This window comes from Malus domestica, chromosome 08 (assembly GCF_042453785.1).
Source record: "Malus domestica chromosome 08, GDT2T_hap1".
NCBI classification, from domain to species: Eukaryota; Viridiplantae; Streptophyta; class Magnoliopsida; order Rosales; family Rosaceae; genus Malus; species Malus domestica.
In genome coordinates, this window is record NC_091668.1 from 7,488,425 (window position 1) to 7,541,985 (window position 53,561).

General features: G+C 36.4%; 3 protein-coding genes, 1 long non-coding RNA gene and 1 pseudogene across 6 annotated transcripts; 3 read left to right on the forward strand and 2 right to left on the reverse strand.

Moving 5' to 3' along the window:
* Positions 1-3,221: 3,221 nt before the first annotated feature.
* LOC103441260 (uncharacterized) lies at positions 3,222-4,998 on the reverse strand. The gene is made up of 2 exons (XM_008359223.3): positions 4,696-4,998; positions 3,222-4,217 (listed from the first exon to the last, which is right to left on the reverse strand). The coding sequence occupies exons 1-2, from the start codon at positions 4,996-4,998 to the stop codon at positions 3,222-3,224; spliced, it is 1,299 nt and encodes a 432-aa protein (XP_008357445.3).
* Positions 4,999-9,792: 4,794 nt separating this feature from the next.
* On the forward strand, positions 9,793-11,030 carry LOC103441100 (ethylene-responsive transcription factor ERF011-like). Of its 2 annotated transcripts, none has more exons than XM_008379796.4 (2): positions 9,793-9,980; positions 10,107-11,030. In XM_008379796.4, exon 2 carries the CDS (start codon positions 10,210-10,212, stop codon positions 10,690-10,692), a length of 483 nt encoding a protein of 160 aa, XP_008378018.2. In that variant the 5' UTR covers positions 9,793-9,980; positions 10,107-10,209; the 3' UTR covers positions 10,693-11,030. The 2 variants fall into 2 exon arrangements, with proteins under 2 accessions (XP_008378018.2, XP_008378019.2); XM_008379797.4 differs by having other exon boundaries at positions 9,826-9,955.
* A 15,776-nt stretch (positions 11,031-26,806) lies between these two features.
* Positions 26,807-27,262, reverse strand: LOC139197931 (uncharacterized). The gene is made up of 2 exons (XR_011583332.1): positions 27,150-27,262; positions 26,807-27,042 (listed from the first exon to the last, which is right to left on the reverse strand). It is a non-coding gene; the product is annotated as an uncharacterized lncRNA (long non-coding RNA).
* Positions 27,263-40,628: 13,366 nt separating this feature from the next.
* Positions 40,629-42,067, forward strand: LOC103441101 (WUSCHEL-related homeobox 4). Its single transcript, XM_008379798.4, has 3 exons — positions 40,629-41,023; positions 41,219-41,485; positions 41,699-42,067. The coding sequence occupies exons 1-3, from the start codon at positions 40,769-40,771 to the stop codon at positions 41,894-41,896; spliced, it is 720 nt and encodes a 239-aa protein (XP_008378020.3). The 5' UTR covers positions 40,629-40,768; the 3' UTR covers positions 41,897-42,067.
* A 5,747-nt stretch (positions 42,068-47,814) lies between these two features.
* On the forward strand, positions 47,815-51,442 carry LOC103441102 (polyadenylate-binding protein 2-like; annotated as a pseudogene). Its single transcript, XR_011583399.1, has 9 exons — positions 47,815-48,438; positions 48,850-48,968; positions 49,072-49,728; positions 49,811-49,888; positions 49,984-50,073; positions 50,175-50,312; positions 50,402-50,578; positions 50,669-50,866; positions 50,970-51,442. The product of XR_011583399.1 is annotated as a polyadenylate-binding protein 2-like (transcript).
* The last annotated feature ends 2,119 nt before the right edge of the window (positions 51,443-53,561 follow it).

The window sequence follows — 53,561 nt, forward strand, 5'->3', positions numbered from 1 at the left end:
TATTCCTTTCCATGACACAAACTGATAAGCAGCAGCGACAACCTCAAATAAACTTATTTATTTTTTATTGTATTAATAATTTTTCACATTCTTATTGGTTTCGGTAGGTAGTTTCCAACTTTTTCCATTAGTTTTTCTGCTGCCGACTGGAAATCTACCAAGTTGGCCACTTAGGTCAGCCACCACATCCCACTTATATATGCATCTCTCTCAAATTTCAAAAATAAATATATATCTCTCAAATATAATATACAATTAATAATATATATAATAATAATAAATTAGTTTTAATATACAATTAATAATATATATATAATAATAATAAATTAGAAAATGAAGTACAGAAACTCATTCACACCGCCTAATAAATTTCATTTTGTAAGTGCCAAAAAAAGTTTGTCGACTCTGTATCTTAAATAAAAAAAAAAGATATCATTTAGTACTACGGTCTAATAATATTTTCTTTTTAGTTGTATCTAAGATATTTTAGATTCGATTCTTGCGAAGACAAATTTATAACATTATTGCTAAGCCATTGTGAGACTTAGCCCACTCCCCTACTTCTTCAGTGTAGATAATATATCATTTGTTTTAAAAAGAAAAAGATGGTTTAAGAAGTGACCTATTTACTTGCAACGGGAAGTTGGAACTTATAACACGTAAAATGGGCACTATTTATAGGGAAATACTATGAATACTGTTTCATAGTAAAAAAAATTTCACAGTTTAACGTTAATTTTCATGCTAATACTATACCCTCATTTTTTTAAAATATAAGGTCAGAGAAAGTTTATGAAAACCCATTTTTGAAAGAATATCCTTAGCATTTCATGCCACTTGATTTCATCAATGTCAAACTTGAACTAAGTTTCCCAGTTTTCTCTTCACTTACTTTGCTTTTTCCAACTGCCAAAATAACAGAAAAAAGGAGGATGGATGCAATGAATTTGTTAGGAACAATCGTCAGTGCGAATGAGCGACTATATCCAATGCGGTTTTTAATTTCACAATGTATCAATGATTGGATACAGATTTTTGTGAAGTGATCACGCAGAAATAAGAAAATTTCTCATGAATAATACTTGCGTACCTATCATGTGTGGATGCACATATTTTTTTTTAAAGTTATTAATAACATATGATGACTTACTAAAATCAATGATTAGAACTGTTCAATTTATTGATCTTCATTTGAATACCACTCTTATAAAAACTCATTCGAATGAGAGATCATTAATAATCTAAACATATCAAATATATAGACGGTTTATTATGAATATGTTACTTAGTACCTAGACCATCGATTTGTTTTACATATTTGAATGACTAAATTACCTCCGATTGAAATAACTTTTTGTACGACTAACCTTCAAATGAAGATTAAGAAATCGAACAGATATGAATTCGTAACCTCGTCCTCTACTTGTTGTGGATGCAAATTTCCGTCTTCTTCTTCTTGGACAAAATTGCACCTACAAAACAATTAACACCTTAGGTCAAGGCCAAGAGCCTCACGCCCCCACGATGAATTTTGGGGGGGGGGCTTTGGCCAAAGAACCTCCAATGCCAAAGTTAGAATTTAGAGAGAAAAGTATTTGGAGAGTTTTTGGGAGTTTTGCAAGAGTGTGGACTTAGCTTTTTAGAAGAAATAGGGTCTTATATATAGGGAATGAGGTGGCTAGCCCTTAAAGGATTTTGTGTGAAAATGGTGATTAATTTGGTGATTAATGGATTAATTAGGAATTAATCCATTAATTAGCCTAATTAATCTAATTTGTATGTAGGGTTTTGAAGGTTATGGAATGAGGATGGATGAGACAAATTTGAACTTGTTACCTATTTTGGGTACTCCTGATTTGGTTGATGGATGATTCTCCACCGCTGGCGTGTAGGAGACCCGGTATGCCTCGAGGGTAAATTTGTCATCTTCACCCAAAAATCCACGTGTTGCCTTGTGATTATTTTTGGCTCCACAAATGCCCCCACACCTGCTGGGCTGCTCGTAGGAAAGGGCAGCAAGTGTAGAGATCTTCTTGCTCTAGGAAATTTAGGACTGCTTCCTGTTTTGATGTAGATTCTCTCTTTAATATGAAATTAGATCCTTCTAGGAAAGGGAAATAAATTTCTCTCAAAGCCTATTTAAGTCCACCTTAAGTGGGTTATTAAATCAACTTTGGAGAGTGATTTATTCTACCCTACAAGAGAGAGAGAGAAAGCTTAGAGGATATTTGTTCCCCATCCTCTAGCAATCTTCTACATCTTGCCCTTGCAAATGATCGTCTTTCGTTGCTTTCTTTGTCTTCTCCGTGCCGCACTAATAAAAACTTAATTCTTCTTGTCTTCTTTTTGGGTGGTGCTGCCATGGGGTAGTCGTCAGGGTGGTGCGACACGTCAGCTGGGCGGGACTAGGAGTCGGCTTGACATAGGCTAAGGATGTGATGTGGCAGGGACCATTGCTTGAGCAACTCGGCTTGATTGAAGCCAATGATTGATCCGGCATGGGCCGAGGAAGTAGCATGGAATGAGCAATTGTTTGGGCTGCCACATCTGGGCTGCCTGCTGAAAATGAGGAAACTGCTTGAGTTTGATTTTTCAACTGCCATAGATGAAGCAATCACGGATGAAGCTGCCAAGATCGGAGTCGTTGAAGATAAAGTGTCGGATGAGTGAACTGTTAAGTGTAAAAGTGGCTGCTACCCCCTAACCATTTGTTGTTTAATTGATCTTCAAACATTCAATCTTTTGAACTATGTGGCATTCTTGCACTGGAGAGCAAACCCATATGGGTGTCGGGGAATTAGTTTACCCTCTCGCACTGGAGAGCAATTAGTTATCCTCTCGCACTTAAGAGCAGATCCATATGGGTGTCGGGGAATTAGTTTACCCTCTCACACTGGAGAGCAATTAGTTTATCTTCTTGCACTGGAGAGTATACCCATATGGGTGTCGGGGAATTGGTTTACCCTCTCGCATTGGAGAGCAATTGGTTTATCCTCTCGCACTGGAGAGCAGACCCAGAAAGGGTTTTTAGCAGTTGTTGTGGACATCAGTTGAGCCAGGCTTATGGGTAACTTCTTGAATCTTCATTGAGAATAAATAAATAAATCAATTGTGCTTGCAGGTAGAAACTGCATAACAAACTGGATAATCTTTGGCTTGCGAGGCCTTGTTCGTCGTGCTGCTTGAGACTTCGAACTTATTGGGAAAAGCCTAAACGGGGTTCAGGGGGTGATGAAGACTTCCTCTGCTTGGGTAGGCTGTTTTGTTAACCTATTAAGATACTCATCGCATCGACCCTCATATGTTAGCTTCTCAAGGTACTGCTTCCACTTTAGGCAGCCGTTGGTAGTGTGGTCTGGTCCTTGATGGAATGCGCAATACTTTATATAATCCAGCCTGGTAAGATCGACTTTCATGGGTGGCGGCAGCTCGAACCAAGGTTCATTCTTGAGCTTGCGGAGAATTTGGCCGATTGGAACTATGAATTTGGTGAATGTTTCAGGCACTGAGTCTTCTCTGGTTGGGGAACGTTCCATGTGTTTTTTTTCCGACTCGTTTTTTGTTAGACTGCTTGGCTTTGTCCCATAGTGCATGTTTTCTGCCAAAGCATACGAAGCTGCTAGGGTCAGTTCTTCTCTCATGATCAGTTTTCCGAATAAAGGATGTTCGGTGGGAAGTCCATTTCTGAATACTGTTGTTGCTATGTCTTCATTGCAACCAACAATCTTGGCCTTCTCCGCTTTGAACCTCTTGACATAGTTGCGAATTGTCTCCCAAGGGTCTTTTACGATGCTGAAAAGATGGTCGAATGTCTTTTTGATTGAGCGGTTAGACGAATATTCCTTAGTGAAAACAAAGGAAAGTTTATTGAAACTCCAGATCGACTGCGGCGGCAGAGTGTGAAACCAGTCTTGCGCTTTGCCTTGTAAAGTTGTGGCAAAAATTTTGCACATAAGCGCATCGTTATTCCTGTAGAGGATCATGGTACTACGGTAATGCTTGAGATGTCGATCTGGATCTTCGTCTCCCTTGTAAGGAATGAAGTGAGGCATAATGAACCCGCGAGGTGGATCTGTCCGCTCGATCTCATTCGTGAATGGTGACATGCTTATATTTGTCATGTCACGTTGAAGCGCATCGTCAGCAACCTCATTATGTTGGAAATTGTGCAATCGTTCAGTTATGACCCTCTCAATTTCTTCTTGAATTTGCCTTCGCTGAGGCAGTGGAACTTTTGATTGCCTCAAATCGTGATCTATGGGTCTAGGCTGCTCTTCCCTATGCTCGACTCATCCATGTCGCGGCTGCGGTGCATGTGGCATGTACCTGGCAGGTAAACAGGCTGCCAGTTGAACTTGAGTCGGATTGAGTGACTGCTTCTCTTCGTCTGCTGTGCTACCTACTCCGATGTGAGGTGGAAAATGCTCATTGCGAGCCTAGTTGTGAATGAATATTTCGCCTGGAAGGTTGTCCATGTTGATAATCTGAGTGTGACCTCAACCGTGAACGTATGCTCATCCGTGAGCTTGATTGGGAATGCACGTTCTTCCGCGTGCTAAGACGAGAGTATACGCTATCTTAAGGACCCAAGCGGGAGCGTAAACTGCCAGAACGCTCGGAACGTGGCTGGTTAAGGGGCTGTTTGTCGGTACGCTGGTGGATAGGTTCGTCTGCCCTTGTCCTACTTCAGGACACCTCATCTGGGGCACGTTGGATCTCGGTGCGTTGTAAGAGTTGATTCACCAAGGTTGTCTGTTGTGCAAGGGTGCTCGTCAACTCTATGACTTGTCGAGACAAGTGTTGTTCGCCATTTGGATTGGAAGAGCTTGGAAGGAATGTGCCTTCTTGAGCAATGGAAGTGTGGTAGACTCCAAGTGAAAGATTTGAATTGGGAAATGTCAAATCTGCGGAGAAATATGGTGAAAATGCCCCTGGCTCGATGGTTGCTCCAGATAGTTGAGATATCCTCAGGCCAACTTGAGCTGCTTGGGAAACCATGGGAGGCAGGGCTGCTGGAGCAGGTTGCTCAGCGTGTGATGCTCGCGAATGCGAGGCTTGAGCTCGGCTTGGCAACGCGTAGGGCTTGCATTAGGCATAGAGTGACATGGCTCAGGCCGTGGTGGTGGAGTCATGGACCTCGCCATGGGTGATTGTCGTGGTTGCCATGGTGGAGCCTTGTGGTGGTGGTGCCGCTCCTCCTAAGATCACATTTAGTCTTGTGGATCGCCGCGGTCCCATTTCTTGAATATTGGAATTTTCACTTGTGGAATTTTCTAAATTTCTAGCCATTGTATTTCTCTTTCACGTTTTATCAAATAATCTTTACAAATAAAAATTTCTAATAATAAGAACGTATGAAAACTACAAGTGGACTAGTAAATAGAGAAAATAGAGAAAAAACCTTCTTGTGTGAGTCTTCTACGAGTGTGAATCTCAACTCTCAATGAAAGCACCAATTTGTGGATGCAAATTTTCGTATTCTTCTTCTTGGACAAAATTGCACCTACAAAACAATTAACATATTAGGTTAAAGCCAAGAGCCTCACGCGCCCATGATGAATTGGGGGGGGCTTTGGCCGAATAACCTTTGATGCCAAAGTTAGAATTTAGAGAGAAAATTATTTAGAGAGTTTTTTGGAGTTTTGCAAGAGTGTGGACTTAGCTTTTTAGAAGAAATAAGGTCCTATATATAGGGAATGAGGTGGCCGGCCCTTAGAGGATTTTGTGTGAAAATTGTGATTAATTTGGTGATTAATGGATTAATTAGGAATTAATCCATTAATTAGCCTAATTAATCTAATTTGTATGTAGGGTTTTGAAGGTTATGGAATGAGGATGGATGAGATAAATTTGAACTTGTTACCTATTTTGGGTACTCTTGATTTGGTTGATGGATGATTCTCCACCGCTTGCATGTAGGAGACCCGGTATGCCTCGAGGGTAAATTTGTCATCTTCATCCAAAAATCCATGTGTTACCTTGTGATTATTTTTGGCTCCACACTTGTATCTACAAAAGAAAAAAAAACATAAAACATCTTCGACCATGTCCCATGGAATTTTTTACCAAAACAAACATGTCCCATGGAATCTGTGAATGAATAACCAGGCGACATTAAACCAAATTTTGTTCTTAGCTGGTCCGACTTAATTCAAAAATAAATTATTCTAATTATGTACAACGAGAACTTATTAGTCACATACTGAAATTTAAAGGAGGCCCTACATATGTGATGTAGCTATAATAATTTGTAAATTAAGTAAATTAAAATATTAATAGAGTAAAAAAGTTAAGAAAAACAAACAATAATACATGAAAACTGTTATTAGCACTTTGGAAATCTCATTGTACACTCCTTACAAGTGTATTTATTTTCTAATTTCTAATTATAGAAAATTCAAAATGCAAAATGAGATTGTTAGGGTGTCAATAACAATTTTTTAATACTTTTTTAAATTTCACATTGTCATTTCACGTTGCATTAATATACGTTGAATATATATAAGATATTATTTGGCACATCTCCGTACTTGTTTTTGAGGCAAAATGGGACTTGATGAACAAATGGTCCGTGTCTTCAACATCATTGTGACAGAAAGCACAAAAAGGTTGCGAAGCGACTCCATAGGGTTATGCAGCCGGAACTTACTGTACTTACACTCGGACAACGAATGCTACGAAGAAGGCAGCGAATGTCATCCCAGTTCTGCACTCAACGCAGTGAAGAGACAGGACGGTAACTGCATTCATCCTTCGGAGGCAGATTGTCTGCCCTTCTTTTACCATCCCCTTCTCATCCCTTCTTATTTGTACAATCACGATTAAGCCGTATCAACATGTCTTATTATTTTTACAAAAAAATCAATATAAAATATTAACGTTGCTTAACTGTGACCTCATAATATAGGAGATGATGAAAAAGATATGGTAATGGGAGGGCAGACAATCTGCCTCCTTCATCCTTCTCTGATAAATGGTGTGGCTGTTAATTCTAAGATACTACTATTACACATTCATATATATTTCTCACACACTTTTATTAACTTTTAACTCTTTCAACAAGAGTAAGTGGGAGATGAAAATTAGTTCGTAAATAGCGCTTTCTTATTCTATTATTTCTGAATTAAGGCGGTGCCCGGTGGGTTTTTGACACAAGTTTCATGACATTTGAAGTCAAAACTCAATTTGACTACCCACGAATAATTTATCCACCCACAAATAATTTATCCGAGACCACTGGAAACCTTACACGTGCCAGAAAAATCATTGTTTTAGGTGCCGCCCTGGAAAGTAAAGCTCTCCAATAAACTAATATAAAAGAAGGATAATATTTTAAAACAATTTTGTGGAGGCAGTGGTCTGGACATTAAAATAATATAAAAAACGCAATGTTAGTGAGATTAAAATTACAAATTAAATTATGTGTCATAAATAGAAACTAACATGTTTATCAACGTTTAATTAATAAAATAATAATCAATATTCATGTCTTTTAATTTCTAAAATTTAATCTCTAAATTTAATCTTCTTAACATTACTTATAAAAAAAACATATTACATTTGACACGTGGAAGAGTGTCCGTGCTCTTTCCCTCTTTTGTTGCTGCTTTGCTGCGGTTGTGTTGGCCTATGTTTTTTGATAATTTTATTGGCAGTGCTATCCACGTATATATTTCATTTTTTAGGCATATATCTACATATTTATTTTCACTTTTTATTTATTTTTTAATTTTTACTTGTGTTGAATTAAAAATAATAATTAATAAAAATACGTAAAAAGCAAACGGTGTGAATAGCACACTTTTTTGTGACTCCAATTCTTTACTGCTTGCTTGTAGTCTTTTTCACTTCAATATATTTTATTTTTAAAAAAAAGTGACATGGTCGTTGGAAATAACTTGAACCAAACTTGATTATGTAGTTATCGTTTTAATATTTCCCTATTTTCCACAATTCAACAAGTTGAGGTTGCCATCCGTCCATATCCGTCACCGACCTCTTTCATAATTTTGATGGTCCTGAATTCCCTATATACTTCGCGATACTGCGAGGCCAACAAAAAAATAACCGACTGTGACTATTTATGTTCTAATAATATAAAATGTATGGATTTTGACAAGTAAATTTTCACTAATACTTTTAAGTGTAAATGGTAAACAGCTTTTGTGAATAAGTTATTTTTTATCGCTCATTATGTCACAAGTTCAAACTCTTGTTAAATTTTTTAAGAGAGACTTTGGATGCGGTCCTTGGTTATGAATATTCTTTGATTGAAACCTTGTTGGGTTTTAATTTTTGATTGAGGTCACTGAAATTAATGTGATAATTTATTTTTATGTACGTTACTATATTTTTAAAATTAAAAATTAGAAATTTTAGTTGTTTATATAAATGAGATTTTAAATAAAAAAACCATAATTTGTGGGATTAAAAATATTAAAATATAAATATACTATTGTGTGTTTGTGTGTGTGTGTATATATATATATATATATATATACATGCGTACATTCATCAAAATTAACCAAAAAATTTATTGTATCAAAACATGGGTACATTCTTCAAAATCACAAAAAAATAAATAAATATTAGGCTTAATAACATTAATAAATTTCTTCGATTAAACTTGACATGGACACATTTTAAAATCAAAGAAAAAAGAATGTACCCATATAAGTTTTAAAATGGATTAGAAAAAAATTGAATAGATTTTATATAAAAAAATGGTACATTTTACATATAACAAATTGGTATATTTAAGAAGGAGTACATTTTAAGATTACAAAGTTTTACATGAAGGGGTACATATAATTAGCATGGGTACATTTAGCAAAATAAAAAGTACAAATAAAAAAAATATATGGGTACAAATACAAATAAACTTTAAAGAATATGGGCACAAAAAGAAATTAATATATGGGTACAAATTAAAACTGAAAAGAAAATTGGTACAAATTAAAAAAGAATTACAAATTAAAATGGGTACAAACTAAAACTAAAAAGATATGATAAAAAATTTAGTCATAAATATAAATATACTAATTGTAACATTTTTAATATTAAATGAATATATTTAGAAATAAAAAAATATTTTATTATTGAAATAATTAATGATGTTATTAATACCCAAGGACCTTGATCAAAAATTGAAAATAAATAGGATTTTAATCAATGAAGTAGCAAAATGAAGGATAAGAATCTAATTTCTCCATTTTTTAATTTAATTTAAAATAGTAAACATGATGCGTAAGATTAAGAAGTCGTTCCTCACCAACGATTTTGATATATGGTAATTGAAGAAGACGTTCTATAAGTTCACATATAACACTTGAAAACATTCTAAATTCACATTTGAGCAAAAACGCAAACTTTATTAAGCAATAAGCAACATCGTTCAGCTCACAAAGAATGAGCTCAAATTCAGATGCATCAAAACAACTTAAACGATAACTTAGCAGCGCCATTTGCTTCAGTACCAGTACTTTTGAGTATTAGTTACATTAAAGCTCAAATTCAACATATACAATCAATAGCATTAGTTATATTATTATTCGTGAATTAATAACATTAAATACATCATCCGAACTCATAATTTCTCAGCTTCGACAAACAAAACCTAGAAACAATTTAATTAATAGATTTTTTAGTACTACAAAGTGGATTGCGTATAAGGGGTGTAAACATCCGTCCACGTCGACTCTCACATGCCCACAAAACCGCTTATGTTGGTCCCACATTCGTATAAATAAACTACCAAATGCCTTTTCAGACACACCAAAAGAAAGAAGAAAGAAGAAGATAGAGAGTATAAAACGCAGTGTTTAGAGGGGAGAGCAGAAGAGAGAAAGGGTGTGGGGGCGAGAGAGCTGATGGAATATGTCGGCCATTTTTTGGATTCATCTTCAAGATACATATCAACGTGGCGGCCGTGCCCTGACGACAGACTAGCAGCCAAGTGCGAAAACTAACGCCCTCTTTCTGTATGCCTTCTTATCTTTTGTATAAATTCCCCTCTGAAATATTATACAATCTTAACTCCTGGAATTTCAACTTCTTTTCTGATTTTTTTTTTTTTTCATTTGGGTTTTCTTGTTTTGTATTTTTAGGATATATAGCTTCTGAAAAAACCACAACGACATCAGAAAATCTAAGGGTTTGGAATCTTTGGATCCATATTAGTCATATTTTAGATAGGTTAAATTCTTTGCCATGGAAGGAGATTACTGCTGCTCTTCGTCGTCTTCTTCCTCAACGTCCATGAGCATGGAGAAGCGCAAGCATCCCGATCACCACCAAGAAAAGCAGTACAGAGGAATAAGGATGAGGAAGTGGGGGAAGTGGGTGGCGGAGATTCGAGAACCCAACAAGCGCTCTCGAATTTGGCTCGGCTCCTACACGACCCCCGTTGCCGCCGCCCGAGCGTACGACACCGCCGTTTTCTATCTGCGAGGCCCTTCTGCCCGCCTCAACTTCCCGGAACTTGTTTTCCAAGACGACGGCCAGCAGCCCCACGACATGTCGGCGGCTTCGATAAGGAAGAAGGCGACGGAGGTTGGGGCTAAGGTCGACGCTGCCCAAACCGCTCTCCACTCATCGCCGACGTCTCCATCCAAAACGGCGTCGAGCCGGGGTGGCTCTCAGAAGCCCGACTTAAATGAGTACCCAGACCCAGAAAACTCCGATGAAAGTTAATAGAACAGAACAGAGCTTTAGGGATGAGGCCGACCGATCACCAACTGTTCATAATATTTATCTTAATTTCTAGCTCTTTTGTCTTCTTCTTTTTAGATGTTTTTTTTTAATTTTTTTTAATGGCGTTTGGGTTTTGATATTTATATATCTTAGTTGATATGAATAGGTAATTAGGTGACTGTGTGTGCAATAAAGTGAAAATACAGAGGAGGTATTATTGGGTCCGATCAGGAAATGGAATCAAAAGAATTCCGTTTGATTGGTAATTTGTTATAGTTTCTCAATTGTAACAACAACAAACCAGCTGAAAGGCAATCAATATTGTTTCCTTTCTTGAAGTTCTAGGCTTTGATTTTTATGGTTCTTGCAACGGAAAACGGAAAGCGGAGTTGCAGTATTACTTAAGTGATATTACTGTTTCACTTCTACGTAACAATATTTAATTGTGGAATCGAATCGATTAGTATATGCTTTAATTCTTTGGTTGCTAATCTTAAAAGATTTTTGTTAGGTATGCATATGGTGGTTAGGCCTAGAATGGTCATCGCTTTGCACGTTGCTTGCTCTGGGGCAGTAGGGTTTTAAGTTTTTTAGCGTAACTATCATGCCCATAAAATCAATGTATTAATTTTATATACTGCATGGCAGTGTAACGAAATAGAGGTTAAATTAACAAAATTTGTTAAGTTTTGTTTTTAACTTATTTCATGCGACCGCGTTTCAGTACTACCGTACCACACTCAATAACTTTTTCGAAGTTTGGAGTTGCCAAACAAAGAGAAGAAGATAAGGAGATAAGGGAGAGTTGGGGCACCAAGGACGGGTAAGTGATGACGTGCTTGTGGTGTGAAGTATGATTGAAGGAGAAATCGAAGATGGTCCTTCAATCAGAGAGGTTGTCACTGTCATTAGACTCAATATACTCCATACTATAATGGAAGCTTACGACATGTTTTGTTTAATGGAGGTTGATATGTTATGATGGACGATGGACGATGGACGGTGGACGGTGGACGGTGATTCCTTTTCTCTTCTTAATTTGTTTGCCAAACTCTGCGGCTGCTCCTAACTGTCTTTTGTAATCGAATTTTGACTTTTCTCTTTGTTTTTCATTTTCTTATTAGAATTAAATTTAATCTATACGGTGTTTATGGATCTTGCAGGGCCAATAATCCATCGTCTTAATTGTTAATGCACCACCACTACAAATCTGCTTAAACTGTCTTTTAGTCAATTGATTGAGTTGTGCTTAGTATAATCTGATGATAAACTTTATTGGGGAATCAAAGTTCAAAGTTCACCAATTTTATTAATCACAGATGCTTTTGGGTAATTATGTATCGGCGGTATCATGTCTTAGTCAAAAGATACGACTGAAACAAATACTATCATAAGTACTTAAGTAATTTAGAACATGAAAAATTAGTTAGTGTTTTTGTGCTTCAAGTACCATAATGAACTGTTAGGAGATGCTCGTGTTATGCTTCCAAGTGTTATAATCAGAAATGCATATACAAAAAGAACTCGAAGATAATATAATTTGTCAGATATCTGATATGAATTAATGATAATTCAACGGCAAAGTGGTTACTCTTTATATGTGTGTGTGTATTATATGTTTTGAACAACCAATCAAGGATTCAAGATGAGCTGGTAAACCTATGAAGAAATGAATGGCAGGATCTTCTACAACTTCTGCTTAAACCTGATCAAATATACTATGTCTGCCCATGTCTTTTATAAAATGTTATCCCTCTTCTTCATTAGAAATGCGTATCCATATAACTTGACTTAATAGAAAAGGAAGCATTTCAGTGGCGTGTGTGGGCAGTGGATAGACTCTCCTTTACAGATAACATGCATTTTTTTAATCAATAAAAACATTAATTAATTTCTAAAATAAAAACACACTTTAGTTTGCTTCTCACTCAAAACAACATTTTGTTACAAAAGCGAGAGCAACTTGTGTGTGCTAGAATACTATATGGTTGTGAACTTGTTTTATATAAGTTCTCATTACAAATAGTAGAAATACAACGTTAGTATCTGAATTTTCTACTTTTTAATCGAAGACATGAAGAAAATTTTGGTCAAGTTTCTCGTACCATTGTGTCGTTTTACTGTAGCCAGGTTGTCACCTTTATTCACAAGTGAAAAAAACTAGACCTAATTGTTTAAGAAAATGCTAGACCTAATTCATGAATCCCAAAGATATGGAGAGAATATTTTGTGGATAGAGTACCCCAGCTATGGGGCAAAACCAGGTAGTGCTTCCCCACCAACAAAATGTAAGAGGCATATACTATTCAATGGTCTACAAACGAACAGACATCTCCAAAGCTCAAACGAAATATCAAATATCGATCACAGCCTCATGTCCCAGGTTGATATGTTTAGAAGTGGTTCTATAATTGTTAAAATCTCTTTGAGATAATTATAAGCGTTTCAAACAATATTTAAAAGTGTTTACAGGCAACAAAAGCACTTAGACTTCAGCAAAAACTTATGTTAGTTGCTTCTTCAACAAACACTTTCAAGAAAAAGAGATTATATAATACATCTTGAGATGGATAAGAGTGAGATAAGTGTACTAACTACTAAATGTATTAAAGAAAAGCTGCAATTTGCAATTGTTTATATAAAATGTTGCACTCAGATAGCCTCATCCTCATCTACAATTATACAAGGCATTATTTTAGCTTTGAATCCTCTTTCTAGTTGACAGAACAATATAAAAAAATAGAGGGATGTAATTTCTAACACATATTTTCTTCTTTTTCTTCACACTTATATTTATTTTGGCCTTTAGATTGAATACTAAGAGAACGTAAATAAGAACGTGCAAAAGAAGAAAAATGGTGTTCGGAAGTTATATCTCAAAAACTAATTTAATTATCCCAATAATGCAAGCTAGTGGTAGCGGATGTATAGCAGTTGAGCAAAACTAAAATACCCCAAGAGAGGGATAGATACTAAATGCCAAAGCATCAACGCTGGAACTCAAAAGAATCAGCATATATATATGGTCAGTTACCATCAACCTCTCCTTAGCATTCAACGCAATCAAGATATACAAACCGACAAGTATAAGGACACACCATCTGTTTAGGACTTATGCAGTATTTGCATTTTGAAGAAAGCATACTTCATACAGGTTGCTTTCACCCAATGAGCGGTTAAAAATTCTAAACTTGCAGTTGAAAATCTTAAATAGCAGTGAAAAAGTTATAAGCTGATCACTAACGGCCATATATACCAGAATCAGAATCATTTATATATTTATTTATTTGAGATAAAATCTAAACTGTTGTTTGCCACTCAAATGTGTCTGGATAGTGGATAGTGGATAGTGGATCAAAGAATACTAACTAGGACAAGACAGATCACCAAGCTTGATGCTTTGTTGTATGTGTAGAACAAAACAAACTGGCATCTTGTCAAGCCTAGCTGACAAGTACTAATTTGAATTTACAAACAATTTTGACATCTTTCAATCACGAAAATGGTGCTTTGGAGCAGTGAAGGAGTAAAAAATTTATAACATGGTTCACGAACAAGAAACTTCTGAAAACTAAACATACTTTCATTTGTTGTTGGTAATGACATGTTCGCATTTTTTAAAAACGTCGTGTACAACATCATTATTAATAGAAAAAATATATATTTTTCATTGTGTATAACTAAGTTAGCATTCAACAATTAATTTTTCATTCGATTTGGATTCTTCACAATACTGATCACTAAAAAAGCTCTCCTATTTTGGAAAGGTTGTAGTTTTGGTATATATGTTTCAATTATAAAAAAATATTAATAAAGGGTCTCTCTATTTTGTTTACCTTAGCTATTATAGGGTCATATAAAAGGGTAGTTGTTGTAGGCTATTTTATCTGACAAGGGGAAGGGGGCCAGCGACAGAGAGAGAAAAGAGAGAGATGTGTTTGTAGAATTGTATGAAGGAATGTGTGTGTTATTCCCCCTTACATAGTGTCTTTATTTATAGTAATAAGAGGGAGAAGAATTCTTTCATCCCCAAGGAATACAAGTCCATATAGGAAAGAATAACTAGAATCAAATCTAATCTAGGATTTACACAATCACACTTAAACTAGGAAAATTTATAACACTTCTCCTTGAGTGTGTAAATACTCAAGGTAGATTCGGCATCATGTAGGAGTTGAGGAAGTTGACTCATCGACACTGATTCTGGGATCAAACTATTCTTAATAAGGTAAGAACTTGCATAAAGAGGTAGTCTCACAAAAAACCCTATAGCTATGGCAAAACCCTGAGTAGGGACAAAATCCATAGTCTAAGGAAAAATGTGTGAGTAATGCAAAGTTAAAAGAAACGTCTACGAGACGTCATCAGGGATATGATCAACCCAAGGTGGGTGCCTCGTTAAAACCTAGTTAGGTAGCAAAATCCTAATGGGTAAATGCTCATAATCGTAGGGAAAAAAGTACATTAAGAAAGCAAATATATTTCAAAATACTCCACTTGAGTTTGACATAATTCCAAAGAGAACTAGAAATGTTACAACTCAAAAAGTTTACGCATACCAATTCCTTGAACAAGCTTCTGAAACGTCGCCTTCGGTAATGATTTGGTGAAGAGGTCAACCAGATTGTCTTGTGAACAGATTTGTGTGACTTCAATCTTTTGATGCTCTTGTTGTTGATGTGAGAAGAAGAACTTCGGCGTAATGTGCTTGGTGTTGTCTCTTTTGATGTAACCCTTCTTGAGCTGCTTGATGTATGTTGCGTTATCTTCATATATCGTCCTCGGGACATTAACGACGAGGTAAAGATCGCATGAGCTTTGAATATGGCCCACAACTGCTCTCAACCAAAAGCATTCTCGAGTTGCTTCATGTAAGCCGAGAATTTCAGCATGGTTAGACGAAGTGGCAACTAAGGTTTGTTTAGTTGACCTCCAAGAGGTTGCGGTGCCTCCAACGGTAAAGACATAACCCGTTTAAGAACGCGCCTTGTGCAGATTAGATAAGTATCCTGCGTCGGCATAACCAATAAGGCGAGAATTAACTCAAGAAGCAAATGGTGCGACATCACTCGAGGATCCATAGGGATAGAACAAGCCCAGATCCATAATACCCTTAAGGTAATAGAATATGTCTTTTACGCCAGTCCAATGTCTGCGTGTTGGTGCATTACTATATGTCGCAAAAAAAATTAACAGCGAAATATATGTCAGGTCTAGTGCATTGAGCTAAGTACAATAAAGCGCCTATCGTACTTAGATAAAGAGTTTCATGCTTGAAAATCTCTTCATCATCCTTCTTCGAACGGAAGGGATCTCGTTTTGCATCTAGCGATCGAACGAACATATGAATACTCGAATGCTTCGCTTTATCCTCGTTAAAGCAGCGCAACACCTTATGGATGTAGTTCAATTGATGTACTAAGATTCCATCCGAACAGTGCTGTATCTCAAGATTAAGACAGTATCAAGTCTTTCCTAAATTTTTCATCTCAAATTCCGACTTCAGGTGCGCGACAGTTCTCACGAGCTTTTTAGGAGTTTTGATAAGGCTCATGTCATCGACATATATTGTAACTATCGCAAAACCGGAATGTGACTTCTTAATGAACACAAGGCATAGTTCGTTGTTCATATATCCTTGAATAGTCAAATACCCACTTAGATGGTTATACCACATTCTTCAGGATTGCTTCAAACCATAGAGTGAACGCCTTAGCCAAATTGAGAGCGTGTTCCGGGGTTGGAAATATTTGATCCAATCAATGTAAGTCATTCAGGAACTTTCATATAAATTTCCATATCAGGATCCCCATAGAGATACGCAGTTACTACGTATATCAGCTGCATACCCAATTTTTCGGAAACTACCAAACTGATAAGGTAGCGAAAAGTAATCATATCCATAACACGTGAATAAGTTTCATCATAGTTAATCCTGGGGCGTTGTGAGAAGCCTTATGTAACAAGACGAACTTTTTAACGCACAATTTTGCTCTTTTCATTATACTTCCGAACAAAAACCCACTTGTAGCCAACGGGCTTCACATGTGAAAGAGTATGAGCTATAGGTCCAAACACCTTACGTTTCGCAAACGAATCGAGTTCAACTTGGATTGCTTGTTTCCAGTTTGACCAATTGGTTCTACGTCGACATTCATCAACATAACGGGGTTCAATGTCATCGCTCAACATGATCTCAGTAGCTATTGTATATACTAATGCATCGTCGATGATCATCTCATTTCTACACCACACATTATCTAAGCTAGCATAATAGACCGAAATCTCACGATTCTCGGGAGGTGGATTAGTCTCTTCAATGATGCTTTCGTAATCTAGAATTTCCTCATAAGTTGGATAGAATGAGTAAGCAACAGTCAGATTCACGGTAAGCTCTTCAGGTGTGTATGTCGTGGGTTTCCTCTTCCCGGGATGTGAATCCTTTGAACCAAGAGGTCTACTACGCTTATGTGTAAGGCCAAATGATTGGCTAGCCGCTAATGTACATAGATCACCAAAATTGGTGTCATGGGCTTCCATGAGGGAAGTTCGTCATACATCTAGTACATTTATCTTTGCAGGCACATTCACAGCTGGAATATGTGATATTGTCACTCACGCTAGATCAGTGAAAGCATCTGGCATGCTCTGAGTTATGCTCTGAAGATCTAATATGCAATGCACTTCAGTTTCAGACTGAGCGGTGCAGGGATCTAAATGAGACAAAGTGGGAGTCGTTCATGATAATTCGCTTCGTTATTCAAGAATGTTGACGTTCTTATCTCTCCCTAACGACGGGAAGACTGTCTCATAGAAGTGACAATCCATGAAACGAGCGGTAAATAGATCACCTATCAAAGGTTCTAAGTAAAGAATGATCGCAGGAAAATCATATTCGACACAGATTCCCATTGTTCACTGAGGCCCCATTTTTGTACGTTAGGACAGCAAAATCGACAAATAAATTGCTCAACCAAAATGAGCAGATGCGATATGTCGGGTTCATATCCGGTAACCAACTGAAGTGCACTATATGGTTGGGTCGCAACAGGTCTCAGATGGACTAACATAACTGCTTGCAATATTGCATGGCCCCAAGCAGCGATCGAGAGCTTGGTACGTATGACCAACGATCGAGCAATCATTTGTAAACGCTTAATGAATGCCTCTGCTAGGTCGTTCTGGGTGTGAGCATAGGGTACTGGATGTTCAACTTCAACCCCAACCGACATGCAATAGTCATCAAAAGTTTTAAATGTGAATTCTCCAGCGTTATCCAATCGAATAGATTTGATCGGATAATCAGGGTGGTGAGCCCTGAGCTTCATAACATGAGCCAACAGTTTGGAGAATGTAGCATTCCCTGTGGACAACAAGCACACGTGTGACCAACGTGTGGAAACGTCAACTAAAACCATAAAATATATAAATGGTTCGCATGGATGGTGAATCGGTCCCCTAATGTCCTCCTGAATCATTTGTAGAAAAATATGAGGAATCAAACGATTCTTGTCATAAGAAGGCTTAGTAATAAGCTTTCCCATTGAACATGTTTGACATACGATTCCTTGAATCGAACCTAAGCTTCGAGTTAATTGATGCCCGTGTGATAATTTGAGGATATGGCGCATTGCTGTTCGTCTAGGGTGTCCCAAACAATCATGCCAAAGTGTAATTTCGTGCGCGGTCCCAGAGTTAGGGTCGGCCACATAGTGGCTCTCTATGGGGCTTATGGTCATAGTATACATACCACTCGAGATACGCTTCATCTTCTATGAAATACGCTTCTGGCCATATTCGTAGGAAGTTATGCACAGAAATTTAACTTTGTTATCTACATAAGTTTCAGCGTGGTAATTATTATCTTTAATATCCTTAAAACTCAACAACTTTCTTCTAGAACGCAGAGAATAAAGTGCCTCATCAATGGTCAAAATTGTACCATTGGACAACATTATATGTGTCTTACCGTATCCTTCGATCAGGTTGGGTAGGCTTGAGAGGGTTGTCAGATTTGCATTCTTAGGTATGAAGTTAGTGAAATAGGTGCTTTCACGCAAAACGATGTGCGTGGTTGCACTATTTGCTAGACAACTAACTTCCTCACTAGTCATACCTATAATGAAAATTAATTTGAATTGATCACATGCATAAAAGTTCTTAAAACAAATATCCATCTAAAATAATTTTAAGTATTCAAGGACGGAAATTAAGTAAAAATTTAATATCTAAAAAAAATCACCAACAAATAATCCAAAAATAAAGGAAAATTATTCAAAAATTAACCAAAAACACAATAGAGGTTCGGCCACTAGGTGGAATTCGACCCCAATGTCTAAATTTCAACTAGAAAAATAGTTTATAGTTAAGATTCTAATCTTCCATAGAGGTAACGCCCTCTTGAAAGTTACAAACCTTCATCTTGGTACTTTCTGGTTCATCCACTTGCACAAAGTTTGATTCAAATTTCTTACGATGAGAATGATATTCAGCTAAAACCTTCTGGAGAGCTCAGCAAACACGAGACCAATGATCCTTTGAACCACATCAATAACTCATGTTTGCATCCATGGTTTTAGGTGCATTGCCCTTATTCTTAAAGTTTAGGGCCTTGTAAGCAAGGTTATGGCGCTTCTGGGCTTTATTTCCTCCCTTAGATGGGCTTGGCTCTGTTGACCTTTTTGGGCATTGGTAGTGCTATAATGTGTTTCAGACACAGCAGTCGCCCTAGTAGGTCGAGCTTGATGATTTTTCATGAACAACTGATTCTGCTTTTCAACAAGAAGTAAAATAAAGATCAAATTCGAAAATTAGTGAACTTCTGAGCTCTATATTGTTGTTGTAAGACAATATTAGTAGCAGAGAAGGTCGAATAGATCTTCTCCAGAAGATCTTCTTCGGTCAAAGTCTTGTTACAAAACTTGAGAAGTGTTCGGATTCGACAAACTTCAGAATTATATTCATTCACATACTTAAAGTCTTGGAAGCGCAAATGCTGCCAGTCATGTCTTGCTTCAGGCAAAAAGATGTCATTTTGGTGATCAAAACGATCAGCCAAACGACCCATAGTGTTTGTGGATCTTCCTCAGCAAGGTACTCGGTTTGTAGTGCGTCATGAATATGTCTCTGAATGAAGATCATGGCAGTGGCTTTCTTAGCTTGGCCAACTGGTTTGTCCATCACATCTTCAAAGCGACCTATAGTGTTCGGGTTTTCATAGGTGGTATTTTTAAGGAAAACTTTAGGTTTTCAACTAAGGCATGTTTTTAGAACCTTCAAGTTTCGCAATAATTATGAACTTCAGGTTCATATGTTCTTGCAGACAAACGCAAATATATACACAAAATATGCAACAAGAAAATATGCAAATAGAACTTCAGGTCTATAATTAAAATTGAATTAATTATTTGGACTTCGGGCCAAATTTAAAGTGTGGGTGAAAAAATATAAAAGCCATTTGGCCTAAAATATTAGGCAATTAAAACTCGGGGCCCAAAAAACTTGGACCAAAACCCACGGATGGGTTGAGTAAAAACTGGTGCCATGAGGTTCAGGCCCAAAACTAGGCTGGTGTAGGCACGAGCCTAGTAAGTAGATTGGCTCAGCATTACAAAAAATAGGATGCAGGTGCAAGCCAAAAAATAGAGGCCCAAACGGGCTTTGATCTGATGTTTCGCGAACACATGTACCTGGGGGGAGGATGCAATCCTGTGCGTCGCGATACATAGGAGTTGTAACAACCACATGTGCTGTGATCCTCTGTGGTGCGAGACATGGGAACACTGTGGAGAGCTCTAAAGCCTAACAGGCTGGTGCTCATCGAGAACGGGCCAAGCCCATGTAGGCTTGGGTTTCTAACCAGACACCCCAATGTACGCTGGGTGAACTTCGCCTGAGAAGACGACCGGCGACACTGCTTCAGACAGTCGTGTCTAGGTGCAAAAATCAATGGAAAGAACCGTGGGTTCGACGACAACCTATAAAAGTAAATGGAGAGTGACGACACTCAACATTTGTGTTAGAAACCCTAGGAATATTAATTGAAATTTCAAAGAAAAACCGATGAGATTCAAAATGAATCTTGGCTGAAAACTCGTCTAGAAGGGGGGAAAAACGATCTGCAGGTCGTCACGACGAGAACCCAATATCAGTATTGGTTTGCAAGCCCATCTGCAAGGGAAGAAAACACCATGGATAGTGTCGTGTATGTTCTGGGTTTCAAACTAGAAGCCCATGGCTCCGGTATATGGTCTCGCGGCTCGACCATACAAGCTGCAAGCATGGGCGAGCGCCTCGAGTTGCAGCTCAAGTGATGGGTTCAAAGAACCCTATTATTTTCCGATTTCTTTTTTCTTTTTCAATTAATTCAAAGCATAAATAATGTGAATGAATGAACATATATTTGATGCAATTCATGGCAATATCAAATTCACATAATTCAATAATTATGAATATAATGCATACACAATTTATGTAGAATCTAAAATTTGAAATGCATTATGGTGAATGTTCATGCTATCAGGGCTGCAAAAATATCGAGATAAAAACTGTTGTTTTAGGAGAACCTGATCAACATCAGATTCCTAAGCACAACGGTAGGAGCGTGCTGATAACGTGTTGTAGTCTATTTTATTTGACAAGGGGAAGGGGGTCGGCGACAGAGAGAGAAAAGAGATAGATGTGTTTGTAGAATTGTATAGAGGAATGTTTGTGTTATTCTCCCCCACATAATGCCTTTATTTATAGTAATAAGAGGGAGAAGAATTTCTTCGTCCCCAAGGAATACAAGTCCATATAGGAAACAATAACTAGAATAAAATCTAATCTAAGATTTACACAATCACACTAAAACTAGGAAAGTTTATAACAGTAGTGTTATTCTCACACCAATTTTTATTTCTCTCGCACCCTTCTCAAGCCATCAGAAATGATGAATTGAAGAAAATTAATGGAAAAAAAAATTAGTAAAGGTATATAGAACGTAAAAATGGGTTTGTGAATAGGACTATCCTATAAAAATTCAAATGAGAGATATTTGAAGTTGTTGGGATCAGTGGCAACCAATGCTCTCATATTGGCTCCACCACTGCTTTGGAGTATCTTATGTACTTCAAACATTTTAATCATTAGTTTTAGTTACTGTAAATGCATTTGATTAATGATATGATGGTTAAAATCTCCAAAATACATAAGATCCTAAAATATACTAGAAATTTTTATGTAAAATGAGTTTTCAGTATCTAACAGATGTCAATTCATACGGAATAACGTGGAGTAATGTAGGACCGTTAAGTCTGACACATAGGCAAACAAGCTGAAAAATGATTGATTGACACTCTTAACAACTTTTTTTGCGTATATTGATGAAATTTAACGGTTGATTCCAATTTCCCACACTTATTCAGAGAAAATAGCTCAAAATGCTAAGATCTAAATACGAGTTTGTAGATATATTTATGTGACTTTTGCAGTAGCTATTTCATGTATTTGTTTCGTCTCACTACACCAGATTCAATTCCCAATAGTAGATGCAGACACAATGCATTAGCCAATGCACGTAAAAAGCAAACCGTGAAATTTAAATGAATTTGTCTTCTGTCAGCTATATTAGACTTCTACATTAATCTTTGCCTCTTTGTCAATGTTTCTTACTAAATACCACCCAACTTTGAATATCATACACCCTATATAACCATACACATGCCAACAATCACGCAACCCTAGTTCTACTATAATCTATAGGGAGAGAATTCCAACTTGGTTGACGGGCGAGCATGTTGCAATTGTCTTGTCCAACTAGCTTAATACGTCATTCTAATTAACTTGTTGGATGATATAGATATTATTAAATTGAAATGACTAAAAGATGAAGATGCAATTTTGTAGATTCAGCTCAGTTGGAACAAGGAAACAAAAATCATGAATTGTAAAAAATCTGAAAATTATGACCCGATCGATTAAGCTTAACCATGCAATCGGGTACAAATCGAAAAGTAGCTTTCAAAAGCAGAGCTGAGGAATTGAACAAACAAACCCGTGTATTGAATTTTTTTTTTTTTTTTTCTGTTTCTTTCTTTCTTTTTTGAAAACACCCGTGTATTGATTCGGTCGTTAGCCCTCGACCCAACAATTGAAAATTTGGGGCCCAATTAAACTCCTTTTTAGTATTATTATTATTTTTCGGTTACATTTTTTTTTTTGTCACACATAAACTTCACCAAAATAAGGGATCCCTGAGAAATAAAAACATAACCACAGAATATTAGGCTCAAGCAAGAAACTTTTACCAAAAAGTTATAAGGAATATCAATTTCCAATCGACTAGGTGTATTGTATCGATTATTTTTAGTGATATATTTGGAAATGCCCATTGATTCCTCATTAACTCGATTTCAAACAAAACTGATACATTCTAAAATAACGTTTACTGAGACATGATTGACTCATGGTGTGACTTTAGTCAAAATTTCACACCACTCAATAGAAATATATTGTTGCATAAAAATATTTGTTTGAATAAATCTCTATTTTTTTTAACTAAATTAATTCCATTCATCTCTATAAAATTGTGTTGTACCACAAAAAACTTATACAATTTAGTTACTCTGCTCCATAGATAAAATATGATGCATAGTGTGGATGCAAATTTTCTCCGCTTCGATCTTGGACGATTTTGCACCTACAAAACAACTAGCACCTTAGGTTAAGGCCAAGAGCATCACGCGTCCACGATGAATGGGGGGGGCTTTGGCCGAAGAACCTCCGATGCCAAAGTTAGAATTTTAGAGAGAAATAGTGTTTAGAATATTTGGGATTTTTTGTAAGAGAATTGGAACTAGTGTTTTGTGAAAATGGGACCCAATTTATAGGAGAGGAAATGGTGATTTATTTTGGGGGGTTATGGAGATAATGGGCTAGTTATTTTGGGGAGTTATGGAAATAATTGGCTAGTTAATTAGCAAATAGTAATAACCTAATTAACTAGCTATTTGAATGTCATAAAAAGGGGGAGAAAATGGCAGCAACAAACAGAAAATAAAGGGCATGGCCGGCCCTAGTGGGTTTTTGGTTATAATTTGGAGGTTTAGTTGATAATTAAGGGATTGATTAGGTAATTAATCCCTTAATTAGTCAATTTTAGGAAATATGAAAGGAATAAGTATATTATTTAGCTAATTGATTAGCTAAATAATGAAATGGGAAATATATGAATAAATTAGGTTTTAAGTTGATACCTATTTTGGGCACTTTTGACTTGGTTGAAGGATAATTGTCTGCTGATTGCACGTAGGAATCCCGGTATACCTCAATGGTAGTTTTGTCTTTTTTTGTCAAAAATCTACGTGTCGCCTTGTGATTATTTTTTGCTCCACACATAGGATGCGATTATTATGAAATATGAACTTGTTGACCCTAAAAATTACCAAGCGTATGTGGCTCGCAAACCGAGTAACTAAGAGCTAATTACGTTCTTCTTGTGGTTGATGCGAGCATGCCAATTAGCCGTCGAGGTGAATCAGATGATGAGATGAATGTGGTGATGGTGTCGAATCGCGTTGTTGATTTCGGGACCGAGCGACTATGGTCGAGAAAGGAACACTCTCGGCCTAGGGTTCTACAAACATGAAGACAATGTTGCTAATCTGGCCATGAAGTTCCATAAATGATTTGGCGTTCGTTGTGCTAAACAAGGGACAACCTAAGAACAACTTACTTGGCCGAGACTGATGAGATGGCCTCTTGAGACAAAAGAAGAGAGAATCCCTCGTTCGCTAAAACTTAGATAGATAACCAACAAGGATAGAAGATTGATGTTTAACCAAACTAAAGGACTCCTAGGCCAGGTAGGTTCTACGGCTCTAGTGTTGTTTAATAAACTGAGGGTGTCGTCGGTTGTTAACACAATGATGTTTAACCAAACTGATTATCTGCCAACATGGAGGGGTTAACAAGCAATTAGTGTTTTTCTCAGGGTGTAAAAGCGTTTCCATAAAGCATTGATTTGTATGTTGAGTTGAAGATCTTTTTCTTGTTACGAAGCCTATTCTATTTATGACAAGGCCTTAAGGATGAGCAGGTTTACCGAGGTAAAGTCCTGATAAGACTGAGCCTCCTCAACATTTCCCATAATACTCCAACCTACCCTTCTTTAGCTGAAACTTAATCATGATTCAGTCTTAGCTTTTTCATTGGAATCAGGAATTTGAACCTAGTCACTTTACGAACTTAATTCCTTATTATCTGATTAAGCATGAATTATGATCCTTTAAACAACCCTTATTAGAATCAATTGATCTTTAATAGTTTTAGTCTATTTAGGACTCGACCAAACCCTATGTAATCTCTTCACAGTCCTTTAGTCATAAGGACTCGGCTAGGCCATCGTTGTCTTGGACTGAAGCACCTTGGAATTTTCTAACTGATGTTGGGCCAAATACCAGGCCTTTCACTGCACTTTACTTGCTCTTGGCCCAAACTTGTATTGTGGGCTCAAGTAAAACTATAGTATAATAAAGGATGACGTAGAGTACATAATTTTTATCCAGCAAAATGAAACCTCTTATATATAGAGATAAATGACTTGTTTGGAAGTGTTTTAAAATGATTGAAAACGTTTTTTGGTTCCAAAAGCACTTAAAGTGCTTTTTGGAAGAACCACTAGTTATGTGCTTCTTGCAAGAAACACTTTAAGTACTGTTTTTCTAGGATTCACTTGCATTTTTACTAACGATTAGTTCCAAAAATATTTTCATCAAAAGCGCTTCCAGCTATTTAACAATGTTTTCAAACACACCCAAATACGCCTAATTACTAAATTATAAGCCTCCACACCAATAATAGACTATGATTTTTAGGGACACTTTGGATGTCATCCCTAACTACCAATGTACTTTGACTGAAACCTTTGTAATTTTTTAGTTTGTGAAGTCCCTGGCATGAATGTAATATATTTCTATGCTGGTTATTATATTTTTAAATCAAAAATGAAATTTGTATTTATTTATAGTATTGAGATTTTAAATGAAACCCATAGTTTATGGGTTTAAAAATATTAAAGATGAATTATACTCTCTAATATATATGGGTACGTTCATCAAAACTAACCAAAAAATTATTGTACCCAAACATGGGTACATTTTTCAAAAACACAAAAAAAAAAAAAAAGATATTAGGCTTAATAACATTATTAAATTTCTTCTATTAAACTTGACTTGGATACATTCTCAAATCAACGAAATAGAATATACCCATATAAGTTTAAAAAATGGATTAGAGAAAGATTGAGAGAATATAAAAAATGGGTACATTTTATATTAAATAATGGTACAATTTTCATATAACAAATTGGTATATTTAAGAATGGGTACATATAATTCAATGGGTATAAACTTATTCTAATTTTATTTTTTATATTTTAGAAATGTTTGAATTGAAAATTAATTAGGAGTTTAATAAGGGTGTGAATATTAAAACTCTAAATCAATTACTAATTTTTATTATAAAATTATGTAACTTACATGTAATTAATTAATATATTAATGATAGGGATTTTGATCAAAATCTAAAAACTAATAAGGTCTTAGTTAATGAACAATAGAAACTATGGACCAGATACTAATTTTTTTTTTTAAACATAAAAGGAATATACTAGCATCAGTTATGTGTAGACGCATAATGACATACCATTTCTTTTATAAATCCACAATAAAGAACAATAATTGGCTACTCAAAGATGAATAGGAACACCTATTCCAAATTTCTCAAAATTGTTCGTTGTCAATTTATAGAACTTCGTTTTTGTAATCAGAACAGTTCATATTATAAATCACCCTATAAAGATTGCCTTCGCAAAAAATCAATTAAAACTAAGATCATTTATTCATCAAACTGTTTAAAAACAAATGAATGATATTGGTAAAAGCATTATGAGCCGTCTATGCATTTGCTACAATAAATTGACTAAACGACCTTACTTTTAATTTATTTTTTGCAGAGATGATATTTACAGTGTGATTCATAGTATGAACGGTTCTGATCATAAGCACAAAACTATGTGATTAAAACACTAAGAGTTTTAAGTAAGAGTTCCTACTCATCTTTGAGTAGCCAAATATTGTTCCACACTAAATCTCACTTGTCCATGGTTATTAGCATCTCGCGCAAAGTGAAAGTATATATATAATACACAACATACATGGTAGGTTAATATGATACAAATAAAACCCTAATTTCACTTTTGCCCTAGTTAGCCTGTGCTCACATGTGAAATCCGTTCAACTTATCAAAGAGGGCCACGTAGCATTTGGAGGACGTCTAAATGGATGTTGATTTCAAACGCCTTAGAAAATACTGTGACAAGAAAAGTAGTCTCCAAGGATAAGAAGATGACAAGAAAATATGAAAGAGAGGGACGTACGTTTTAGAATTTCACAAGTGAGAGCTGTCAAAAATATTACCTCTTTGAGTTTGTGCAAAACACCACCATGGCACCGCAAAGACAGCAGAGAAAGAAAGAAAAAGAGGTTAAAAACGCATTGGAAGAAAAAGAAAAAGGAAGGGGAAGAAGAATATATGAAGAAAAGAGAAAGAAAAGTTTGTATAGTGAGGATCTTTCAGTGCCATCAATTCACTTAATTGTGTTTGGACTGTCATCCATTTACTCCATCACTTTCCCTACACATTTTGCACCCACTTTCCCTTACATGTACACGACCATTTTGTCACCATGCGATCATGTTCTCCTTCATTACCCCCTCTCAACTTTCGAATTTATAATACAAGTAACACAAGTCATGTTATGTGTCATTTCATGTATTATAATATGGGTGAATGAATGACTTGACATATCTCATTTTTAAAGTATATTTATATTAAATAAATAAATTCACAAGTTGTAATTTAAGTAAAATAATATCGTTACGTGACTATGTTTCGAACATCAAAAAATTACTTCACAACCTTCTTTCTTTCCCGAAAGAAAAATTTTAAATTGAAAAGAGAAAAGGATGATGAAAAAGAAAGGGGAATGAAACTGTAGAACATAAAGTCATGGTCTCAGTCTATAAAGATGTCCCATCTAAATCTAGTTGGGAATATATTTCAATCCAAACAATGATGGCTTCCCCCAATTCACTTTATTTGGCATAATAGAAAGAGTGAAGGATCAGTGGCATGTTGCAATTCGATCGATCAACTATCCCTTTCTATCAATGTCCATCTTTCTATCAATGTCCATATTAAAAAGGCTTCCAACCAAGATGAGGACTAGAGTATAGAAAATCTGAAGTCATTAGCTAAAAAAAGTAGATGAGGATGACCTTTATCTATCACCCTACAAGTGAACATACATACAATTTGATGGTAACAAAGATATAAATAAGAAAAAAGGTTCCTTAGATATAGACCATTGCAACTCTTATTTCCTATATAAAAACTCACCTAATTATAAACATCCAAATAGAACCCAAATTTAAAAGTGATTGCCATGTAGGAAAGTAATTGACCTATTAATACAAAATATTTACAATTGTACCACAATATTCAAAATAAATCAATAAATATTATTACTCACCTTAATTACAATGAACAAATAATTTATTGCATATTATTACCCCTAACACACACATATATATACATATATATGTTCAAATGTATATAGTACTACCATCAGCTCAATATGTATGTATGCACAGTACAACATATATGATCAAACATATTATAATAATTAATCTACCTATATGTAAATTTATGATGGGCAAATACCATATATTTTGTGTCACATCCGGCCCAGGCCCCTACCACATCCCGGGCTCAACTCTACCATAGCATGATATTGTCCGATTTGGGCCCCGACCATGCCCTCACGGTTTTTTGTTTGGGAACTCACACGAGAAATTCCCAGTGGGTCACCCATCCTGGGAATGTTCTCGAGCGAACTCGCTTAATTTCGGAGTTCCGATGGAACCCAAAGCCAATGAGCTCCCAAAAGGTTTCGTGCTAGGTAGAGATGAGAATATACATATAAGGCTTACATGATCAACTCCCCTAGGCGATGTGGGATGTTACAATAAATTGTCACATCCCATACTCGACTCCATCGTAGCACGATATTGTCCGCTTTGGGCCCTGACCACGCCCTCACGGTTTTGTTTCTGGGAACTCACACGAGAAATTCCCAATGGGTCACCCATCCTGGGAATGCTCTCGCGTGAACTCGCTTCATTTCGAAGTTCCGATGGAACCTAAAGCCAGTGAGCTCCCAAAAAGTCTTGTGCTAGGTAGAGATGAGACTATACATAAAAGGCTTACATAATCCACTCCCCTGGGCGATGTGGGATGTTACAATCCACCTCCCTTAGGGGCCCGACGTCCTCGTCGGCACACTTCAGGACATGGATTGGCTCTGATACCAAATTATCACATCCCGGGCTCGACTCTACCGTAGCACGATATTGTCTGCTTTGGGTCCCGACCACGCCCTCACGGTTTTGTTTCTGGGAACTCACACGAGAAATTCCCAGTGGTTCACCTATCCTGGGAATGCTCTCGAGCAAACTCGCTTAACTTCGGAGTTCCGATGGAACCCAAAGCCAGTTAGCTCCCAAAAAGCCTCGTGCTAGGTAGAGATGAGAATATACATATAAGGCTTACATGATCCACTCCCCTGGACGATATGGGATGTTACATTTTGTATGTATCATCATATATATTGGGCACATTTTATTATTATATGTACAAAATAATAGGTAAAATAGTATTGAATAAAATAATAATTTTTTTATGTAGGTACATTATTTTGCATGTATTTTACATACATTGGGTTTGCTTTATTATGTAGGTAAATTATTTTACATACATTTTACATATAGTGGGGAAATTATTTTGCTTTTTTTAAAGCAATCTAACATTTTAAAATTCGAATAGAAGGTGCACTAAATCAAATAAAATTTTTTGTAGGTAAATTATTTTGCATGAATTTTTACGTATACCAGGCTTTTTTTTGTTATATATATGTGTGTGAAATAATTTACCTACATTTATGTGTAAAATATATAGTGGGGAAATTATTTTGCTTTTTTTTTTAAGCAATCTAACATTTTAAATTTCGAATAGTAGGTGCACTGAATCAAATAACATATTTTGTAGGTAAATTATTTTGCATGAATTTTTACATATACCAGGCATGTTTTTTTTTTTTTTTTTGTTATATATATGTGTGTGTATAATTTACCTACATTTATATGTAAAATATAATTTGTTGACTTAACTAAGCATGTATTATTACGTATATTAGGCACGTTTTGTTGTTATTATATATTAGGCAATAAATTTATTATTTTTTATTTTCATAAAATCATTAATTCTCCCTTACAATTTGCATATATGGAACTAATTGTGTACATCAAACATTCAAATAGGGGTCTTTTGGGCATCAAAAAATTTTAAATGTATAAAGTCAAATATAATTAATGAATTTACTAATGTAGAATCTAATTAATGGGTTTTATTTGAGTAAAAAACTTATGATGCGTTTTATGTGGAGAAAATTAAATTTCAGGGGCTAAAGTCATATTTTCAGTAAGAAAAATAAAGTGAGAGGGTACCAAACCATGGTAGACTAATTAATTACACACTGCATCGATGGCAGACCACAAATGTTGTTAATCGTTGATGTAATATATAACTAACAATCACATTCTCACTTATTAATGGCGAACTACATGTGATTTTTACCAATTGTTGCATTGTATACTTATGTAAGTAACAACTGATAACCAATCACCTATCAACCACCCCACCAATAATAAGTGATTGTTATCTATTGTTGTTATGTATACTTAATCAATAATTGACAAGTACTCACCAACTGACAGCCGATGCAAGTGATTGTTAACTCACATACGTATGGCCGATTACAGTTGATTGATAATCGTTGATACAATGTAGTTGTTAATATCAACTCCTGATGGTTATCCACACAAACGACTATTGTATTCGTTAATACATTGTATACTTATCAATATCTACAGCTTATAATTACCACACAAACCACGGTTGTTAGCAGAACTGAATCACAATTGTGCATTTTGTGTGCGACTGTGAGTACGTGCGTCAACAATCAAATTGTGGAGGAAATAGTATATAGGGTTTAAAGCTACAGTTTGGCTCTATGTGTAAGGGGAGGGGGAGTGAAAATAAACAAGAAATTGAGGGAGTTGAATGTGGTCCATTGACACGTGCAAATGATGGCATTGTCTTGGCTAATGATGGATTCCCACCGCTTCCTCCACTGCGTGGGTTCCCACTCCTATCATGCGACCCAACTTCCATCACAATTTGCATGTCCTCTTTTTCTTTGACCGACAAAATACCATCTCCATATCGATCATCTCAATCTTGTTACTGTTAATATCCTCCTCACGCCTCGCCACTCGATCCAGCTGATGAGCTTACATGTTTATGAATTGGGATGTCGGGAAATTGATAAAAATAATGCTTTAGTACGTAACATTTTTGGCCAATATTGGATTACAATGATGTAAATTATTGGCCGGGCCTTGATCACTTTTAGTAAGTTATAGAAATAAACTTTCAAGAGAGTCTTTAATTTGTTTAAAGATCAAATGAAAAATTATTAAGAATGGTCTAGATGATATATGGTAGACATGTACAAATTAACCACAAAATCATATACGCTACCAAAAATTCCACCACTTTATACTTACAAACTTATCATAAATACAATATAATTCTTTAGCATCAAATGCAAGGGCGGAGTAGCTAGCGGCTGCCCGGGGCTCTAACACGCTCCAAGCTTTAAAAGTTGAAAATTTTTGGTGTTAAAATAAGCATTTTATGAAAGAAAAAAAATTAGGGGTGTGATATTCACACACCCCATTTTACTTCTTACACACTTTTTTAATTTTCGGCCATCGGATCAGATGAATTGAAGAAGATCAACGGTTAAAAATTATCAAGGTTGTGTGAGAAGTAAAATGGGATGTGTGGATAGCACATCCCAAAAATTAAGTTTAATATTGCACAAAACAGAAATTTAGTTTACCCCAAAAGACCTAAATTTCACTCCATAGTACAAGAAAAATAAATTAGCCCACCCCTGTATAAATTGCTACCCTTGATCGAATGACATATATAACACTCATGCAAACTAAACTTCGCAAGTTGTTAACTATCGTGAAGGCACCATCTTTTGGTGATCTTACAATCATTACCAAAGAAACATTGTTACGAGTCGCTTCTAATAAAATTACTAGAAACACAAAAATTGCGGTCTTAACTTTGAGCAACTGTCAATTCAGGACCAAATTAAAATAAGAAACTTTAACTAAAAGCTCCTGGTACTGTTCACTTTAACGAAAAAGTACATTTTTACACTAAAAAATAAATCATAGTACTATTCAATTTACCTTTTATTTTATCTTTATCGTTAAAACTTCTAATTTTTAAACTTTTTTTCATTAGTTTTCTTATTAAATATGGGTGAACAATACAAAATAATTTTTCTTTATTTTTCTCACTAGCAGCTAGGTTTTTCTCTATACATGCTCATGTCAGATCAATATCGTTTATTTGTGGGAAACATAAATCTCTGTTTGTTAAATTAATTTCTCTACTTACTCAAGGGTACGGGTACGGCCCACAAATAATTCAAATTACTAGCTTGACAAGTTTAGTGGCAAATATGTCTAATAATTGGGTTAATTTGTAGTTAAGTTACCGCAAAATATCTGTAGGTTAAAAGGGTTTGAGTGGTCGTAGTTACTTGCATGCATGTAGTTAACCTTAATTGGGTTAGGTACAGAATGATGGACACCTACCTGTCTAGGAGCAGATATATGTTTTCAGAGGAAATTTTTTATGCTGTCGTGATTGAAGGAAGCTGATAGGATGTAATGATCAGAAATTGGAGGTTTATGTGCTTAAATGAGTCAGTTCCTATATAGCTAATTATAGTTAATTAAATATTAGCTAATTAACCATGGAATTATGTGGAGTCAAGCTCATAATCTTAAACATTTTCAACGACGGTATCATTATCTCACGCATATACGTCAAAGAAGAGAATGACATCTGTCCAATTGAATAATTACATTGGGGTCACTCTTTCAAAAACGATCTTCTACTTTTGGAGTTTTTCAAGATTCAGATTGGATTTTTTATTTTTCACCACGTATATGAAACTTACTTCTTCATATAGATAGGTTTTCAACTGTGTACAGAACACGGAAAGGAACACCACATTTCATTACGTAATTGAAGGACATTTGAAAGAGAATTTTTCTTCAATTGTATAATAATATGTTATTTTCTTTTCTATATTCCGAACACATTAAAAAATTTCTCATTTATGAGCCTTAACCACCACGGTAACAAGAAATTCCTGGCTTATCCACCACAGTAACAGGTAATTCAGTTTCATTAGTGCCTGCTCATGAAAAATAGGGGAAAATTCTGGGTTTATTTTTAGAAGGTTACGTTGCGGCTAAGGTTGTAGAAAAATTATTGGCATAGAACATATGTTCCTATAAGTTCCAATCATAGTTATTACTTCTCTAATCTTAACTTTTTCAGGCTTTGGAACATATTTTTCTATGGATCATTTTCACGAACTGTTTAGTACTGCCAAAATTCTACCTAATACGACTTGGATCGTGGAGTGATAAGAAATTTAGTAACAAAATCTTGTATGTTTGAGAATGATAAAGGGATGAGATTTGGTGAGACTAATTTGTTGTTGTCCAATGTTTAAAGTCCACCATGAGTTCACCCCAATGAAGTGAGCTGTCCCCAATCTTAATAAAAAATCTTTCAGCTAGTAATTACTACTAAAGTTCTTTTGATAATCTAGTAACTAAGTTTGTCCACATAACTCAAAACAAAATGTCACACATATAATAGACAAAACACTGTACAATTAGTGGTTGCCTACTCAGACAATGTAAAAAGTACAGTTCTTGCTATATTTTTTTATTTTTGCAATGAATTAGCTTTGATGCATTTTATGTTTGCCTTAAATTTATAGTAATATTGTAGCTTTTGCGAATAGAAACTCGGTAATTACTAATGGGAAAGCTTAACTTCTCCAAGCGTGCATTGATCCAAGACTTGCAGTTGGTGAAGAAAATTGATGTTCTACTGTAAAATCAATTGTATTTTAGTCAAAATTGTCTCGGAGATTGTCATAACTCATCACTTTGGTTCATAACATTTGAAATCGATAGAAGTGATTTCTCTGTTTGTCCACCATCAATCATTTTGGTCCTCTCGTGAAAAAAAAACTCTATTAATTAAGGACAAAAATGCCCTCAGTTTAATAAACAATTGACCACAATGATTTGACAAATTTGAGGGTATTTTTGTCATTTTGGTCTTACTTAACGGAGATTTTTCATAGAATGACAAAAATGATTGACGATATCCAAACTCAAAAACTACTTCTATCAATTTTAAATCTTAAGAACTAAAGTCAAGAGTTATGACAATCTTAGATACCACTTTAGCTAAAAACTCTAACACCAATTGATAATCTCAATAGTAGAAAAAACCCTTTGCGCGACGAAATTTTACGCGATGAAACACACATTGTCGCGCATAGTCACTTTGCGCGACGAAATAACTTTGTCGCGTGAAGTCTTGCGCTACAAAAGTTTGTGCAACGAAACAAACATCATCGCTCAAAGTTACTTTGCGCGACGAAACTTTAAACTTCGTCACGCAATGTATTTTTTTAAAACCTTTGTGTGACGAAATTTAAATATTTTGTTGCCTAAACCAATTTATTTTCTTTTTTTATTTAATTTTATATTATAAATTTTACAATATAGTTCTTTTCATAAGTTTTTATTATTTTTAAAAAATTTTGCACGACGTATATCAATATTTCGTCAACTAAACCCTATTTACTTGTTTTTTTATTTAATTTTATATTTTATTGTTAAATTAAATTATTTTCTTTGCGCGATGAATCAACATTTGGTCTCCTAAACCCTATTTATTTTAATTTATTTATATTTTAAATTGTAAAATAAAATTATTTTCTTTTAAATAATTTATAAAAATTAATATTTTAAATTTTGCAGGACGAACATATATGTCGTTGCACAAAATCCTTAAATTTGGGAGGGTGCCAAAAATGGGACGCGAGAATTTTTTTTAAAAACTTTGCGCAACAAATCCTTCATCGCGCAAAACTTTGCACGACCAACACTTCATCACGCACCTAAGAATTTGGGCAGGCGCCAAAAATGGGACGCAGGAATATTTTTTTTAAATTTTTTTAAGACTTTGCGCGACCAATGTTTCGTTGTGTAAACTCGTATCCTTTGTCACACAAAGTGATATGGTTTTTAAAACCAAAATAACTCCTCTACAATTTTCTCAATGTTTTTCTCTATTCTCTTACCTCTCCTCTCTTTCCCTCTCCCCAAATCCAACCCTCTCTCTCACACTCACTCCTCTCACTTAGTCTCTCTTTTCTCTCTCTTCTCTATCTCTTACTCTCACTCACTCTCTCATCTCTCTCTCACTATCTCCTCTAACTCTCTCACACTCACTCCTCTATCTCGTTCTCACTCACTCTCAATCTTGCCAAAAGGTATTTTCTCCCCAAATTTTAATTTTTTTTCCATTAATATGTGTTTTTGGAGTTAATTAATTGGGTTTGGTGTGGGGTGGATTTTGGGGTTGGATTGGGGTATGCCAATTTTAGGGGAGATTATACCCATTTTTTGGTATTATTTTATGTTTTTTTTTGGTTATTTGACCATGTTTGTTTTGTTCATAGGGAATCAATAAGACTTTAACGGCGAAAGTTGAGGATTATGACGCTATCGGACCATATCCCCCTCAACTACCACCACATTAGACTTGTATTAGGATTTTATTATTGTACTTTGTTAATTTATGTGTACATTTTTTGTCACAGCCCGTCCCGGGATTCTATATATCGGAGACGTGAAATGACGGAATTACCCTTGATGGGTATTAAGGTATGTGTGTGTGTGTGTGTGACATATTATTTGGACAAAATACACATATTTCATAAGCTTTTGGAAAATTATTAAGTTGGATTAAAATTGGGTTGTAAATTTGTGTGGTTAGGGATTAAAGGAATTTGGTTTTTGGATTGTTTTGGTTGGACCACACGGGACATCTTCCCCTTTCCTTTCCCCCGTGCTCTCTCTCTCTCCTCTCCGTTTCAGTCTCACTCTCTCCCTCTCGAAACCGTACAGACGAGACCAAATACCCTCGAACTTTCACGGATCGACGCCAAAAAGGTAAGGTTCTTCATCCTTTTGACCTCCTGAGTCATTTAGTACTAGTTTTAGAACGAGAAACCTTCGAAATCACGTGAAACCCGAACCCCAGTTTTATGTCACTGTTCATGCATTCGTGATATGTTGATTTTCAAGGAATTCTAAGCTTATAGTGAGCTTAGTGAGGTCCCAAGGAAGCTTGGAGTGCTTCGTTTGAAGGTTTTGGACGTCGGGATCATTGAGTTCGAAATTGGCCGGTTTTCTTGGAATTTCTCCGGTGAGATTTCATAGTTTTTAGAGCCTTAAAGTAGTGTAACGTGAAACTACATGCTTAGGGCTTCATTTTGATATAAAATATGAAGAAAATGGTTGAGAAATGACGGAGAACAAGGAGATTGAAAAATCTCCAGTTTTTCGGCCACCGGAAAAACCAGTTCGGCGAGCTCGAGGTAGGAGACGCGCGTCGGGGGCGCGTGGACCCGTGCCTGTCCAGGTGCGTGCAGCCTCAGAAATTTTTTCTAAAAATTTCTCGACGTCCGTGATGTCGAGTAGGTCGATGTGGCATATTCATATACCCAATTTGAGCACCGTATGAGAAGTTATTACGAATTGTTGGTTATGTGCTTTAATTAACGTTTTTATAGTTGTTTCGCATATAGGTGACACCTATCTCGAGGACGAGCGCATCCAGGGACGTCACGGGGGTTATGACCCATCGACTTACCAGTGAGTGGGCAGTATTTCTGTTTATACCTATATACTATTGATATTTTCCCCAAAAATTGAGTTTAAATGAAAGTAAGTTTTAAAATGCCATGCATGCATATTGTGAATTATATGAATTGATAATTGATGCATATATATATGTGAATTGGTGCTATGGACGTACAGGTGAGTATCAGGTGAGTTTCATGTTATTCATACGATTTATTGTAATATGAATTGCGTTGAGTGCTCATAACCTGCACCCCTGGTGTTAGTGCTTATATTATTCACCGCACCACACGCTCACCTTGGATCCAAGTAGGTGCATGTTGTACAGACCATGTGAGGGTTCCGACATGCTAGTCGTATAGATCACTAGAGGTGGTTCCGACTAGTAGGTGACCTTAGATTATGCGCGCAGATGATTGATGAGAGAAGCACTAGAGCGTATTCTTACACCTTTCTTATCGTACATACTACTTTAGGTAGTTTCGATTTATGTGCAGAGTAGTGTTGTACAGGTCACCGTGGTGACTCCGGCTGGGTTGGATATTGAGCTATAGAATGAACCGTACAGGACCAACTGCGGGGTCTCCGGTTGTTTCATTATATCACCTGTTATATTGATGCACCCATATTCTGTCATTGACATTATTGCATGGCATACTTGCTGGATTTTGGTAAAGATTAATGTTTTGAGAGATTTGATCAAATATTATGCTATTATGTTATTTTCTGGGAAAGTATACAGGTTTTACAGTGAGGGGTTAGAAATGTTTTAAATGAAATATTTTGGAACTTTGGTTTTACTGACCCACTCAATTTTGTTTTGCGCCCCTCCAGGTTCTAGTTAGCAGCGTTGGTGGCCCACGAGGATCCCCACGGCGTACTGACAGACTACATAAATGTAGGACTCACATGCGGGTGTTGTAATCTAGTTATGGTCCTACTTGACTGCACCTAGTTCTTAGGCTCTGAATATGTGTGTTTCACACTTAAACTTATTCTAGCACGTTACTTGGTTATTCTGCTAGTATCTGGTTTTTATTACTTGTATGTTCTTATCTATTGCTTCCGCGTCGCACTTTTGGTTACGTCACGCTCACGTGACGGCCAGCACGCCTTGATTCTAGGATCAGGGTGTGTCATTTTTAATATAATATATATTATGGATAATTTTATCACTATTTTTCATATGTAATTTTATTTTGAATATTTCAATTTAAATTAAGGTAATTAAAAAAAATAAAGATACAATTAAATTAAATTAAATTAAAAAAAAAGTAAAAATTCGAAAAATCTTGCGCTACCAAATATTTCATCACACAAACAATTACTATAATTAAATTAAAATAAAATACCGTGCGCAACAAAATATTTCGTCTCGCAGACAATTAATTTGTCGACTAAAATATTAAATTAATTTAATTAAATAAAAAAATTAAAAATTGACACACTCCGACCTAAATCGAGGCGTGCCGAGCCGGGATGTGACAATTACTTTGTGCAACGAATATTTATTTTTGTCACGCAAACCCTATCGTAAGGAGCTTTGCGCGACTAATCATGCATGACAAAAATTTCTTCTCTCAAGGTTTTGAACAACAAAATCATACTTTACGCAACAAATCTTATTTGTCACGCAAAATGTTTTTTTTTGTAGTAGTAGTATTTGAAAATAGTTCAACTCCTTATAAAAACATGTAAAGCCCCTAAAATTTCTCGAAGTAGTACGGTCCCTTAACCTTGAGTCACATCAGGCAAACAAATCTTGACACATGAACCCTTATTCATCGGGATATTAGTCATGCATGCCTTTATTTTCAATTATATAGCCACATTCACATTTGGTGTTGATTAACTACTCACTTAAGGGTATGAACTGACTATTATAGTTATTAGCTTAATTCCATGACAACAAATATCTTAGCGTGTTCATATGTAATTCGGATATACCTGGGGCCTCGTACTGTACTTCATTAATCATCTTCTTCAAAATAGTATTTTAATTTTTTTTTAGGGTTTGATAAGAGTTAAATATAAAATACATGGCTCCACTTTTTGTCCACAATTTTTTATATAAGGTTTTGTGGGACTTATTCCTTGATGTATTTCAATTATTTGAACTATCTATCTTTAGAACATCATTTATTGATCATGTCTATAAAAAATTACCCAAATTTGAAACCATATGACTGTTGGATTGCAAGTTTAGGGTTTCTTTGTAGAACCATATTTTGTCTTTTTTTTTTATTATTAATGAATGTCTTAATGGTTTAATATTTATCTAATTTTTTACAAGGATGATCTATGAATAATGTTATAAAAGATAGATGGTTTGAATCGTTAAAATACATTACGTAATGACTCTACAAAAACTTGTGTAAAAAAAGTGGTATCACAGATACGTTTCCTATAAATATAGTAAAGCTTTCTGGGGAAAATTTGCTTCCACGCGTGGTGTTCGAAATTTACATGATTAAAGTACTGCAAATTATGTCTGAAGAGCATTCATTCCTACATGAAACTGCTAGAACAACTCCTCCATACTTTTTGGGCCCTCATGCAACATGAAATGAATTTCATATCAAGAGCACACGCAGGTGTTTGTGATGATTCATATTGACTGAAATGTTTGTTCCTACTGAATAAGGTATATATCTGCACAATCCATCACACGTGTTATGCTCAATTACTCTCCAAAAATTAACTGTGCGTGATTGCTCACAGTTATTATCTAGATTACCCCAAAACTCATCATTCTATATGTTGGGCTGGAAATTTTATTTCATCACATTCATGCAACTCTGTAACGTACGTACATATATACATATATGTAGGAACTGTACGTAATTTGGACGGCTCTGAAAAATACAGGTAGTGCCGCCGCACAGTACATTCAAAAGCTTAGAGCCGACACTGTATATAATGTTTCTCATATGGCTTTGGTGCTGTCAAGATATTGGCAAACAAATGTTAAATTAAATTTGGGCAGAAAGCGAGGTTGGGGGGAATGTGAGGTTTTATAGTTATAATACTATTTGGGAAATTGGAACTACGTACAGTCACCAAAAGAAAGAGCCAAAAAGGATACAAAATATAGGGAAATGGCATGACGCACCTGTTTGGCTTGGCATGCATTCAGATAGATTTGGAAGGTCGAATTGTGAGGAAGTTTTTTCAACGCTGTATACGACTAAAAGAGTGAAACCAAAGACTACGACGGCATTCACAAATATATATTTATATAATTCGTATCTTTAAAAAGCAAAGAGGCAAATGGCAAAAGGGCAAAGGGTAGTTCCCATTTTCAAGTTTTGGGATTGGAGGAAACCTTTTTTTCTTATTATTCTCCCTCCCTCTGATTAGAGTAGTCCTCCTGGCTAGCTTTTTTTGTGGAAAAGCTGGAGAAAGAGCCAATGCCAAGGAAGGCCACCGAAAAGCATGGACACCTTATCATGAAAGCAAGAAAAAATTGACAAGATTTGACGGGCCAACACGGGCCAACACGGACGCACATACGCACTCGCACACCCACACGTTTGTAATTACAGATGTGGTACTGAAACATAACAACTAATCTATAAGCTCGTAACTTCAAAAATATTATTATGCACTATTAAAACATAACAAAAAATTATTGTGCACTACTAAAACAAAATCGCTTTATAGAACTATTGTGCATGCATGTTCAAATATAGTGACAATAAATATCAACTCGTAAATTAATCAATGTAATTGTAGTTTAACACAAAACGACCATAATCTATTAGTATAAAAATTAAATTTCTCCATAACCACCTTCTCATAATTAATTAACTCTCATGCATACATGTCTCTCTTTCTCTCTCTTTCTCTCTCTCACACACAAACACAACATTCTTTTTTTTCTTGCTTTATCTTTTCATATTTTTAGGTGGAAAATCCCAAGTCAACCTCACCTCATCATTTGGTCTTGGTTGTTCCAAACACCACCTCATTTCCCACTTTGTCACTTTAATAACTGTGATCATGATCTTCGTTTTTGGCCCTCTTATATAATTACTTGCTATCTAGCTCTAAGGCTCTATCATTCAGTACTCCACTCACCACATATGGGAATGAGCAGCATGAAGGTGCATCAGTTCGCACGTGGACTCTGGGAGCACGAACCCTCCCTTACGCTTGGCTGCACCAAACGCTTACGCCCTCTTGCTCCCAAACTGGCCAACACCGCGGCCGCCACCTCCGACACTACTACCACTCTCGCTCCTTTCGATCTCAAGAGTTTCATCAGACCTGAAAGTGGCCCCAGAAAACTTGGATCTTCTGACCATCTTCAGGAGAAGAAAGATTCCCCCCACCCTCAGGTACTAAATTTATCATGCAATCATACATTTCTTACATGCCTTCAACACCTAAGTTACCTGAAGAAACTAGGTTGACAAACAAGAGTGTTAAACTGTGAATTTAGACTGCAAATTTTGTTCATAATCTGCATGCTTAATATACGACTAAGACATGGAGAATAAAATGAGTTTGCTGAAAAATTGATGATGGTGCAGGTAGAGACGCACCCGGGAGGGACACGCTGGAACCCTACGCAAGAACAGATAGGGATACTTGAAATGTTGTATAGAGGAGGAATGCGCACTCCTAATGCACAACAAATAGAGCAAATCACGGCTCAACTTGGCAAGTACGGCAAGATCGAAGGAAAGAATGTGTTTTACTGGTTCCAGAATCACAAGGCACGTGAGAGGCAGAAGCAAAAGCGCAGCAGCCTCGGCCTCAGCCACTCTCCAAGAACACCGACTCCTGTAATTACCACCGTAAGTAACCCTAATTAGTCATAAAATGAAGTTGTTTATTATTTCAGCCACTGGGGTAGCTCAGTAATAAGTGTGGAAAGGGGGATGGGTAGGGGTAGCGAGGCTAGAGATACAAGGTTTAAAATCTTCCTTTGTAACAAAAAAAAAGGTGTTTATTGTTTTTATTTTACACATTCATCCAACTTATGTATATTATATGTTGTGTTTTTGTAGCTGGGAGAAATAGTAGTGGAAAGAGAGGAAGATAGTCCGTACAAGAGAAAGTGTAGGAGCTGGGGATTTGATTGCTTGGTAGAGGGTGACCATGGTAGTGTAGTATGTAAGGTCGACAACGACGACGCCGTTAAGGGAGGTAGTGTTGGAGTTATGACTCTGGAACTCTTCCCATTACATCCAGAAGGAAGAAAATGATGGGATATGCTTAATTTGACAATGTCATGTGCTTTCCTTCTTTTCTTGGTTTTCTTCTTTTCTTATTCGTTTCGGGAAAGAAGAAAGGCAAGTAATTGTCTCTTAATTTGTACTGAAAGCTAGCTCTGCTTCTAATTCTGCCTTTTGGAACCAAAAGCACTTTTATTCCAATCTATCTCTATCCGTGATGGTGGTGGTGGATGTCACTGTTTTGACTACAGCAACTTAAAACGTTGAATCGAAGCTTTTTTAGGTTAAAAGCGGGAAGCCTGCTGAAGATAGGACACTGAAGTCCACGCACCTACTTCTTCTTAACCCTCGTAGTAAGTGGTAACGTACGTCTCCTTTCATCTGGATCTTTGCGAGTAATGATAGACAGATTAAATTTATAGATTAAAATTGTAAACTAAATAATATGTCTCTAATAGAAATGAGTATGTTTATCAACGTTTAAGTAATAAACCAATCATCAACTTACAAGTCCTTTAGTTTTCAAAATTTAGTTTCCCTAGCATTACTCTACATTTCAAAAATTGGAAAAGAGAAATGTCTTCTAGCGCCAATGTCAAAAAATTATATTAATATAATCCACCACTTATATGACTTTCATAAAAGTTGCCCTATCATTGTCATTGATTATTAAGAGACGTGCATTATTATTAGTTTTTCATCATTGCCTTCCATATATTTCTTTTCTTTTACTATAGCTAGTGGAACTAGGTGGGAGTGGGATTATCACTTGTTAACTGTGGGGAAAGTGATTAGCTTTAGGGAGGGAAAGAATGAAAGATCATATAGAATTTGAAATAGCGAAAATTTTGGAACCGATTATCTCAGAGTATGAATCAAGTGAATGAACGGCTGAGTGTGTAATCAGAGATTCAATGATTAGGATCCAACAATTAATAATATAATCTCGATTATACCATGCAGCAGTCTATACTTGACAAACTCCTAAACCTTAAACCCTTATTTTTTGAACAAACGATATTATCTATACTAAAAGGTGGGGAAGTGGGCTAAGCCTCACAATGTGCTAGCAATAATGTGGTTCAAATTCACATTTGGCGAAAATCGAACCTAAGACCTATTATTTACAAGTGAAGAGGAATACACTAAACCGTAGTACTAAGTGGCAAAATAGACAGATATTTTGAATCTCTCAAGTATGATCCATCTATTTCAAAATTTAATTAGCCATATAATTCAAACTTGTCGTTTAGTATTTTTTTTTCAGGGGGATTTTAACTTTAATCCTTGAAAAAGTTTGAAATTTAAAATAAATCTGATGTTAGATTACATATTGATTATAGTCCCTTGATGTGTCCTTAATTCAAAATAATTAATGTGTATTTTATTCAATGTCTCCCATTAAATATTTAAATTTATTAATATACACATTCTAATTTTTTTTTTGACAAATTTTTTTTATTAATTTATTAATTTTATTTAACATTCTTCAAACTTAAAAGATTCAATTAATGTACCTAAATGTTAGTACCGAAATGTATTATATTGAATTAATGTATTTAAATGTATGCACCGAAATGTATTATATTAAATTAATGTACCTAAATGTAAGTACCGAAATGTATGCTCCGAAATGTTAGTACCGAAATGTAAGTACCTAAATGTTTGTATTGGAATGTATGTGGCAAAATGTGTGTACCTAAATGTATGCACCGAAATGTATTATAATGAATTTAATGTACCTAAATGAAGAAGACCAAGCATATCGAAATATATTGTATAACAAAAATTAGTTTATCTAAATGTTTAGAACAAAACATATTACAATGAATGAAATGAAAAATTAATACATTAAAATTAGAAAGAAAAAGAGAAATAATTAAAACATCAAAATGTAATTAATAAATGAGGTGATTAATGTATCAAGGGACTAAATTTAGATTTTGATCTTACTCATGATTTTAGTCTAAAAGTCATCTTTGTCAAGGATTAAAATGAAGTTCCCTATTATCCCTTTTTTTTATAACAACTTCAAACTAGTAGTTAAGAACGTGAAATCCACGTTTATATTACATATGTGACAAGAAAAGAGCAAAATTGTAAAAATATGGTGAAAAGAATGCAAATAAGTAATTAAGATTGAAGTGTTGGAAATATTGGCGATGTGGATGCTATTTCCTACAACAGATCACACAAGATAAATATTAATTAGTAAATGATACTTTATGTTGACATGGTCAATCGTATAAAATAATGAAACAACAACAAAATACTAATATTTTTCAAGGTACAAATGTTTTTTCGTCGGTACTTGATTAAAACAAAATTTTAGGTTGAGGTGTGTAAGTTCACTATCCTTAATAGTATATTTCGCCCCTTGAAGATAATGTCTCGGTGTAGCAGATTATGGCGCCATACCCTTTAACATACAAATACCTATAATCCTAATAAGCATACACTCGCAGTACTTAAATCGGATGAATAACTTGATTCTTCCATTGGTACAACAATGGAATGCCATATCAACATTTGAAAGAATGAAGAATCCATCAACGGGACATGACAGAATTGGAGAGGAAAAGAAATCGATGAAATATATATAAGAAATCAAAATGGTATATCTCTTTGGCACAACGTCAAGGGGAGTTTACATGGGGCAATGGGTAATTAAACATGAGACATATAATTAGCTAATTGAATGAGGAAAACGTTACTATATAATTGTCCAATTAATGGGTTAATCAAGATGGCATTTTCAAAGATAAAATGTGATATAGAGCCCCAACATTATAACTCCTTTAAGAGCAGTTCCAGCGGAGGGCATTTTGCCCAGCACCCAGCTGAAAAAACTGCCCAGCACCCTGTGAAACCCCTCCACCCGACCCAATTGACTGGCACCCAGCGCAAGCTGGTCTGTAGCCCAGTCCAAAATTGACTGAGGTGTTGCCCGGTACATCTGACTCATGCTGACGCCAGCCGGGTAATGCGGAGGAGGAGGAGGTCCATTTTTCGAGGAGCGTTGGTGTGGAGCACCTCCACGGCGAGATCCGACTCCGTGGGTGTGGAGCACCTCCATGGCGAGCTCCGGTGAGGAGACGACAACGAGGTGCCTGTGAGCGTTTATGTGGAGCTCCGGCGAGATCCCATCCGTTGGTGTGGAGCACCTCCACGGCGACCTCCCATTTTTGGGGGAAGAGGTCCATTTCAGGTGCTGGGTGCTCATTTGAAGAAGAAAACATGGAGAAAAAGGAGAGAGAGAGAGAGAGAGCTCACGGGAGTGAGCTGGAAAAGAGAGAGAGAGAGAGAATAAAAGGGTGAGGACCGGACAAAGAAAGGAAGAAAAAATAAATTAAATGATAAAATATTAATTGATATGAATAAAATAATATAATATTAGATGGGCTGGGTGCCAGTCCATTTTTAGGGGTGGAGCTGCTTTAGCCTATTACTGTTCATTGGGGTCTATTACTGTTCACTTGGGTGGATAAATACGCTGGGTGCTGGCGCAAAGTCCTTAGGGGTGGACTTGCTCTAATGCGTCAGTTCTGGTTTGGAGACAAAACCTAAATTAAAATTAAAAGAAATCATTAAGAATGATATTATTATGACCAATGAATTGCTTTGACTCATGAATTATATTTTGAAATACACAATCAAACATTCCAAGATGAAGTGTACATGTTGAATTATAACAACATTATTTAATGGAGCTTTAGGATCACCATATATAACCAAACAAAGAGTGCCTTGTGCATGCATGCAACGGCTTTTTAATATTTACGTCCGATAGAGAGCTAATATACATGTGTGTGTTGCAAGTTTGCAACTGCTTAGTGCTAATTAAGTAGGTTATCTTATGTCCTCCAACACAACTAATACATTATTGCATGAAATTGGTTTCATGCAACAACGCACATTATAAGTTAGATTTTGATGGGCCACGCATATATATGGCAATCATGGCAGTATCTCACAGTTGACTATATATGCCAAATGCCAATCAACTTTTGTTTGTGCATCAAAAGAGACAACATCTCAAAACCTCTGTCCATCTGATCGGAAATATGAATGAGGTTATGTACTAGTGCGGCGATTCAGTCCAATCACGACCGCATAAATTGACTTGTCATGCACCGATATTTGATGAATAGATCGTGCAGGCTGTGCATGCTTCATCTTAATGCATGCGTACGAAATATAAGTACCAAGTGTCGCATTTTACAACTCATAGCATGATTCAATTGGATTTCATTTAAATGAAAATATTGTCACCATATAAGTGAGGCGGTCCGACATACAAGCAATATTTTTACTTTAAATTATTGAGAGAGGAGAGAGTTTGAATTTGAAACACAGTGGGTTAAAAGAAATGAAAACTAATTAAAATGGTTTGAAAATTTTGAGTTTTAATGATAAGGACAAAATAAAGGGTAAAGTGAATAGTACCAGGATTGACTTTTTAGTATAAAAATGTGGTTTTTCGTTAAAGTGAATAGTACCACGGACTTTTCGTTAAAACTCCCTTAAAAGAAATGTTGGGGATCCTGTTACAGATTTCAACAATTATTATATATATTAATATATAATATATGGATATATATGACCTAGTGCTGCTGCGATCCGCAGAATGTGTGCGGCAACATATGTATAGAAATGTTGGATTTAATTCAACCTTGTAACTGTTGGTTGAACTACAACTTTTGGTTAAAAGACATAATGTGTACTCAAATTGTATGAGTAGAGTTAAAAGATGTAATTAGTCAATAATTATTTTCTGAAAATTATAAATAGAAGACATGTCTTTTGGATCAACACTATTAAGAAGGGTTGTATATATTCAACTAAAATGAAGGGACTCGATCAACAGGTGCTTTAATGTCTATAAATACCTATTGTGGCATAATGTTTCAAACATAATTTTAGAAATTTGTTTCTACATTCCTTGTTCTCTTCTCTCTCCATCACATTCATACAATTTCTTTCTAGTTATTTCTAAGATAATATAATTCGGTTTTGCTAATCGAATATTCCATACTTTGTTGTATCCTGGAAGTGATTTGCCAAGAACCCTTTAGCAAACTCATTCGAGTGGAGGCAAATAACACTTTAAGAAAACGATTCAAGTCGTACCTTAAAGTCATCTTCGAACTATTCTCTATATTTCTACATTCACTCTAACAGATCCACCACTTAAGATCAGTGCAAAATCATATGACCTTAGTAGGATTTTAAGACAAAAGAAGTCGGTGCAAACAATAATTAAGCCACTCAATATGAACTGTATTCCGCTGTATTCGACTTTAAAGTTGGAATTGACATTCTTCAACGAAATTGAATGGAACAATTTAATTGATCGAAAAAACAAGAATGGACCGATTCTCACGCGTTGGAGTCCCGATTCAAAATCAACCCATAAGGTTTCAAAGTCTTAAGTTTGGATCCCATGCAAGATATACATTGTCCCAGTACCATTAGCTAGTTCTTGGTCCAACCCAATCTTCATGAAGATGCATAGGACTAGGACCCAATTATACCCCGACCAAAAGTAATCTATCAAGCCCAAGACTAACATATTATCTTAAAAGTGTCTAGCACGCGCACCTGACTACACGGAATTTCATTTTGAACTCCTTATCTCGAAGCCGTGGGCGTTCCACCTGTTTGCATTCGTTGATGCCTGCATCTTCGACCTTTCTTTGCAAAAAGGGAAGGGAGCCTTTCTGTAACGGCGACAGAGGATGTTGCCGGAAGTTGTTTTGAAAAACAACATAAATACAACTTCTTCTACGATATTTCGGGCTTGCAAGGTAAGTATTTTGGGCCTTTATCAAGCCCAACTCTTGTGAGCCTGGTGAGTCACATGCCCTAACACAACGTCACTGTGCAAAATCCGATGACCGTTTTAGCCGTTAAAAACACACAAAAACCCGATCCGACGGCCCGTATTTAGTTTCCAAAAAACAACTAGGGTTTCCGAAAGCCCACACCCTCACCAAGGCACCCTATATAAGTTAAGCAGTTAAATCCTCAGCCGGTGCGGTGCAGTTTTTTCTACTCTGCCCTCCTCCACCCCAAAAACCCCAAAAAAATAAAAATTTCGGTTTTCCGTTCGGTTACTCCGTCGCGCCCGGTTCGGATCCCGGACGATTTATCCCAAAAAATCTCAGAAAAACCAAAAAATCAGCCAGAGTTTCACTTCCGGTCCTTGGGTTTTTCTAAATTTTTAGTTTCGATCCTTTGAGTTTGCAGAAAAATCTTCCCAACAAAAAGAGGAAATTTTGAAGTGAGGGTTTTGTGATTTTGGTGTGACATGGCTCAGATTCAAGTTCAGCACCAGCAGCAGCCTCCTGCGAGCGGCCCGAACGTTGTGGCGGCGAACGCCGGCGGTGGCGCCCCTCAGTTTGTTTCGACGTCGCTGTACGTTGGGGACCTCGACCAGAATGTAACCGACTCGCAGCTGTACGATCTGTTCAACCAGGTCGGTCAGGTCGTGTCGGTGAGGGTCTGCAGGGACTTGAGCACTCGCCGATCTCTGGGCTATGGTTACGTCAACTATAGCGCTCCTCAGGATGGTCAGTCTTCTGATTAATTTCACTGTTATTGTTTTTAGATTAATTTTTTTTTAGTTACATTTGGAGAATGTTTTATTTGCATATTAAAGTTTGCATTTTTAATATGAATTTAGGAGGAAATTAATAAATTTAATTTGATTATTATTGTTGATTAGCCAAAATGGATAGCAATTAGAGACAATACGTTGGATGAGATTTCGAAGCCCAAGGCTTTGTGCTAATATGCTAAATCAGGTTGATTAGAAGCACATTTGGGAAGGGCTAATATTTTGGAATTTGTGTAATTTTGATGGGTGACATTGGGTTTATTTGCGTATTGGTTGTGTTGGAGAGGTATTTCTGTAGTGGCATTTGCTAATGTTATTGACGCGGTTATGTGCTGTATTTGATTTTATCTTTTTAACTTTGCAGCTGCGAGGGCACTGGAAGTTCTGAACTTCACTCCACTGAATAACAAATCAATCAGGATTATGTATTCGCACCGGGACCCTAGTATTAGAAAGAGTGGAACCGGAAACATATTTATCAAGGTAGCTCCCTTCTTGATATTGCTGAGATTTCCTTCACATGAAGTATGGTGGTGTTTTATATGTTTTGGCCTTATGTTAACTTTTTTCTTTCGGGTGTGTGCAGAATCTGGACAAGGCAATTGACCACAAAGCATTGCATGAGACGTTTTCTTCTTTTGGAAATATTCTTTCTTGCAAGATAGCCACTGATACCACTGGCCAGTCAAAGGGCTATGGTTTTGTGCAATTTGATAGTGAGGATGCTGCTCAGAGTGCAATAGATAAGTTAAATGGGATGCTGCTTAATGATAAGCCAGTATTTGTAGGACACTTTCTGCGCAAGCAGGAGAGGGACGGAAATTTTAATAAGACTAAATTTAACAATGTCTATGTCAAGAATATATCCGAATCTACAACGGAAGATGAGTTGAACAAAATTTTTGGTGAACATGGACAAATAACCAGTGTTGTAGTGATGAGGGACGGGGAAGGCAAATCAAGGTGTTTTGGTTTTGTCAACTTTGAGGATCCAGAAGCTGCTGCTAAAGCTGTTGACGCTTTGAATGGAAAGAAGATCGACGAGAAGGAGTGGTATGTTGGGAAAGCTCAGAAGAAGTACGAGAGAGAGCTTGAACTGAAGGAGAGATTTGAGCAGAGCATGAAGGAAGCTAGCGATAAGTTTCAAGGTGTCAATTTGTACATCAAGAACTTGGATGACAGCATCAGTGATGAAAAACTCAAGGAATTGTTCTCAGAGTATGGTACTGTTAGTTCATGCAAGGTTGGTGAATATAATTCTTTGATTTGTTAGTTACCTATGCTGGTAGAGATCTGATTTAACATGTTATTTTTGGATTTCATAGGTTATGCGTGATCCTGATGGAAACAGCAGAGGTTCTGGTTTTGTTGCATTTTCAACTGCTGAAGAAGCTGCTCGAGCTGTATGTTTTTTAACTCTGAGTTTGTTTAAAAGAATAAAACCAGAAAACTTGTTATCCGAAATTACATTTGGTTTACTTTGATTCTGTACTTTCAGCTTGCTGAGATGAATGGCAAAATGGTTGTTAGCAAGCCTCTGTATGTTGCACTTGCACAAAGGAAAGAAGAGAGGAAAGCAAGGTTACAGGTAGGATTAGCTTGCAGTGTTCACTGAAGTTCGGTGGAACTTTTTTGTTCATCTTTTTTTCTTTCTTTTTACCATTAATTAATACATTTTTTTTTTATCAGGCTCAGTTTTCTCAAATGAGGCCAGTTGCTATGGCACCTTCGGTGGCTCCACGTATGCCAATGTACCCTCCAGGTGCTCCAGGCCTAGGGCAACAATTTATGTATGGACAAGCACCTCCAGCGATTATTCCTCCACAAGTAATAATTTGTCAATTTTCTATGTTGATTTTCTTTGATTATGATTCTTGTTTGATTATTTGTTCTCAACCTTTTTCTCTATTGTGCAGGCTGGATTTGGTTACCAACAGCAGCTTGTGCCTGGATTAAGGCCTGGTGGTGCACCAATGCCAAACTTCTTTGTTCCAATGGTTCAACAGGGTCAGCAGGGCCAACGCCCAGGAGGCCGACGTGGTGCAGGTCCTGTGCAACCAAACCAGCAGCCTGTGCCAATGATGCAGCAGCATGTCAGTTGAATAGATACAACTTCTGTACTGATGTTAATATTTTAATTTTTGTTCATGTTCCTCATATTCCCATTTTTCTTTGCGTTTCAGATGCTGCCTAGGGGACGTGTGTACCGCTATCCACCTGGGCGCAACATGCAGGAAGTTCCATTTTCTGGAGTCGGCGGTGGCATGCATTCAGTTCCATATGACATGGGTCCCATTCCTATTCGTGATGCTGCAGGAGGCCAGGGCGTTCCGGCTTTGGCTACTGCCCTTGCAAATGCTTCAACTGAACAGCAACGGACAGTAAGCCCCATTTCCTTTTTGTTTGATTTTAAACTATACAAGTGATATTAGGATTGAACTTGCTTAACGAAGCGAATTGATTTCTTTCTTGTTTTGTGGGCAGATGCTTGGTGAAGCCCTATATCCCCTCGTTGACCAGCTGGAGCATGAGTCAGCGGCCAAGGTGACTGGCATGCTTCTGGAGATGGACCAGACCGAAGTTTTGCATTTGCTCGAGTCACCAGAGGCTCTAAAGGCGAAGGTTGCAGAGGCCATGGATGTTCTGAGGAATGTTGCCCAACAGCAGGCTAACAGCAGCGCTGATCAACTAGCTTCGTTAACTCTTGAATGACAACCTTACCTCTTGAATGTGATGAACGGCATCTGGTGATGTTTTCTCGTAACATGGAGAGACTGGAAGAAGATATCGTTTGGAGTTTGAGTTATCGTAGTTTTTTGGAAATTGGAACTTCGACTTTAATTTCTTCAGTTTTCCTGCGTTTTTGTGTTTTCGGGTTGTGTAGGATTTTCACTATTGTTACATTTATTTGGCTTGCTTCATGACTTTCGTTAATGACTAGACATTTGGCTTGCTTCGTTGTTTCGGTTAATTGCTTTAGACATTTTAAATTTGGGAGTTTTAACGAAAAACCCACGGTACTGTTTATTTTAACGAAAAACCACATTTTTACACTAAAAAGTCAAACCTGTTACTATTTATTTTACCTTTTATTTTGTCTTTATCATTAAAACTCAAAGTTTTCAAGTCCTTTTCATTAGTTTTCCTTTTAAATTTCCCTCTTAAATTCCTTTAACATTAGTTGTCGCGTCTGAAATTGCCACTCTGGTGGGCTTAATGATCGACTAGTTTTTACGGTGACCCCCGTATTCTGGTAAAATTCTTTATAATGTTCAACTTGTTGCCTATGTCAACACCCTGAAATGATGAATCTCTTTGAAGTGTCGAAAAACGCATCTTGGGGTGCTATGTGCGGCCACATTTATGTTTCAGAGGAATCGAAACAGCCCTTCTACCTGTATCCATCGGATTTCTGCAACTTTCTTGGCAACATACCCGCCTAATGTATGCCAACCCTCCAAAATCCATGGCTTCTCAGAAGGCTGATATTATACATTCTCCGCTAGTGGTGGTCCGGAGAAGCTCTAGACCTGTTGGTGTCCACGTTCTTTCACCAACCGATGTGCCACTGCTGGTTCAGTCGTTTTTCGATCATGAGAGAGCAGTTTATGGCGATGGTCAAACGACGCCTTTAGTGACGATATACATCTTTCAAGCACTAGTAAATGAGAAAACTACACCCAGTATTTTCACAACCACCGGCCCTCGAGCGCTGGTTTCCGGACGTTTATGGCTGCAGTCTCCTACCGTCCTTATGCAGATATGAAGATCACGGGCAGATACGAGGGTCCGCAACTCAGAGAGAGTTTTCCACTTCTCTTCAGAATTTGTACTAAAAACTCAAAGCCAAGGCAAATGCGAATTATTCTTCTAGTCCCAACAAAATCTCCTCATTCCAGTCCTTGTTTGCTCTGGTCTGGAGGTGCGTTACACAAGCGTGTAATGCAACTTCAGGCCAGGTAACCACTTGTGTGGTGGGTTCCAATAAGAGATCAAAACTAGAGCCACCCTTGTCCCAACATTATTTTGGCTACTTTGTCAGTGCCTTAAAAAGGGGTTTAGCACAGCTGGGGAACTAGTGCATGAGCTGCCCGGAAGTTGCATGAGGCATTGAACCACAATGATAAGGTGATACCGCGACGTATTGATACATGGCTGCAGTCTCCTACCTCGTACCAATTTGGACAGCATCTAGATCCGTATCTTGTGACCATACGCAGTTCTTCGAGATACATGTATGGAAATGAATTCGGAATGGGGAAACATTTGGCGACGAGATGTAGGTGGGTGGATAAGTACGACGGGAGAGTAGTATTGTATCCTGGTTGCCGAGGAGGCGGAAACATTAACCTAGAAGCGTGTCTTTCCCCGGAAGCGATGAAAGCTCTTGAATGTGCAAACTAAAATGCTACAGATTGTGGATCATGCTATTGTTTACAATGTTCAGTTACGGATAAATCAAATTACATGAATCTCTGCTTTGTGAAACCATATGTAATGAATTTTCTTTGTTTAAAGATGATATGATAAACTACTCTAATTGATGAAGAGAAATACGAACTTTGTCGCAAAGGGATCAGCACTCTCCCAGTGTTGATGAACAATTAGGCAAAGTAAATCAAGCCATTAACAATCCAGACCAGAAGTTTAGCCAAATCGGTTAGAGCCGTGTGCTCTACTCTATGCACCCAAGTTCGAATCTTCTCCCTACTTTAGATGAATTCAATAGAATTATTTGACCTTTTGTTCAATAAAGGATGATCAAACCATTAAGAATGAATAAAAAGGAAGAGAGATGCGACTTTTCTATATTTTCGTTTTGTAAAAGGAAAGGAAGAGGAAACAGTGTCCATTTATCATAAAACAAAATAGTAGTTGAATATTAAAGTGCGCAATGAATAAGACTACAAACTAAATATTATTAGACAAACGAGAATGCCGGAACGGCTACAAAACCTTAAGAGGCTACATTGTGATTAACTTGTTATTCATGCTAAACTATAAGCTATATTTATAGAGAGCAAAACCTAGAAACCTTAATTCGGATGGGCTAGGCCCATATACTAACTAACAAGC

Coding starts and splice junctions, on each gene's coding strand:
- LOC103441260 (XM_008359223.3), bottom strand. CDS start 4,998: ATGGTTTCCCAAGCAGCTCAAGTTGGCCTGAGGATATCTCAACTATCT. Junction 4,218..4,695: donor TCCAACGTGCCCCAGATGAG/GTGTCCTGAAGT, acceptor CCACTGCCTCAG/CGAAGGCAAATTCAAGAAGA.
- LOC103441100 (XM_008379796.4), top strand. CDS start 10,210: ATGGAAGGAGATTACTGCTGCTCTTCGTCGTCTTCTTCCTCAACGTCC.
- LOC103441101 (XM_008379798.4), top strand. CDS start 40,769: ATGGGAATGAGCAGCATGAAGGTGCATCAGTTCGCACGTGGACTCTGG. Junction 41,024..41,218: donor AAGATTCCCCCCACCCTCAG/GTACTAAATTTA, acceptor ATGATGGTGCAG/GTAGAGACGCACCCGGGAGG. Junction 41,486..41,698: donor CGACTCCTGTAATTACCACC/GTAAGTAACCCT, acceptor GTGTTTTTGTAG/CTGGGAGAAATAGTAGTGGA.